General features: G+C 37.6%; 1 protein-coding gene across 1 annotated transcript; it reads right to left on the bottom strand.

The window, feature by feature from the left end:
• Positions 1–38,199: 38,199 nt before the first annotated feature.
• Positions 38,200–71,227, bottom strand: LOC308418469 (solute carrier organic anion transporter family member 1A4; the record flags this gene model as incomplete). Its single annotated transcript, XM_080913840.1, has 13 exons — positions 38,200–38,321; positions 39,329–39,393; positions 43,133–43,305; positions 43,513–43,678; positions 46,490–46,685; positions 48,184–48,348; positions 52,176–52,394; positions 53,537–53,635; positions 56,690–56,836; positions 60,634–60,740; positions 63,320–63,452; positions 65,779–65,920; positions 71,168–71,227. 13 exons carry the CDS (start codon positions 71,225–71,227, stop codon positions 38,200–38,202), a joined length of 1,794 nt encoding a protein of 597 aa, XP_080769966.1.
• Between the last annotated feature and the right edge of the window lie 862 nt (positions 71,228–72,089).

The following is a 72,089-nucleotide window of genomic DNA, read 5'->3' as shown; positions in this document are numbered from 1 at the left end:
CATGGGTTAGTGATGTTTTTCTTAATATCATTTATATTCTGGGACCTCTCTAGAATACCCACATTTGTAGAGTACAGGGAATGTTCAAAGACATGCGTATTTTCTTAAACACCCTGTGGTTTTCTAAGGGCATCTGTGTTCTCTTTTCTAAACTTCCACAAATATATTATATAATGGATTTTTATTATCATAATATAAAACCATGAATTTTATTGATAAATACACCACTTTTACCTGTCTCTAATGAAGCCCTATTCCCATTACAGAGGCCTTTCCTTGTGTGTATATTTGTATCATGCTTACTCCAATATGCTTTCCAAATACTGTGGATAAATGTACCTGCCATTTGGTGTTTTTTTCTGTGTGAAAAAAAAATCTGCCTGAAACTCCATCAAGATGCACATTTGGGTTTTATATTATTTTCCTTTCTTCATCTTTGAATTTCTGGACATGTGTGTGTGGGGGGATATACACATGCACATACACACACACACACACGCACACACACACACTTTTATATAAGTACAATTGTGGAGGTCAGCAGATAAAACTCAATATTGGTCCTCATCATTCACTTGATTGACACAGGTCTCTGTTGCTCCATACTGAGAATAGCTGTCGTGTGACCTTCTCAGGACCCTTCTGTGACTCCCATCTTTGTGGGAGTGCTAGGACTACAGACACATTAAGCTATACTTGGATTCTTCAGATGTAATCTCAGATACTTATGTTTTTCCGGAAGCTGGAAAGAACCCAGAAGTCCTTCAACAGAGAAATGGATACAGAAAGTATGGTACGTTTACACAATGAAGTACTGCTCAGCTATTAAAAACAATGACTCTATTAAATTCCTAGGCAAAGGAATGGAACAAGAGAATATCATCCTGAGTGAGGTAACCCAGTCACAAAAGAACACACATGAATCATATATTATTATGTAACAAATTTTTGTGATCTATATTTTATAAAATAAATAAATTAATTATTAGAATACACATGCAAGAATTCTCAGAATTGCTTGTACATCTTGAATAGCCAGCCTATTAACAGGAAAACATTTGTTAACATATCATCACACAGTGGAATATAATTTTTTTTTATTGTATGATCCATGAAAATACCTCTGGTTAGCTCACAGTTCACTCAATGTATACAATGTTTATCTCCCAACAGAGAGGTTTCTCATTCGCAACTTGCATTTGAATGTCAACATCTTTTGTAATCCTAGTACAAATTTTCAATAATATGTAAGCATGAATTATTTTATCACTTAAAAACAAACCGAGGTAATAATGACAGACTATTAAGTTGTGATCTGAGATTGATCTCAAGAACATACATGAAGGTGACAGGAGAAAACTCTTTCACTTTCTGTCTTTCTCTATGACCCTGTGTCTCTCTCTCCCTCTGTGTGTCCCTCTGTGTCTGACTCTGTATCTTTCTCTCTCTCTCTCTCTCTCTCTCTCTCTCTCTCTCTCTCTCTCTCTCTCTCTCTCTCTCTCTCACACACACACACACACACACACACACATACACACACATGCACACATACACACACACACACACTTACATACTCTGGATAGAAGAAACATTTCAAAGAATCTTAATAGCAAACTAAAAACTGTACACTTGATTAGTTACAACAAGATTAAAAGATTAAGATATTAATTCTCCATAAGACAATAAAATAGACAAGGAAGAACTAAGTCTTCACCCAGAATGTCTAATAATATGTCTTTTTTTTTTTTTTTTTTTGATCTTCATGTACCATGACTTTTATTTTGTTTCACCTATGTTCTCCCATTACAAAACTAATTTTCTCTTTATTATCAAATTTTGGTAACTATAAATCTTAGCTTCTTGTTTTAAGATGTGACTTTTCTCTAACATTTATCTGAAATCCAAAACAGCATTAGACTATGTTTTCATTCATCGACCAATAAGTTTGTGGCCTCTCCTAGTTCACTGAAGTAAAAACGAATTTCCAAAACAAATTTGCCAACTTTAAGAATTATTAGTCAAGACCAGTAGTCCTCTTTATTTGTGACTACTGTGGGGTTTGACACTGTTTGTCTCCACTGAGCACTTTGTCCTCTGGCTGCTTGCCTCTGTGTTCCATAGTCTACAGAAAATGGAAAATCTCATTTTAACTTCACTCTTGATGCTGTTTTGTTTAGATTTGGATCTGTTTTCATATTCCTGTAGACAGAGTTTTAGTTAGATTGGATTCTATAGAATACTTTTCTTTAATGTAGTGGAAAATGTGAGACTCATATATCTTCATTCAGATATTAAACACCCTTTCCAGGAACATATATGAATACTTTGTCATTTAACTCTTTCATCTCTTAATAAGATGATATAAAATAGAGTTCTTCATAAGATTGTATGTATAATCTTTGCATAAGAAGAGATAGTTGGTGGGCTCTGTCAGAGAAAGGAAAGCTGAGTGCTAGAGAGCATATATGTTCTATTCCCAACCTGGTGTCTCATAACCACTCTAACTCCAGTTCGGGAAGCTCTTCTTCTGATCTCTGAGATCACTATATGCACAGGGCACAGAGAAATACAAGCAGAAAACCTGCACACAGATGTACACACACACACACACACACAGACACACACACACACACAAGTACACAAAATAATTCTAAAAATTTATTCTCATATATTACATGCTGACAAATGTTTCATCTCCTTTCTTCAGTTCCTATCTTCTACACCTCACCTCTGCTTCCCCATTCACTCTCCCATCATTTCCCTTCAAAACAGGACACGCCTCTTAGAAATATCAGTCAACTGTGGTGCGCCATGTTGCAATAGGATTAGGCATTTTTTCTCATATTAATGTGGCTGGACAACTGAGTGGGAAGGCAGTGGATGCAAAAGGAGCAAAGGCTTCCAAAATAACCCTGCTACTTAAGTTAGGAGTCATCCAAAAATCACCAAGTTGTACGATGGTCAGCAGCTCTCATAAAACAGGGTAATAACTATTAAGTGTTCTTCCTGAGAAGAGTCTGCTTTGAATTAATAAATAATTTATTACAGTTTTGCTTCTATAGGCAAGGCCCAGAAGAAAATCACTTTAGGACAAATTTCTGCTATTAATATGCTTTTCCTGTTATAATACTATATGTATATATATATATATATATAACTATATATATATATATATATATATATATATATAGTTATATACATAGTATAACACTAGGTATTATACCACCCTTTTGAGCAGATCTCTGCAAACCTTGTACTATAAAGAAAGAGATGACTTCTTAATTCTCAATGATAACCCTATAAGAATTCCTAAATTATGTCAGTATTTATTAAACTTTTTTTTATAGTGGGACTGCTATTATGTCCTTTCTGATATTCAAAATTGCAATGAAAACTTTGCCAGTCTCTGTCATCAGTTAATGGTTTTTACTACTCAGAGAAAATTCCAAAAGTTAAAAAAAAAATTAACCAAGGTCATTAAAAAGGAACTGCAATTTACTATAGGTTCCAGGGCAGAAGATAAAATATTGACTGGGTTTATCTATACAAAATTGCACTAATGACTTAGGTATGTTTTTTAACTCTCCATGAATCTGCAGAGCTGTGACAGGCAATGGATGTTTACTCAGATAATTCCTCATAATGGATATACCTGTAAACATTCTCTGTTGTAAGCTTCTTCTTCGATTTATGATTTGAATTTATGTGTAATCTTGTGATGAACTTTTTTTCATGTGATCACGTATTCTCAATGATGTGTAAGAGCTGACAATAAAGAGGAGACAGAATTTTTTCTTGCCCCATGTAGGATCTTTCCAATTGTCTCCCTTTTCTTAGAGACAATTCATAGGAAACATTTTACAACTTAAAAATAAATGCTAAGTTCACTTTGATAAATTTCCTCCTTTTCCTCCTGCCCCTCCGACTAGCAGGCTTAAAGTTAGAGTAATGTAGTTCTTGCTGAGGTAGAACAAAGACTACTTTACTTAATTCTTTGTTACTTTAGGATGAGGTGCTAAGTGCCAGGAAATACAGTTTGTGACCTCAAAGGAACACATAAGGCATGTTAGCTACAACAGCAAAGTAACTTATACCTAGATAAGTAAACTTTTTATTATTATATAGCAACCCTAAGATTCTTTTAAGAGAAAAGTCTTACCCTCTGCTGATGATCTTCTCCCTCTGCTGCCCCAAGAACAGCAAGCAAAAAAGACTATGATGGGGCTTGCCATAAGCACAGAACTGTAATATAGAAACATAGGACCTAGATTAGTGCCATGTAGCCTTCCTGATAATCAATTCAGTCTCAATGTACTCCTATTAATCCAGGGGATTTTCTGTATTATCCTTAACCCCTTGGGCTTTTACAATATTTCTTCCCCATCTTCAGTAGGATTCCCAAACTACTGCATCTGTGTCCATGAGGTGCTGGATGAAGCCTCTCTAATTGAGTTAGGCTCTAATCTATGAGTATAGCAAAATATCATTGGGCATCCTTTCACTATTTTTTCTTGCCAGTTGTGTTTGTTTCTATATTATGTCTCTGGATTATTCAACCTTAGATTTTGTACCCACCAGACATTGTTGGGGATGGTCTCCATTTTATGGCCTGGGATTCACACTGGACCAGTCACTGTTAGTCACTCCCACAATTTCTGTACCACCTTTATAACAGCTTATCATCCTAGCAGGACAAATTGTAGGACAAAGATTTTGTGGCTGGGTTGGTGTTCCGATCTCCCCATTGGAAATCTTGCCTTGTTATAGGAGATTACTGGTACAGGTTCTGGAAATCAGTTGTTGTTACACCCAATTAACACTACTCAAATCAATCTTAGCAGCACGGTCCTTGCAGCACCTGCCCCAATGTTCTGACTTTCTAAATGAAACACACACACACACAGCCTTTATATTTTGATATGTCTTAAACAACTCAACAGCTTGGCTACTTCCTAACTTCCAAATGGCTGATCCTACAACTGCTGATATTCCCAAGTTATTATTCACTAATCCTATATTAAACTTTTGTTGTCCTAGGCCTAATCAGGGGAACCTCCTGGAATTGCTTTTCCCACCCTCCTATGTGGTAGCTGTCCTCTCTGTTGATGTTTCCTATACCTTCTCCTACATGGCAGACTTCTTATTTCCTGCTCTGTCCTCAGTCCCTTGCCCAGGAATTTTAAAAGTCCTTCCTCTACCCCCCCCCTGTCTCTTAAAGTTTTAACAATTTCAAATAATGAAAATATTCATTCTTTATATGTTTTGTTATTAGGGAAAAACAAAACATTCAAACAAAAAATCAGGAAAAGAAACAAGAAAATTTTTATGTTTTGTGGATAGATATTGTGACAACAAATCCATTTCTAATAGTTTTTGGATGCTGCACCATATTGGTGGGCCATTAGCAGAAAAAGCTAGCAAACATTTGACAGCTAGAAAATTCTGACTTTGAGCAGCTATCAATTTCCACTTTTCTATTGGAAAGACACTTTTCTTCTTCTATTCTTGTTGCCTATACTTTAGTATTCTATCTCTCAGATATCTCCTTAATTAAGTCTGTTTTATTGTAAAATTTCTTGGTGAGGGCACAGAAGACTGTGGCTATTACTTGAAATACCATAACTTGGCTCCATGATAACAGCAAATAATAGGAAACTGTATAAGATCTTAGGACCTGTTGCTGCTCTATTTTTAATACAAAAAATATTTTCCATTTAATCTCTGACTTTCTCTATAATGATTTAAATTTACCAGTTTTAAACTTAATATTTTATCAGTTTAGATGCATGGGGCTTTTTATTTTGTACCCTGTATTAATTCTGCCCTAGCTATTCAGATAGCTCAGGGATCCTATCCTGCTTTTTATCTTCTGCTGGCCCTGGCAAGGCCTGGCTAACATGCTCTGTTTATGCAGAGATTCAGACCAAGCTCTCTCTAGCATACTCTTAACTAATCACAACTGGGAGAAGTCACAGATCTTGTGTCCACAGCCTGTCATCTGCTCTCTTTCATTTTTTTTTTTTTTTGAAACCAGGCCACTTGTCCTGCTAGTCTAACTTTTCCCTGCCTTTCAGTTATTTCTTTTGAGGCTGTAAACTTGGGTTCTGATTGCCATAAGTTGGGCATCATTTGAATATTATTATAAAATTAGTACAACAGCAGTTGTATTCCTTACCAAGCTAATTCCTCAATAACCACACAGAGAGACTAAGATTTATTAAAATTGCCTCGAACCAAATACTGAGCAATTACTTCATTCTAATGCTCTAAGCTAGTCAAGTTTTCTCCCACACTATATTTCCATTTTACTTGCCTTTTTCCCCTTTCTTGACCCAGTGTCTTAGTCAGGGTTTCTATTCCTGCAAAAAATATTATGATCAAGAAGCAAGTTGGGGAGGAAAGGGTTTATTCAGCTTACACTCCCATATTGCTGTTCATCAACAGAGGAAGTCAGGACTGGAACTCAAGCAGGTCAAGAAGCAGGAGCTGATGCAGAGGCCACTGGCTTGCTTTCAATAGAATCCAGGTCTACCAGCCCAGGGATGGCACCACCCACAATGGGCTGGGTCTTCCCCCCCTTGATCACTGGTTAGGAAAATGCCTTACAGCTGGATTTCATGGATGCATTTCCCCAACTGAGGCTCCTTTCTCTGTGATTAACTCTAGCTTATGGCAAGTTGACACAAAAGCAGCCAGTATACCCAGATATCTTCTGATATTTTTCTCAACCTCTCCTCCTGGTTTTCTCCACTTCCCATCTCTTTCTCTACCCCTTATATTATCATAAGTCCTACCTTATCTCTTTAAATTTCTACATTGGCTCACTTGCTTCAATTGGCAAGGGAGCAAATGAATGAGGAACAATGTTTATACAAACTTGAGATACACCTTCTGAGAATAATCATGACCAAACTATGTCCAGATTGAGGAAAACTATGAGAACAGATAAATCAGCATTTGAATAATGTAAAGATTATTTTTCCACAGTCTACAAAAACATCCCTATAAGAAAAAAAATGAAAACAAAGTTACTTAAAAATTACAGGGAAGGTCATGTTTTGAGTTATATAACACATATGAAAAGCTGGTTAGTTAAGGATATTAAAACTACTTTGGAAATAAGTCTGGCAGCTCCTCAGAAAATTGAAAATAGTTCTACCTGAAGACCTATACCACTCCTGGGCATATGCCTAAGAGATGCTCCATGTTGTTCATAGGAGCCTTATTTATAATAACCGGAAGCTGGAAAAAACCCATATGCCCTTAATCAGAAGAATAAATACAGAAAATGTGGTACATTTACACAATGGAGTACTACTCAGATATTAGAAACAATGACTTCATGAAATTTGTAGACAAATGGATAGAACTAGAAAATATCATCCTGAGTGAGGTAACTCAGATACAAAAGAACATACATGGCATGTACTCAATGATTAGTGGATATTAGCCCAAAAGCTCAGAATACTCATGATACAACCCACAAACCATATGGAACTTAAGAAGGAAGACCAAAGTGTAGATGCTTCAATCCTGCATAGAATAGGGAACAAAATAATCATATGAGGTAGAGGGAAATGGGGAGCTGGGAAAGAGGTGGGGAGAAAAAAAGAGGGGGCAGGATCAGGTATTGGCATGGACAGGAGAAAAGTACAAAAGAAAATCAAAAATATGTAACAGTGGGGTATGGGGAACTGGAACTAGCCATTAGAAAGTTCCAGACACCAGAGAGGCTCCCAGGACACAATGAGAATGACTTTAGCTAAATTAACCAACAAAGAGAAGATAGTACCTGTAGATATTACCTTTAGTAGGTGAGCATGGCCCTCAGTTGAGGGATGAGGCCACCCACCCATTTCAAAATTTTTAACCCAAAAATGTTCCTGTCCAAAGGAAAAAGAGCAGGGAGTGGGGGGATGGAACAGACTTAAGGAGAGGATATCCAGAGACCACCCCACCCAGAGATCATTCCAACTGCAGACACCAAACCTGAACACTACTGATTGCTGATGCCAAGAATCACTTGCTGACAGGAGCATGGTATGGCTGTTCCCTAAGAGGTTCTACTAGCACTTGACCAATAAATATGCAGATACTCACACCCAACCATTGGACTGAGCCCAGGGACCTCAATAGTAGAGCTAGGGGAAGAACTGAAGGAGCTGAAGGGGATTGTAACTCCATAGGAAGAATAATATTAAATTACTAGACCATACAGAGCTCCCAGAGACCAAACCACTAACCAAAGAGGATACATGAAGGGAACCATGGCTTCAGATACATATATAGCAGAGAATGGCCTTATCAATGGGAGGAGGGGACCTTGGTCCTGTGGAGATTTGATACCTCAGCATAAGAGTATCAGAGCATGACAGAGAAGTGAGGTGGGAGTAGGTGAGTGATTGGAAGAGTAACCTCATAGATGCAAAGGGAAGAGGGAAGAGGGGGAATAGGAAGGGAGTTTTGTGGAGGGGTAACCAGGAAGGGGGAAACCATAAAATGCAAATAAATAGAATGATCAATTAAAACAGAAAGAAAGAAAAGAAAAAAATGAGTTACATGGATACAAAACGATCAGATGAGAAAGTATTTGGAATAGATTCCTCACAAAAGGTATGAGAAATAAGCAACTCTCTCTCTCTCTCTCTCTCTGTCTCTCTCTCTCTGTCTCTCTCTCTCTGTCTCTCTCTCTCTGTCTCTGTCTCTCTCTCTGTCTCTCTCTTTCTCTCTCTGTCTCTCTCTCTCTCTCTCTCTCTCTCTCTCTCTCTCTCTCTGTGTGTGTGTGTGTGTGTGTGTGTGTGTGTGATCACTTGTGTATGGGCATACCTGTGTGGCATGTGCATGTGGAGGCCTATTGATGTTGGGAATCTTCCTCAATCCTTCTCCACCATGTTCATTGAGGAAAAATCTTGCTATTGAATCCCACCTCTGGTCTAGCTAACGAGTTTGTCAGGGCAATCCTATGTCTCCAGGGACCCTCTGCCATCTCACCTGTCCTGCTATTACATTAGCTCACAATCCAGTGTGCATGCTTTCTGAGCAAGCACTTCCCTACTTTACTGAGTTGCCTTTTTGGCCCACAAGTAGTAGTTGCTTAAGATGAAAAGGCAGGCCAATTGCAATCCTAAGATGTGAGTTGTTATAATAAACATGTCAGTGAGAAGTCACTGAAGGGGAAAACCTCAACTTTGCAGGTGAATTTACTTTGGTGTGGAATCTTTTCAGAAAAAAAAGTTTTCCAAACAGGCCTTCTAGAAATTTTGAACTATAAAGTTAGTATTTGACAACTTGTGAGATCTCCTCTCCTTTACAATGTCAGCATTTTAAACTGCTTTTGTATTTATTTTCCTTGCCCCCATGCCTGCATACAAGGGTCAAAGTTGAATGTTTAGTTATGGTAAGGGTACCATACTAAAGAATAAACTCCTCGAGAGTCAAAAATTTGATAATTTACACGAAGTAAAATAAAAAGGTCAGGATTCCCAAGGGAGGTAATAGAAGAGACCTTCATAAAAACTCGTAGAAGTTAGCTTACTCTAGAGGACCTACAAGGCCCAAAGCCACACACACCCTCCCTCCATCATTTTCTCACTTTAGAAAACCAAACAGGCTCTGTTATTGTAACTCCTCCCCTTTGGTAGCCACAGATGGCACTGAGAGATGTTTTCCTAGGGGATGAATTGGTGGCTCAGCAGTTAAGAGTACCTGCTGCTTGTGCATGCACAGGACTTGGGTTTGGTTCCCAGTCCCCACATGGTGGCCCATATGGTCTTTAACTCCAGTTCCAGAGGATTCCCTGCCATCTTCCAGCCTCCACAGGTACTGGATGTACATGGGGCATAGGTATTCATTCAGAAAAAACACTCACACACACCAATAAAAATAAATCTTTGTAAAAAATAGGAAAGCAATAGCAAATCTCTCTGAGATTAAAGTGCAGATTTAACTCTGAAAAATAATTGAGGATAGCAGGTAGCTGGTAGCATTTATGTAGCTTATGTTACTTGGTAGAATTTTAACAAGCATCAAGGTTACCATATTGGTCCATGTGCTGTTGCCAAATAAACCATGCTAAAGATTACTCAGATAACTATTTTAAAGAGTTCTATTTAGCAGTAAGTGTATTAGCCAGTGTTCTTGCTTGAAAAGTCTTCTTGAGGCAAAATGAGTTTTTGGATTAATTGCATTGGCAAAGAAAACATCAAAACAGCCTAGTACTGACTCTGTAGTATGGTTATCTACTGAGGGCCATGCAGGAGAAACAACAAATGATTTTAGAACTCATGGTATGCACCCTATCCCCCAGTAGGACAGTCACAATCACTCTGTGTGCCTGGTAGAGGCAGAGTCCTGAGGACTACATGCTGCTGTGGAGTTTTGCTCTGTTTGTTACCTTCACATTCCTTTTAATCTTTGAACTGTATGAAAACTCTAAAGGGGGTGTTACAGACCCTCTCTGGACAATATCATTGGCTCTCGATATAATAATGCTTGATCTTTTCCAGGCATAGATGTCGGAGCAGATTAATGATTCAATAGCCATTCTAGGCAACAATTTAGGGATGTAGATTATCAACGATGGACACCATCCTTAGAAGGAATTTGGAGAAAGAAATTGTTAGTGAAACTGGGTTAAGATGTTTTAGCTAGTAGCTCTGATGTAGTAAATCTTACAGAGTACCTTGAAGTTCAGAAAGGCACACTCTTAACAATAGTTAAGCTATGAAATGTTAAGGAAAGAGAACAAAAACAATGAATCACTGGCTTCTGTAATTTGTTTACTGAAACTGTGCTGTGATCAAGGTAATATATTTCTTGTACTCATTTTTCCTCAGCTTTGTGGTGTGATTTAATAAAAACTGCTACTGTGTAGATAAAAAGTTGAGAGATTTAAGTAGAAATAAGTGATTGTTTTAATATAAAGTTTAGGTTTGTGGTTCTTTTGAGATTTTTTTAAAGATTACTTTTTAAGATTAAAAAATAAAATAATTTATATTTTCTTTGTAACCAAAAATTGTTGCCTGTCAGTATCAGAAAGTGGCTGCAAAAAGTATCTTGTTTGCTCATACTTTGTCAATCTGTAACAGCTTGCTTAGTTACATATATACATATATATATATGGGTTCTTGGTAATACTTTGTTTTCTTTAAGTGTATTATGTAATTTTTGTTGAAAAGTTATTGGGACCAAACTTCTTTTCATAGTCATTCACGAGAAGAAAAAACAGAAGGTCATTGTTTTATAATTCTATACTGCTTGAAAGATTTTGCTGGGATATATAAGCCCTGGGAGAAAAAAATAAAATTATTGAAGTCTATTCATTGGAGTTTGCTCTACCCATCCAACATGTATTGCCTGTGTGTATTAATGTATGTATGTGTGTGTGTGTGTGTGTGTGTGTGTGTGTGTGTGTACGTATGTGAATTGGTTAGAGTCTGCTCATTGGAGTTTGTTTTATTCACCAAAAATGTGTGTATGTGTATATATGGAAAGTTATGGAAATTTTGTTCTATCCACTTAATGTGTAAATGTGTCTCTGTGCAGAATTTTCTGTCTGCATATATGAATATACATGTAAGGCTGTTGGAGTTTGCTCACTGAAGCTTGCTTGTTAATGCTTGTTGGAGTTAGCTTCATATATCCAGTATGTGTGTGTGTGTGTGTGTGTGTGTGTGTGTGTTTGTACCTTTCCTCCCATTTTTTTCATTATTTCTTGTCTTATCAGCCTTATCAGCCTTTTGTTACCACCCAAAGAGTTTTTTTTTACTGACCTCTTTTAGGCCCTGCTGGGGCCCAGCCCCTACTGGATCAGGTACTGAGGTGTTCTAAGACCCGAATTTAGTCTTATCTATTTGAGGCTTCCATGAATGAGACAAGAGATCAGGAATCAATGCAAAAGCAAGAGGTTTATTTGACCAGTGCACGGAGATATCCTACATCCAGAGGAGAGGCAACCCCAAAAGGCTGTTACAAACAGTTTTTATACTTTTTAGGGGTACAAGTTATATCAGCAAGGTTATAATTTAAATTCATTGGCTAAGCATATTGACCTTTAAACCTAGTGGTTAGTGAGCATATGCGTCACAACCCTAACTGAGACTCTCTAGAGGGACAGGTAGCTATCAGTCAGCACATTTTACGATTCTCTTTATAATTGTTTACTCAAGGAAGTCCTTTCAGCCAGGACAGGGTGGGCCGGTTGGGAGCACTGTTTCTACACAGGTGTGGGGTAGATTTTTTTTATTTCTTTCAGTGCCACACAACATTTTATAAAATGCCAAAGACTGAGGACTTCTAGTCATTAAGTTCCTCTTGCTAGTCTGAGATCAAAAGCTGAGGGCTTCTGGCAATTTAATTTTCTTTGGCTATTCAGAAGCCAAAGATTGACGGCTTCTGGCAATGTAGCTCCTAATGATAGTGGCAGGGAAATTAAGGAGAATTCAGTTGCTTGTATTTTTACTCCTTGAACCACAGGGCGGCTTACTGGTTAGGGAAAGAGTTTAGAGTTTGTTAACTCTTCATGAGTTAGAGAAAAAGGAAAAGAAAGAAAAGGGGCCCGGCACACACACACATGTGCACATGCACACACACAGACACACACACAGGATGAAACAGAAAAGGTATATGACAAAACTTTATTATTGCTTTCAGCTCTTAATAACTTTTTAGACAGAAAATTTCTATGTGTGGTGGTTTGAATATACTTGACCCAGGAAATGCTACTTTTATAAGGTGTGGCCTTGTTGTAGTAGGTAAACCACTAACTAAGACAGAAGTTGGTACCAGGAGTGAAGTATTACTATGATAGGCCTGACCATACTTTTGTTTAGAGGAATGTGGATTTGGGGACCTTGGAAAGCAGGGGAATGCTTCAAGTAGGGATTAATGGAAGACATTGTTTCTGAGGGTGACCTGGCCTGGAAAATTCAGTGGAGAATAATTTCAGTATGTAACCAAAGGACTGGTTTTGTGGTATTTAGGTGAAGAAAGTGTCTGCCTTGTGCCCTTATGTGAAGAGTATACCTAAGGCTAAGGTAAAGAGATTTATATTATCTGCACTGACATAGGAAGTCTCAAATAAGATCAAAGCAGAGACATTTTTCTCTGGTTAAATTTCATGACGGGCATTTTGAACAAGCATAGCAAGCTTAGAAAGGAAAAATATAAAATGTAAGGTTCATGTAATAAAGGGGCACCATGATCTGAAATGTAACTAAATTTTGAGTTGAAGGACATAAGCAGATTAAGGAAGTTTTGACTTTGTGACAAGATTCCACTAAGGTAAGTTATTGTTTATGCATTTGCCAATGAATAATTACAGCATATTAGGCATTTTTATTAATTGTTTTTTAATTACTTGGGTTTTTTAATCTGGAATGAACTACAATCTAGAAATGGAAGACACAGGCTTTTCAATCTCGTTCTTAAGGCATGGCAGACATAAAAAGCTTAAACCCAGGAAATATGGTATACACCTTTAAATCCAGGAGACAGGGATAAGCTAATCTCTGAATTCAAGGCCAGGATGATATAGAGCAAGTTCCAAACTGAGAAAAACTTAAATCCAGGCATGGTAGACCACAACTTTAATCCTAGAATTTGGGTGGCAGGCATGTAGATCTTTGAGTTCAAAGTCAGTTTATAGGGCAAGTTCCAGGAAAACCAAGCTTAGGCAGATAATAAACTCACTGAAAACAGAAAGCTGGTGATAATGTAATAAAACAAGGGGGTCACACTCCAGCCCCAGGAAGCAGCAGAACTTGGCAGCTTTAGCCATGTGTCTCAGTCAAGAAGAGAAAAAGACTACTGGGACAACTAATGATGGTTAGCCGAAGGTGATAAAGAAGAGATCATCGTTGAGGTGAAATCTTCTGGGCAACATTTTCTGAGAGACCAGAGAAATTGTGTTCCAGAGATAGCCAAGGTTGTACCTCATGCTGCAGCTGTACTTGGTAATGTGTAAGAGTTGCCCTGGTCATACTAGTTTAAATCCATGAAGTGGTCAAAAAGAGCAACTGAGGCTTAGCACTGTGACAGGTCATGGAAGGCCATTGGTGAAGGTACAGCCTCAGTTGCCATTGATGATCCAGGACAGAAGAGGTCATGCAAACAAAGTAAGGCTTGGCACCATGAAGGGAACAGAAAACACCAGAATATTAGAGATGCCAGTATCATGGGATGTACACCAATAACAGCAGCAGTGGTGGAGTGAAATCAGTGGTGGAGTGAAATCAGTGACATCAACTAGAGCCTAAAAGTCCTACAAAGCACAGAGTTGAAGAAGTGACCTAAGCCCTTTGGTAGATTCCAGGAGATTGTGTGTGGATCACAGGCACTGAAACAAAATACTGTAAACTTGAAATTGCCTTGGATATCCCAAGATGTTGGGGATGCCAAAGTCCTGGGATACCTGCTGAGAAAAGCTCCTAATAAGGAGTGAAGTCAGCCAAGGGGAAAGAAGTTTGTCAAAGATTTGGAGATCTGAAGAGCACTTTAACCTCAAACATGGAGATACATAGTTTGGAGTTTGCCCAGCTATTTTTCTGTCTTTCTTTGGCCCAATATTTCCTTACCATGACATTTTAGAATATTAATGTATAGCCTGCATGTGTTGAGATATGTGATATGTGTTTTTGAAATATATTTTTATTTCTTAGAGCATTACAGTTAAAAGATTGTATGAATCTCAGAAGAGACTTTGAACTTTGGATTTTTAACATTGTTGAGACTGTTACAGACTGTGCGCCTTTTGAAGTTAGACTAAATTTGTTGTGCATTATGCTATAGATAGATATGGCCCCCATAGACTCCTGACTTTGGAGAAGCCTATGGAGACCAAGTAGTAGAATGTGTTGGTTTGAATATGCTTGGCCCAGGGAATGGCATTGTTAGGAGTTATGGCCATGTTTGAGTAGGTTTGGCCTTATTGGAAAAAGTAAGCTCCACCCAGTGTAGAAGAGATAGTCTGCTCTGGATTTCTTTGGATGAAGCTGTAGAACTCTCAGCAACTCCTGCAATGTGTTTGCTTGGATGCTGCCATATTTCTGCCTTGATTATCATAGACTAAAGCTCTGAACCTGTAAGATAGCCCCAGTTAAATGTTGTCTTTATAAGAGTTGCCATAGTCATGGTGTCTGTTCACAATAGTGAAACCCTAAGACACTGTGTAAGAAAAATAACGTCATATATAAAATGTTACACTAAAGGGGAATTACAGATGGATGTCCATAGTGAGTACAAAGAAAGGTTTCATTCTACAAGCTCATTACAATTTCAAAGCAACAGTTTTACATGGCCATGCTGTATCAAAGTACATACCTATATCTTTGGACCTGACCTAGAATGAATGTCTTTTCCTTGATTACAAATGTGTCCCAAACATATTTTCCTTCTTAGTGTGTGGAGCCATGGGGTATTAGAGGCACCCTGGTTTCCATTTGAGATGAGGCTTGAGATCCAGGGACCCTAAAGGACGGTAGGAGTCTTGCTTTACTCCTGAATCCAGATGCCTGTCACTAGCTACAGCTTTCCATAGACTGTTGCCATCAGTCATGTAAGGGCAATACCCCAATTAACATTTCTTCCCAGACATTCCTCCCTGCAAAAGGTATTTAATCTCAGACCCACCCTGAGAAGTCGGGGTACAGCTTTGCTCATCCACGTTCTGCCTTGACAATAAATGTCTTAAGACTATGAACTGTCTCTTTTCATACGGACCCACCGTCAGGAGTTGTAGAGAAGACTTTCACCTACAGAGCCGTTTTCTAAACTCCCATACACGGCCTCTCTGCATCCTTCGCTACAGACACCACCAAACCAAGCCTGCAGCCAACAGCTGCCAATACAAGGATCCACACAAGACCATCCAGAGCTACCCTCTTTCCCTCAGCCCCGGGCTAGATCCCACCTGCAGACCCCCACCCAGTTCTCAGCTCTTCTTTGGTATCCAGCAGTGCCCGAGTGTCTAAGAACCTCGGAACCAAACCCTCCAAGTCTCACTGTAGGCCCAGGGACCCTGAGCCAGCTTCCTACACCTCAGACTGGGTTTCCCCACCCCCAGAACAGTGTCTCTGTGGCTTCCATACAACCCGATACCCATCTGGTGCTAGTGTAGGTTAAGCGTGGTCAAACTTCCTGCATCCTGCCTCCCCCAGTGACCCAAACCCTGTGGCAGAGTGTACACAGAACTCCTTCGTTCAACGGTACATTAGTGTAATGTAAGAAAGCTCCATGTATTATCATGCAGCCTTTACTTACTATTCTATGAGGTGGAACATTCTATTCTTGATTCTAACTTTATTAGATCCTTCTGCAAAATAACTAACACTATCTTCTTTTTTTTATTTTAAACGACTTTATTTTGCAAAACAAAGATAAATGTAAAGATTTTAAACATTTTTTGCTTAAAATTATACATTTTTGTCAGTACTTTTTTTTTAGACATTAAAATAAATTTTACATAAAACCATGTGAATATGTTTTTTAGTCAGTACTTGATTTTTTTCAAGGGCTTGACAGTATGCATTGAAAACCTACTAGTTGCAATAAGCGTAAAGTACATGCAAAACAAAACGCAACATGGAAATAGTCAAAGTCTTCTTGTTTTGTGAATATATGTATAGTTTTTGTTTTCTTTATTTCTTGGACTTCATACAGTCTGTAGGTTGTTTCTGGGGGAGTGCAAGCCTCTGGGGTTAGCATCCCACTATCAGTGACTGTATATTATGTCTGTTCTTTTGTGACTGGGTTATCTCACTCAGGATAATCTTCTCTAGATGCAGCCATTTTCTTAAGAATTTGGTTAAGTCATTGTTTCTGGTGGCTGAGTATTATTCCATTGTGTATATGTACCACAATTTTTGTATCCATTCGTCTTCTGAAGGACATCTGGGTTCCTTCCAGCTTCTGGCTATTATAAATAGAGCCGCTATGAACATTGTGGTGCATATATCTTTGTTGTGTATTAAAGTGTCTCTGGGGTATATGCCCAGAAGTGGAATAGCTGGGTCTTCAGGTAGTACTATATCCAATTTTCTGAGGTATCGCCAGACAAATTTCCAGAGTGGTTGTATTAGCTTGCAACCCCACCAACAGTGGAGAAGTGTTCCTCTTTCTCCGCAGCCTCGCCAGCATCTGCTGTCATCTGAGTTTTGGATCTTAGCCAATCTGACTGGTGTGAGGTGGAATCTTAGGGTTGTTTTGATTTGCATTTCCCTGATGGCTAAGGATGTGGAGCACTTCCTCAGATGTTTTTCGGCCATTCGGTGTTCCTCAACTGAAAATGATTTGTTTAGCTCTGTACCCCATTTTTTAATAGGGTTATTTGATTCTCTGGTGTCTAGCTTTTGGAGTTCCTTGTACACCTTGGATATTAGGCCTCTATCTGATGTGGTGTTGGTAAAGATCTTTTCCCATTCTGTTGGTTGCCGTTTTGTTTTCTTGACGATGTCCTTAGCCTTACAGAAACTTTGCAATCTCATTAAGTCCCATTTGTTAATCTTTGACCTTAGAGCTTGAGCCATTGGTGTTTTGTTCAGGAAATTTTCTCCTGTGCCTATGTGTTCTAAGGTTTTCCCTACTTTCTCATCTAATAGTTCCAGTGTATCTGGTTTAATGTGGAGATCTTTAATCCACTTACACTTGAGCTTTGTACAAGGAGATAAGAACGGGTCTATTTTCATTCTTTTGCATGTTGAGTGCCAGTTGGACCAGCACCATTTGTTGAATAGGCTGTCCTTTTTCCATTGAATGTTTACTGCTCCTTTGTCAAAAATCAGGTGACCATATACATGAGGGCTCATTTCTGGATCTTCTATTCTATTCCATTGATCCACTTGCCTATTTCTGTACCAGTACCATGCAGTTTTCAGCACAATTGCCTTGTAATATAGCTTGAGGTCAGGGATAGTGATTCCCGCAGATGTTTTTTTGTTGTTGAGGATGGATTTCGCTATTCTAGGTCTTTTGTTATTCCATATGAAATTGCACATTGATCTTTCCAATTCCATGAAGAACTGGGTTGGAATTTTGATGGGGATTGCATTGAATCTGTAGATTGCTTTTGGTAATATGGCCATTTTTAAGATGTTGATCTTTCCAATCCATGAGCATGGGAGATCTTTCCATTTTCTGAGATCCTCCTCAATTTCTTTCTTTAGAGGTTTGAAGTTCTTGTCATACAGGTCCTTCACTTCCTTAGTTAGAGTCACACCAAGGTATTTCATAGTTTTTGTAACGATTGTGAAGGTTACCTTTTCCTTAATTTCTTTCTCCACATGTTTGTCCTTTGAGTATAGGAAGGCTACTGATTTGTTTGAGTTAATTATGTATCCGGCCACTTTGCTGAACTTGTTTATCAGCTGTAGGAGTTCTCTGGTGGAATTTTTGGGGTCACTCAAGTACACTATCATGTCATCGGCAAAGAGTGATGTTTTTATCTCTTCCTTTCCGATTTGTATCCCCTTGATCTCCTTTTGCTGTCTAATTGCTCCAGCCAGGATTTCCAGTACTATGTTGAATAGGTAGGGAGAGAGTGGGCAGCCTTGTCGAGTCCCTAATTTTAGTGGGATTGCTTCAAGTTTCTCGCCATTAAGTTTGATGTTGGCTGTTGGTTTGCTGTATATTGCTTTTATTATGTTTAAATATGGGCCTTGGATTCCTGTTCTTTCCAAGACTTTTAACATGAAGGGGTGTTGGATTTTGTCGAATATTTTCTCAGCGTCTAGTGAGATGACCATGTGATTTTGGTCTTTAAGTTTGTTTATATGGTGGATTACATTGATGGATTTCCTTATGTTAAACTATCCCTGCATCCCAGGGATGAAGCCTACTTGGTCATGATGAATGATGGTTTTGATGTGTTCTTGGATTCGGTTTGCAAGGATTTTGTTGAGTATTTTTGCATCAATGTTCATAAGTGAGATTGGTCTGAAGTTCTCTTTCCTTGTAGGGTCTTTGTGTGGCTTAGGTACGAGGGTTATTGTAGCCTCAAAAAATGAGTTGGGTAATATTCCATCTGATTCTATCTTTTGGAATAGTTTGGCGAATATTGGTGTTATATCCCCAATAAATGTCTGATAAAATTCTGCACTGAACCCGTCTGGACCTGGGTTTTTTTTGGTTGGGAGGCTTTTGATGACTTCTTCTATTTCTTTAGGTGTTATAGGGTTATTTAGATGGTTTAGTTGGTCCTGGTTAAACTTTGGGACCTTGTATCTGTCTAGGAATTCGTCCATTTCCTCCAGATTTTCCAATTTTGTGGAGTATAAGTTTTTGTAGTAGGATCTGATGATTTCTTGAATTTCCTTAGTTTCAGTTGTTATGTCACCACTTTCCTTTCTGATTTTGTTAATTTGGATACTCTCTCTTTGCCCTTTAGTTAGTCTGGCTAGGGGTTTATCAATCTTGTTGATTTTCTCAAAGAACCAACTCTTTGTTTTGTTGATATTTTCAATGGTTTTTTTTTGTTTCTATTTGGTCTATTTCTGCCCTAATTTTGATTATTTCTTGCCGTCTACTCTTTTTGGGTATATCTGCTTCCTTTTGTTCTAGGGCTTTTAGCTGTGCTGTCAGGTTGCTGATGTGAGCTCTCTCCAGTTTCTTCTTGGAAGCACTTAGGGCTATGAGTTTTCCTCTCAATATTGCTTTCATTGCATCCCATAGGTTTGGGTATGTTGTGTTATCATTTTCTTTGAATTCTAGAAAGTCCTTAATTTCTTTCTTTATTTCTTCTTTGACCCTGCTATCCTTTAACAAAGCGTTGTTTAGTTTCCATGTGTATGTGGGCATTTTGTTGTCTTTGTTGTTGTTAAAGACCAGCCGTAGACCATGGTGATCTGAGAGGATGCATGGGAGTATTTCAATCTTCTTATATCGATGAAGACTCGTTCTGTGTCCAATTATGTGGTCAATTTTCGAGAAGGTGCCATGGGGTGGTGAAAAGAAGGTGTATTTTTTTACTTTAGGATGGTATGTTCTGTATATATCTATTAATTCTAGTTGTTTCAAAGTCTCTGCTAGTTTTGCAGTGTCCTTGTTCAGTTTCTGTTTCCCTGATCTGTCCATTGGTGAGAGTGGGGTGTTAAAGTCTCCCACTATTATTGTCTGGGGTGAAATGTATTTTTTGAGCTTTAGTAGAGTTTCTTTTATGAATGTGGGTGATTTTTATTTGGAGCATATATGTTAAGGATTGAGAGTTCCTCCTGACAGATTTCCCCGGTAATGAGTAAAAAGTGTCCTTCTTTATCTTTTTTGATAACTTTTGGTTGGAAGTTTACTTTATTCGATATTAGAATAGCCACTCCAGCTTGCTTCTTGGAGCTGTTTGCTTGGAAGTTTTATTCCCACCCTTTTACTCTGAGATAGTGTCTGTCTCTGTCTCTGAGATGAGTTTCCTGTATGCAGCAAAAGGCTGGATTTTGTTTATGTATCCAGTCTGATAGTCTATGTCTCTTTATTGGGGAGTTGAGACCATTTATGTTAATAGATATCAAGGAATAATTGTTTCTGTTTCCTGCCATTTTTGCTTTTTTGGGTTGAGTTGTGTCTGCGTTTTTTTCTTCTTTTAGTTTTCTTGTTTAGGAGTTTTCTTGTTTTTACTAGGCTGTATTTTCCCTCCTTGTATTGGGTTTTTCACCTATAATTCGTTGTAGTGCTGGGTTTGTGGTCAGATATTGTGTGAATTTTGATTTGTCTTGAAATATCTTTGTCTCTCCATCGATGGTGATTGATAGTTTTGCTGGGTATAGCAGCTTGGGCTGGCACTTGTGCTCTCTTAAGGAGTGCATGATGTCTGTCCAGGCTCTTCTAGCTTTCATAGTCTCTGTTGAGAAATCGGGTGTGAGTCTGATTGGTTTGCCTTTATATGTTACCTGACCTTTTTCCCTTACTGCTTTTAGTATTCTTTCTTTACTTTGGGCACTTGATGTTTTTACTATTATGTGTCGGGAGGTATTTCTTTTCTGGTCCAACCTATTTGGAGTTCTGAAGGCTTCTTTTATGCTCGTGGTCATCTCATTCTTGAGGGTAGGGAAGTTTTCTTCTATGATTTTGTTGAAGATATTTACTGTGCCTCTTAGTTGATACTCTTCTCCCTCTTCTATTCCTATTATCCTTAGGTTCGGTCTTCTCATTGTGTCTTGTATTTCCTGGACATTTTGGGTTAGGAGCTTTTTGTTTTTTGCATCTTCTCTGGCTTTTTCGTCTATGTTTGCAATGTTGTCTTCTGCCCCCGATATTCTCTCCTCGATCTCTTGTAATCTGTTGGAAATGCTTGCTTCTGTGACTCCTGATTTTTTTTTTTTTTTTTTTTTTTTTTTTTTTTTTTTTTTTGGTGTTCTGACTCTAGGGTTATCTCTTTTAGCACTTTCTTTATTGTGTCAATTTCTGTTTTAATTTCCCTCTTCCATTCCTTTATTTCTTTGGTTCTGTTTTCGTCTCGTTCTTTGAGTTCTTTGAGTGTTTTTCTTGTTTCTTCTTTATAAGCTTCTGAATCTTTTTGCTTTTCTTCCCTTTCTTGTTTAAGTAACTCTATCAGCGTCTTGAGGCATGATTTCAGGTCTGTGTCTTCTTTCTCTGGAGTGTTTGGAATTCCGATGTTTGCTACTATCGGAGAGCTGGGTTCTGGTGTTGCTCGATTGTCTTGGTTTCCTTGGGATATACTCTTTCTCTTTCCTCTTGCCATTTTGTTGTCAGTGATATGTTCTTGCCTTTCCCTTGTATCTGGTCTGTGTCCCTGGTACACTTTCCGCGTGCACTTCACAGAGATCTCTCTACTCCCCGGCAGCCCAGGTTCTGGGTGGCAGCTAGGCCAGGCTCCGCTCTGCGTCCTGAAGTCGCCTCCGGGTGGGAACAGACGTTCCTAAGATCTGTTCCTGGTCACAGATGCTCAGCCTCTCCGAGCCACCTTTCCGGCTGGCAGGTGGGCCAGGCTCCGCTCTGTGTCCTGAAGTCGTCTCCGGGTGGGAACAGAAGTTCCTAAGATCTGTTCCTGGTCACTGGATCGGGGAGGACAGGGCAGGTCAGGGCAGGGGGTGCCCTTTCCGTGTGCACTCCGCAGAGATCCCTCTGCTCCCCCGCAGCCTAGGTCTCCCACTCACCAGTTGCTCAGCCTGTACGAGCCACCTTTCCGGCTGGCTGTTGGGCCAGGCTCTGCTCTGTGTCCTCAAGTCGTCTCCGGGTGGGAACAGAAGTTCCTAAGATCTGTTCCCGGTCACTGGATCGGGGAGGACAGGGCAGGTCAGGGCAGGGGGTGACCTTTCCGTGTGCACTCCGCAGAGATCCCTCTGCTCCCCTGTAGCCTAGGTCTCCCACTCACCAGTTGCTCAGCCTGTACGAGCCGTTTTTCCAGCTGGCAGTTGGGCCAGGCTCCGCTCTGCGTCCTGAAGTCATCTCAGGGTGGGAACAGAAGTTTCTAAGATCTGTTCCAGGTCACAGTTGCTCAGCCTGTACGAGCCGCCTTTCCGGCCGGCGGTTGGGCCAGGCTCCGCTCTGTGTCCTCAACACTATCTTCTTAAACATCTTTCTTAAAATGATTTAACGTAAATCAGAAAATATAGAGACATTAATTCATCTAAACAGCATTAGTTCATGAAAGCTTACCTTTATGTTGATCTGCAGGAAACTTGCCATCGCACCAGGCCTTTTGGAGTCCAGGGCTAGCCATGCACTAAACACTCTAATACCAATCTCAGTTATAAAGATAGTTTATTAATCACTGAATTCAGACTGATTTATCAAAACTACAAAAAGGACTCAGGAACCTAAATGTGATAATAGTCTATTCTTAGGGTGGACTTTTTATAGGAAACCAAGTTTAAATGTTTTAAAAGACATATAGAGGAGCAATATGTCATTTTAACTTGCTAGACAGAAGATTATCTGCTAACTTTTAGGGTGATTGGTTCTAAGTGAAGCAATACAGGTGGTTGATAGCAGATTTTTGGTACATTGAAATAGAACTTGAATTATACAGCCACAGCCTTTTTACCTCTTAGTAGCATTCTGTGGAGTCAGCTTAATAGAAGATGACCTTGGTTTCATCTTTGTGAAAAGCATGGAGGCTGCACAGTAGTAGCTTTCACAACCAAAAAACAGCTATAATCATAAAATAATGGTTTCAATCAACAAATAGCTACATTTATAATAGATCATATCATTCATGCCTCACCCCTACTCCTGGCCTTGCACCTGAGTCAAATCATTGATTCTGAATTTTCCTCTATGTCTGAAGGTTTATATTGACTTTCTTCTCCAGCATCTAGGATGTCATAGTGAGCCTCATCTTTTGCATCTATAGGCTCATAGTAAGTTCTTAAGAACAAAAAGTTTGATGGCAGAGATCCTGTTATTGATAAAGGACATAAGAGCATTGAAAAGACATGGCCCACAATGCAGAATTAGTAACAGTATACACAAGGGAACCACTAGAGCAGTAATCAGGGATGTTAGCCAAGGGGACTAATTAAATAAATTTTCAAACCAGGTTGTGTCTTGTTGTCTCCCTTGTTCACTATTGGGGAGGTTAGTTTACTTCAATCAAAATGTTTCTAATCATACCAGAATGACTGGCATAGAAGCAGCATTGTTCCCTAGAGCTATATACACTCTTCCTTTCTTGAGGAACAACAAGATTAATGTCTGTCCATTGTGAAAAACCATTTCAGCTAAGGTTTCTTTTTTATTTGTTGTTCAAAAAATGAGTTGTCAGAATTTAATTGGGTCACATCCTTATTCAGTTGTTCAGTCAGAAATTTTGTTGCCCTGTGATCCTGCCCTCCTGTCCCTCTTTAATATGTGGATTTTCTAGTTTTATATCAGTTCATTGAGTGAGCACATAGACAAGTACACATATTTTGGACTTTTGTTTGTTTGTGAAAGGACCCATGGATAGGTGAGTAGAAGGGTCTGTGGAATATGTAAACAGGATGCCCTCAGGTGCTGCTAGAAGGATTATCTTTTTCATTCCAAAGAAATTTGATGATTTCTATCACATGAGTATCAAGAACATGACATACATCTGAGTAAAGTGATGTAGGTAATGAATACTTTTAAAACTTAAAACAATTTTCACTCCCTTGCATATTCCCAAAGGAGATTAAAGTCTCCCATAGACAGGAAACAGTATCACTGGGAGAACTAGTTTGAGAAGTTGGAAGTGTTCTGGGTTAATTTTACCTGTTACTATATAATTGGGTAGTCTGGGATCCAAACCGAACCAGCAATCATTGGTCATGTTTTTCCTAGAAGCATTAAAAAGCTTAAAAGTAGCTTGTATGGCATTGACTAAGGGGGACCTGTGTAATAAAAGCAGATCAGGGACCTCTTAAGGAAGAAGCACAGTCCGACAAGGTGACATAGTCTGAGGAAATGCCTGGGAAGTGTTAACATTTCTCCCTGGATTTGCTCCCGGGACTTGGGTGTGTTGTAGGCTCTACTTTTATCAAATGACTGTGTTTTGGGACTTGGGTTAGAGGTCCAACTGGATGTAGGACCTTGAATTTTGCTAATTGCTGAATTATAAAGGATATTCTAGAATCGTGTCTTGTAACAGAAGCTCTGAATCCCCATATATATCCAACCTCTCAATCAAAAAATAAGAGTCCCAAAATTTGAGAGTTATAACCAAGGATTATGTCTTAGGAATTTGATAATCTCAATTACAACTGAGTTTCATTTCAACATTATAAGTAAGTTTCATTTTCCATCCTTGTGCCATGTTTCACATCTTCAATGATGGTGATTTGAATCAGCAAGAGACAGAGTACACATAGACTCTGTTTCTGTCGGACATGCATAAAAATTGATCTTGTGCTAAATGTTCTTCTACCATATTGTTAACACTATAAAGTACCTTTATGTACAGGCATATGTGGCTGAGCCACAAAATCATAAAGCAAAGGTTGGTAAATGTGAGATTGAGACTTGTTGCCTAGCTTATGCCCATAAGTAACAAAAGTCTGTAGCAATTCTTTGAGATTGAGAATAATCATCATTGTATAGAACATTTATGGCTCTGCCTGCTTTAGTATCAAACAGCTTCATAACAACATTTTTGGCTTATAATTATTAGGTCTGATTGGTCCTAGGATTAAACAAGGAGTTATCATAAGTATGAAACAAAAGGAATGGTCAGTTTGTAACAAGTCTTATCTTTACAGGGTCCTTGGGGTGTTGTCATACAATTCATCATCACTCTGGACCTTGATGTTATCTTTTGGTTACAATTCTTAATTCAGTGGGTCCTGTTGATGAGGCTGCATGGTCCATAGTTGTTTTGAGTCCTGATATTCTTGAGAAACAGGCTACAGATGTGAATGGTGAACTCAAGTATGGATTTTGTAAAACATGACTGCTGTTGGGGTCATCAGGATTACAGTGTAAAGTCTCCTTTAGGGAGTGGCCAGGTATTCTCTGTGTTGTGCTTTAACCAGAATGTAATGTCCAGGCTGGAACCAAGGTGGTGGTTAGTTGGCCTAGTTCATTGGAGGGAGGGATGTCAAACATAGGTGTGCAGGCCAGTTTGGGCCCTCTGGAGTGCCAGGATGGACTTAAGGACATCATAATTAGAAATTTTAGCTAATTAACTTAGGGAAGGATATGAAGTAGTCTTTCAAACATTATCTAACAGAAAGTTATTCCATCTATATACAAATGATTTCTGACTCTCAGGGGAATGAATGCAAGGAGGAACACTCAGTCAACATCAGTCTCTAAGTTAATTTATTAAGGCCTCTTTTAGAGTTCAATCTATCCTTTCTAATTGACCTGAAATTTGGAAATGGTATGTACAATGAAGCTTCTAATTAACCTCCAATATTTTTGCTCAAGTTTGACTAACATGAGAGATAATGTCTGGTCCATTGTCAGATCCCATGGTGTTAGGGATTCCAAATCAAGGTATTATTTCCTTGACAATTATTTTACTCACCAATTGAACAGTTTCTTTCTTGGCTGGAAATGTCTCAGTTTATTCCAAGAAGATATTTATGAACACTATTTGTAACTTAATTTTCTGGGTTTTACCTCTGTGAAGACTAGTCTCTAGTAGACCCCTAGTGAGGTTTTTCTTTCTATCTTAGCATATTTTGGTTTTTGAAGTTGGGCTTGTTAGTAAACAAGAATGGCATCTGGTAGACATGTCTTACAACTGTTTAGTTAGCCCTGGAATTTAAAAAATAGCAGATATTAAGTGTTTTATTTTACTTATTACAAGATGTGGGTTGGCATGGAGTTCTTGAGCTTTGCCCAGAGTTTTTGGTAGAATTTTTCTTTCATCTGTTGTGTACTGTCAATCACACTGGTGATGTCTAGGTCTGGCCATCTTTTTTGGAGTATATATAAAGAACACTGAAGAATAGAAAGTTCTTTATTCTTTTATGGCAAGTTGCTTGAGAGAAGTCTTGTAGTTAGTTTGATCTATGACCCAAGGCAAAGTCAGCTGAGTGACCTTGAACTGGCCTTGAACTACCTTTTGGTAAATGTGAAATGGTTTAGATTCCTACTGACTTGGTTTGAAGCCCCACCTTCACTTTATATGATTGTGATATGGTTAAGGTGGTAGTTGAAAAACTAGAAATGTCTTTTATAAGCAATTACATACTTGATAGACTTCTTTGTGTTTTGTTATCTACCTGTTGGTTGGAAGAGTCTTATGGAAGAAGCTCCAGCTAAGAGATCAATTTCATACTTGGGCTTGCAGAAACAACAGAGAAGCAACTAACAGAACACAGGTAAAAATGGATTTTAGAAAAGAGTTCCAAGATGCTGTCATGGGTTTGGATGAGTTTAAAAGAGAGGCCAACAACCTAGGTAGAATGGCTTATGCAGAAATATATTTCTAAAAGATATAGTAGTTTACTTGTAGAATCATGGCTTTAAACAGATATATAGAGTTTAGAAAATATAGTTACTCTACTGAAATAGCAGATTTTAAATTTGGTTTATGCTTTCTGTGTCTTTATTGGTAGAAATATGAGATAATTTAAATGGTTATAGACATAGAACATAAAATGAAGACTGAAGAAAGGAGGAAGAGAAATGTAGGTGTGTTGAAATTTGTTTAGAACTGAGAAAAATATGTCTTTGTAAATGAATCAAATGTTGCTTAAGACCAATGCTTATACTTTCATAAAACTTTTAACAAATTTTCTCTGAAGAATTCAATCCACTGAGAATTTTAGTTCATTGAATAATTTCTTGTCTCCTTGGATCCACCTCTCACTAGCCCTCTGGTTTGTGTTCTATTTTGAGTTACCTCCTTGCTTGATGGAGTTTTTAAAATGACAGATAAGTAAGATTGTAAAAACTCACTGCTAGTCAGGTTTTGGCTCAATACCAAGCCATCCCTAGCATAGAAGCTGAGGAACATGATGCTACTTCACCAGTATAAAACAAATCATGAAGAGATGTGGAAAACTCTGATCATTACGTTTGAAGTGTAGTATTGTTCAGATATCTTTCTGGAGCTTGGTGCATAATAGAGAACTCCCTTCGTTCAAAGGATTACCCCTTCTTTGACCTTGTCTGGGGAATTCAACACACCACCTCATATATCTCCACTTGCAGAATGTTGCATAGCTTTAGTTAGATTACAGTTTTAACTTTCTCCCAATAAGAACCTTTTCAGATAGCACCTGAAATTTTGAAATGCTTTCCTATGCTAATGAGCCATTTCAGCACCCTAAGCCTTTATGGCCTGGGCCCATCCTGTATGTTTCTATCCCCAGTCCTCCAAATTGTGTAAACCTTGAACCACCTCAACAAAAGTTGATCTGCCTTACTGAAGATGGTGCTGGTGTGTCTTGATCACTGTACTTACTCAAGTGACATCTGAATCCCTGTCCATCATCTCTGCTCCCTTTGCGTTTTTGGACTCAGATTGGCCAGTGATCCCTGAGGGTAGGGAACATCACAGCTTGTGTCCAAGGTGGGAATAAAATTTACATCCCTGAGTTTAAGAGTTTTGAAGTGTACCAGTAGAACAAAACAGCTATTAGATTGCATATGCAGATATTCACAGTATTTCTGTGGTTTTCACTTTAAAAATCATTCCTTGGATGATATCAGACTGATCAAGGTAGTTGTGTATGCCTTAGAGGACTGAGTGTACAGGAAAGATGGTTGTAAAAAGGAAATCTGACCTGTATGGTTCTGGATCAGTGAGTCTGATGAAGGTGATCAGAGAGGATGCAGGACAATGGAGGTGATGCAGGGATCACACACTGCTCAGTGTAGGTGGACATGCTTCAGATGACTCAGCAGACAGAGAACATGGGTTGAAAAAAGGGAATCTAATCTGTTGTACCTCAGATATACATTGTTCAGCTATCTTTCTATCTGTCCTCCAGTCCATTTTCTGAGGTGCCCCCAGGACCATTAACTGCTCAGAGACTTGCCCTGCCCATGGAGAACCATTGTTCAACTCAAGCATACCCAGATGATGCCTGCCATATTAGGATCATGGAAGTTAGGTCTCCTCCCAATACCTACTGTAACAGGAACATCCAGGGCAAACAGATAGCCAAAAGCCTGTGAAAGAATACAATCAACAAAAGCCAGGAAAAATATAATACCTTCAGAATACAGCTATCCTACTACAGCAATCACTGAATATATAAAAAATAAAAGAATAAAACACTATCAGAATTATAGCAACTTCTCTACTGAAACTTTACAAGCTAGAAGGTCCCAGACAGGTATCCTACAACCTCTAAAATCCAAAGATGCCAACCTAGAGTTATTATACCCAGCAAAACTCTCAATCACCATAGATGGAGAAAGCAAGATAATTCAGAGGGGAAAAAAATCAAGCTTAAACAATATATATATATATATCCACAAATCTAATCTTACAAAAAATACTAGAAGGAATAATTCAACCCAAGAATAATAACAGCATTCAAAAAACACAGGAAATAATTTTATATGCAAAGAAACAAGGGAAGCACAAGACACTAACATACACTAACAATACCAAAAAAACCCCACTAACACTACCAATACCAATAGAATGGGAACTAACAATAATTAATCATGAATATCTCTCAACATCAGTGAACGCTATTCTCCAACAAAAAGACACAGGCTTTGCCCATCTTTCTGCTGCATACAAGAAATATACCTCAGCAATAAAGATAGACATGACCTCAGAGTAAAGGGCTGGAAAATGTTTTTCAAGCAAATGGACCGAAGAAAGAAGCTGAAGTAACCATTCTAGTGTCTAAAAAATAGACTTTTTACCAAGGTTAATTAGAAAAGACAGGAAAGAATATTTAACACTCATTAAAAGAAAAATCTACTAAGATTACATCTCAATACTAGGCAACTATACACCAATGATAAGGGCACCCATATTTGCAAAAGACATATTGCTAAAACTTAAATCAAACATTAAGCCCCACACATTAATAGTTGAAGACATCAGCATTCCACTCTCATCAATTTAAAGGTCATCCAGACAAAAACTAAACAGGGGAAATAATGAAATTAACTAATATTATGAATCAAATGAGCCTAATGGATACCTACAGAATGTTTCACTCAAACACAAAAGACTATTATCTTCTTCTCAGCACCTCATAGACCCTTATCCAAAATTGACCATATAGTCAGTCACAAAGGAAGCCTCAACAGGTACTAGAGAATTAAAATAATGCCTTGAATCCTATCAGACCACCATGGATTAAAGCTGGACTTCAACAACACTTGAAATTCCAGAAAGCCTACACCCTCATGGAAACTGGAAAGCTTTTCTAAAATTCATTGACAATGAAAACACAACATACACAAACTTATAAGAGACAATGAAAGCAGTGCTAGAGGAAAGCTCATAGTACTAAATGCCTCCATAAAAATATTAGGACATTCTCATACAAGCACTGATTTTTTAAAAAGTAGGCAAAACCATACAATGAAAAAAAGAAAGCATCTTGAAAAAGATGGTGCTTGTCTATGTATATGTCAGCATGTAGAAGAAAGCGAATATATCCATACCTGTCACCATGCAGAAAACTTATGTACAAGTGGATTAAGCACCTCAACATAAAACTGGATTAGTAAATCAAATAGATCAGATTGGGAGGATAGCCTTAAACACATTGGTTCAACTTCCTGAACAGAATACTGATGGTTTGGGCTCTAAGATCAAAATTTGATAAATTGGACCTCACGAATTTCCAAGGCTTCTGTAAGGCAAAGTACACTATCAGTAAGACAAAATGCAGCTTACAAATTGGAAAATGATCTTTACTAACCCTACACACAACAGAGGGCTAATATCACAAGTTTATAAAGAGCTGAAGAAATTAGAATGAAAAATCCAAGTGACCTAATTTTAAAAATAGCAGTCAGAGCTAAACAGAATTCTCAACAAAGGAATCTTAAATGGCCGAGAAGCACTTAAAGAAATGTTTAATGTCCTTAGTCACCAGGGGAAATGCAAATAAAAATGACCCCATGATTCTATTTTATATACACCAGAATGACTAAGATCAAAATCTGGTGGGGAGCACATGCTGGTGAGGATGCAGAGCAAGGAGAATAAACTTCCACTGCTGGTGTGAGTACAAAGTCATACAACTACTTTTGAAATTATTTTCACATTTCTCAGAAAACTGGGAAAAACTCTCCCACAATACATAGATTTACCACTTCTGGTTATATACCGAAAGATAGTTCATTATACCATAGGAACACTTGCTGAATTATGTTCATAGCAGCTTTACTCGTGATAATCAGAATCTAAAAACAACCTATATGTCCCTCAAGTGAAGAATTGATAAAGAAAAGGTGGTACATCTACACAAGTGTTTACTATGCCGAAAAAACAAAACAAAACAAAACCAAGACATCATAAATTTTGCAGGCAGATAGATAGAATTTTAGAATACTATCCTGACTGGAATAACCCAAAGCTAGGAACAAATATTAGGTATGTACTCATTTGTAAGTGGACATTAGCCACAAAATGCATTACAACCATGCTATAAGCCACAGACTCAAAGAAACTGTGTAGTAAGATGGTCCCAAGGGAAGATGTATGAATATTACTGAGAATGTAAAACTAAATAGTAATTTGAGGTAGATAGAGAGAGGGAACTGAATAGCAGAGAAGGTAAGGAGGGGAATTGGAGAGGCTATCAGGTGTGGAAGAAATGAAGCAAGAGAAGTCTGGGATTGAGAATGGCTATAGGGATGGGACATCTCTAGTGACTAGCTATTAAGTATGAGGAGAAGTGGAGCAAGAGGGGTCTGGGACTGAGAATGGTTATAGGGTTGGGCCATCTCTAGGAATAGCTATAAGATTGGTATGGGGGAGAATATGGGAGTCTATAGGGTGACCCTAGCCCAGATACTTAACAGAAGGGGATATAGAGACTAAAATGGCTATCTCCTATAGCCAGGCAGGATTTCCAGAGAAGGGCTTGGGACCCCTATCTATCCTTAAGACCCTCAACCCAATATTTGTCTAGCTTACAAAAATGTATAGAGATAAAGATGAAGCAAATACAGAAGGAACAACCTACCAGTGACTTGCTCAACTTGAGACCCATTCCTGGTTGTCAAATTGAGTATGTCTAAAATTACCTATAATTCAGAATTGTAGAACTCTACTATGGTACAGATCTTGAGGCTGGAAAACTTGGATCTTGGCATGGAGATTTTTAGGCATAGTGCCCATGAAAAGCTTAGGCCCCGGCAAGGTAGTACATGCCTTTAATTCTCAGATTTAGGCAAGGATATCTCTGAGTTCAATGTCAGCCTTTGACAAAGCAAGTTCCAAATCTAGGCATGGATTACACTTTTAATCTAGGCTAGACCTTCTGCTGGAGGCCTACATAAGAACATTGAAAGAAGAGAGATTCTCTCTTCTTCACCTGCTTATACTTACTTGAAGATCATCTGTTGAAACCTACTTCTACAAAAGACCAGCTGAAACAACTAGCCACATGAGACTGGGCAACTAGTAGATTCTTGGACTTCCCATTCACAGCTGACTATTGTGGGACTACATGTAGTCCACTGTTGAGAACGCTGAGTAAGACAGAGAGCCAACCCCTGACATTATTAATGACACACTGCTATGGATATCTGTTTCCCAAGAGGCTTTATCTAGAAGCAGACAGATGCCGATGCAAGTACACAAACATCAGGTGGAACCAGAGGAATCTTGTGGATGACTAGGGCATAGAAGTAAGGAGCAGTCAAGGACACCACATAAAGTGCCACTGATTCAACTAACCTAGGCCACCTCTGTTACATGCAGGAAACATGGAGGAGCTGGACCTAAACCAGTACACATTTGTAGCAAACGTGCAACTTGTTGTTTATGTGGTTTCCCTAACAAGTGGAATTGGAATTGTCTTGATCACTGCTCCTGCCATTGGATTTGTTTGTCCTACTTGGACTGCTTGTTTTTTCTTCAGTGGGAGGGGATATGCCCAGACCTTCTGGAAAGAGATTCCCTAGGGTGGGATGGCACCCAAGGGGGACATATCTTCTGTAGGCTTAGATTTTTTACATCCTACTTATAATAAAGATTCTTCAATGCATTAGCTCCCTTCTAGCCCACAATGCACTAAAGGTAGTAGGAAGGAATGGTTAAAAGAGCAAAAGAAGATATAGATCTGTTTAGAAATAGTTTTTTTGCAACAAATACAATCTGATCAAGATATCAACACCATTCACTAATCAGGAATGGCAGGTTGACTAAGAAGAAACCTTGAGGATCTGCCAATTGGCTACATCTGAGGTAGTGGAAAGAAGCCACCAGAGCACCACCAGAAGTTCTTTGGTGGTGTTTCTACAAAGTCAAGACAAACAATGACTCACAAAGAATTGTAAGGTGTATCAATACCACACAGCATAGTACACGGTCTGTTGTGTTATACTTATATTCCTTTCAAACATCACATGTGCTATCAAGTGTCTACACTGGCAAAATATCATGTATCCTTTATCCAGGGTGCTTCCAGAAAAACAACACATATTTTTTCGCTTCAAAACATCCTCCTATAAGAGAGTTTTCAAAAAGACAACACAAATGTGTCTCCAAAGAAACCAGAAATTTCCACTTCATCCTTCTCTGTGTGCATAAAAGAAATGAAAATGAAAGACCAATATATAGGCCTTGGTTATTACTGCTTTTTCTCACAATGGCCCAGAGACAACCATTTGTGAGTTTGTAAACTTCTCTTTGATTTTTTTGTAGTGAACTGAACTGTGCTAATAAACTCATAGGATAGAACTTAACTTATTAAGTTCAATTTCATGCATGAAAAACAAGACACAATCATTTTTCTTCTCTTTTTCTTTCCATTTTTTTTACATCTTCTGAGGTTCATAAAGGTGACTTTTTAACAACTTGCAGTTTTGGTTATATTGGGATTACAGCTCAACCAGTGACAAATTGTTAGGTATTCTGTTAAATGTAAACACATAACAATGCAAGATGGAAAATTTATTACTGGTAAGTCTCTCGCCTCTTCTGCCTTCCTCTTATCTACATCTATTTACTGCACTCTCAGACCCAGATGAGAATAAAGCTCAGAATAATAACCTACCTCTTCAGACCTCAGGGACACCAGGTGAACATTCCCAAGCACTCCACTGCCTATGGTTTTGGACTGTATTCCCTACTAACAAATATAAACAAAAAACCCTTGCTCTTAGACTGCAAAACAATCTCCTTTATAAAGGTGAGCCCCAGACACTGGGCATGTGCACCTGAGTACAGGTCCAAGTGGGGGGACCAAGGTATCAGATCACCCAAAGATGGCGTTAGAGGTGCTTGTGAGGTGCTTAATGTGTGTGATGGGAACCAAACACTGATCCTGAGCAAGAGCAGCACATGCTCATAAGTGGTGAGCCATCTCTCCATCTGCATAAACTAATTCGTGAAATCATAACAACCTTGAAGATACCTGCAGAAAACCTTTCAGTTATGTTGTATACTTTCTCTTTGCTGTTGTTTGGATTTAGACCACCCCTAGTGGCTCCTGTGTTAAAAATATTAGTCTTCAGCAAGGGCCCATTAAAGAGATAGTAGAAGCAATAAAATATGGGGTGAATGGGGGGATTTAGCTTTATAATGATAAGCCCTTGGAAGAGGTATTAGTCCCCTGGCTCTTCCAATATCTTTCTCCTTGCTCTCCACTACAGTGACATCAGCTGCATCCTCCCTATGAGTTCCTACCTCAAAGTGCTATATAGACACAGCTACAAAGCAGCAGGAATAAGTGATTCTGACCTGAGACCTCTGGAAGCATGAACAAAACATTAACTTCCTTCTGGAAAGTGGGTTGGTCTCAGATATAGTAACAGAAAGATGTCAATATAGCTACCCCACAAGCAATCTGGCTCCCACAATGGGATCTTGAGTTTGTACCTTCTTTACTTTGTTCTAGCTGATAAATATTCTCATTTTACTATGCATACATAACCATAATATATTGACCATCAAAACACACACACACACACACACACACACACACACACACACACACACACACACATACAAACACACACAATCACATCACTCTCTTGAGCCAAAGCTCTAAAGCAACAAAAATGCTTGTTTTGCCTTAAATGTTTTTTTGTTTTATAAACCACAATTTGACTTATGTATCTGTTACTTTTCACAGGTGGAATAAAACATCACAAAGTAACACATATAAGAAAGCATTTATTTTTACTCATGATTCCAGAGGGATTGAAGTCCCTCAAGGTAAGGAGTGATGACACCAAGAAACAGGCAGGGTGACTGGAGCAGAATCTGAAATTTCACGTTATCAGCCAAAGCACAAAGCCTTGTTCCATCTCAGTGATTCACCTCCTGTATTAGAGAGGTACATCAATTCATCCCTAAGCAGACTTATTAAGTAGAAACTGAATATCCAAATGCCTATGCTTAGGACGGATATTTCTCATTAAAACAACCACAACTTGATTTTATTTTTAATATGTACTTTCACGTTTACGAATTACAATTTTATAGCAAAAGTCAGTCTTAAAACTTTTATTTTTTTTCAATTATTAATTGACTTGTGACAGGCATGCACAATTGAAAGATATAGTACAAATTGCAGGAGTTTGTTCTCTTCATCTATCATATTGATCACAGGGATCACAAAAAAACTTTGTCAGGCTTGGTGGCAAACTATTAAACCTTCTAGCTTGTATCTCTTTAAAGGTTTTACTTTAAGGTTATTATGAACATTAATAAACATATGTTCCGCAGCCCATGAATAGAATGAACTCTGAACCATCAAAGCCTCTGATTCTGAGAATTAGTCTTTTTAGAATATCTGATACTAAATCTAGACTTAAGTTATTTTTATTACTTTATAAGTTTACTTTACCTTATAGTTGATCTTAGGGCTTCACATGTAAGTAATCACTATTCCACTGAGATGCAGCATATCTTTACAAAGAGCCTTTGAAAGGACTACTTTTATCACATTCTTGATTTTGAGAGTTTCACAACAAGCTTTGGATTGCTAAAGAAAAAAGAGTTCCAATCGTCTTTGCTATATATTTTCTTTTTAATAAGCAGATTAAAGTTTCCAGTGATGTAAATGAAATGATCGACTGTGTGATAGTAATGAGGACAAAAATGTCTGAGAACAGGAGATGGTACACTGTGGAGAGGATAATCTCAGAAGTCTAGGTCAGAGTAAAGCAGTCACTTCTAAGTAAGTGCACAGTGACAGATGCAGACCTTTTGCACACACAGAGGATAAATCAAAACAAGTTATTTCAATATGGCTTAACCAAGATGTACATTTTGAGCTCTAAATACCTCCAGCATCAAAATATAAATTAAAAATATTTAAATAGTATTTCTGCAATAGGAAATTTTCAAAAATATTTGAAGATGTGTGGGAAGCATCCACTTCTCTTGATTGAGCTAAAAGAGAACATGCTGTTTGAAAATGGAGGCAGCTTTAAGGTTAAGTGTGAAGGTCGCTATAGAAGCTTTCCCTCAGAAAGGAATAGCTTGCTATACCAACCTTCTGAAAATGCTATCAGTAAATATTTTTATCATGAGTAAGTAATTTTGATGGCCTTGAGAATAAGATGAAAGTTCCTACTATATCTCTCATGATTCAAAGCTTATGAAGTGTAAGTTCTGTTCATGGCCTTGCACAGGGCAATAGAAAACTGACTACAGCTTAGTTTTCAGTCCTCCATCATTCTCAACCTTAAGACTTCTTTGCACATCTGTGCACTCGCTTTCCTTCAAGGCGAGCTTTGTCTCTGTATGATCAATTTCTGAAGAATCAATGTCCCCAGGGAATTGAAATTTTCTCATAAGTATTAGAAGGAAAATGGCAGGGAGAAAGCTTGATCCTCTCAGTGCTGCAGGCAATCCAAGGTAAAGTCGCCTATTGAAAACAATTAATCTACATTAATTCTTAATGTGAAAGCCAAGTTGTATTTTCTTACAGATCATCATTTATTCTTCAAAGAAAAACACTAGGTGATTATTTTTCCTATGCACTTTATCTAATATGCTTTGGTGAGTTATTAATTCTGTTTTTTAAAATGTTAAAAACATTTTATCATAGAAGTCTAAATTCATTTTCTTCCTTTGGGTGATGGCTGGTATTGTTAGCAATTTGACTGGATTCAGGAACATTAAAGAAATACATCTCTGGGTATTTATGATGATATTTTCAGCATGTTTTAGCTGACAATTAATTTCTACCATGAATGTGAGCAGCATGCTCTGAACTTCTAATAGCTGGAGCTTCCTCATAGAGCATTTACAATATGACCAGCCTCCCCCTACTCCACTACTATGCCTCCTCTGAGATTATTGCCCATTTTCTTATACCCCAAGCCAGTAAAGCCGTATATCAGGTTAAGGGAACTCTTCTGTTTCTTTGGCTCAAAATTTGATCACTCATGCATAAAGCATTGCAGAGTCACATTTCAAGTTTGCTTTTCTTTTCAGCATTTGTATGCTGTGTTAAAACAAGAGATATTTTCGTTTTTGAAATAATTGGGTGTCTAAAATTAGTCATATTAGTCATTTTTACATACTAGTAAATAATTTTTATGCTTAGTTTTGCATGGATAGTTATTAACTTACCTGACAATATTTTGTATTAATTGTATCTATGTGTATGTGTTGGGTCTCAGTGGAGGTATGTGTTAGTGAGTCCTGGATATCTGTGAACTAGAGTAAAGGAAGCTCTGATTTCCATAATTTGGGCTATAGGTAACAAACTCATACCATATGCAGGAGCAAGGTGTGCTCTTTACCCTTCAGCCATCATCACTTTAGCCATAAATTCTTTTTATTTGATGACCTCATTCAGTTACAGCATGTAGATTGTATAAGCTTCCATAAATAGATTAGCTTTGAATAACTTGTAGAATAACTTGTATATAATTATAAGCACATTTTCTTCATAAATTGGATAAAATATACCTTAAAGTTTCTGTACCTCATATGTTTGGGGTGATAGACATTTTTGACCTATGCATATTTATAAGTGACTATGACCGTGTTTGAAAATCACTCTACTGAGCCAATATCATGTTCATGAGGCAACTAACCACTAAGTAAAGTTGGGGATTATGGGTTTTGAAAAATGAGACTGGCAGTCAAATTTAGATAGTACGTTTCTTATCAAGATAGCTTCTGGCTACAGCACTCAGCATAATTTTTTTTAACTTACTGGGTGATGCAAATATTAGAGGCTTCACATTTGTTAGACTGCAAGCAGGAGAGAGCTACGAAGTTTCAGGAGGTAGAATGACAGATACCATGCTGCCTGAATGTGTTGGGATTTTGTCATCCCAATCCATAAATAAAGGAGGAGTCCCTACTCTCTATCCATAGATATAGGTGCGTAGTAGCTGAGAGATGTGTTCTCACTCACAACATCCTTGTTCCATGTCTCTGTATCTTGCTGTCATTTTTTAAATCTGTTTTTCTACCATTCTAGTTCAGCTAAAGATGAAGGTCTTATCAAGTACTCTAGGGCCTCTACAGAGAGACCCTGATTTTACTCGATATATTTATATCTATATATCTATATCAAAATATTTTGAAACAATGGAAAATATTAAATATATACCCTCTATGCCCATTCTGAAAATGAACCCAAATGTAATCTTACTACTCAAGATCATACTAGATATGAATGGAGACATTTTATGCCCTATAAGATTAGCTCTCAAATGTTATATTTACCTGAAGCTATTTATATCATACATCCTGCATGCCCCTGGCTCACCACATTTCAGAGTTCCCCAGTGTAAACAGGTTCTGTCTATTAAAGCACCAAAGTAAATAGGTGCCGGGATGCCAGCTGCAATGAAGAGAGAAAAACAGCTCACTGACAGGACGAAATGATTTTATTTTATTCAGATTTACTGTAATTTCACTATTTAAAAAACAACACAAAAATTATGAGCCAAATGTTCTAAACATACTTTTATAAATTATAAATTAATGTAAAGTTTCGAGATTTAGAAACAAGAAATGCAAACTATATACAGGATGAGAGAAATATATTAATTGAATTCATAATCCTGAACCTCAGAAATTTTCATAAATTTCTTTTGATAGGTTTCTACATGTCTATCTAATATAACTATTTCATTTTCATATTATTCTTGAATCTACTGAAAATGAAAAGTGTAATTAAGTTCTTTAAAGACTAGGGGAAGCATTTTTGCTCTCTATAGTTACTTCATTCTCAAACTAATTACAAGTGGTCAGTTCCAAACATAAGGGCTTGTAAACAAAAGTTCGGGTAAAGTCTGCTTAGCACACCTATATTAATGATGCTACCAAGTCATTGGACTTCCTGGTTCTGGACAGTTGGGACATTGCAGATACAGAGGATACTATCTCTATCATTGGTCATTCATTGCCCATCAATGTATCTGAGTTATATCCACATGACTATCACCAAAAGCTGTTTGGGATGAACTGACCTAACAGGCCACTAGCATCTACCCATCCAAACCTTATACTTCTAGATAGCATCTGAGATCATAGCATGCTCGGCTGTAGCCAACCTACTAGATGTTTTCAAAGATATATTTGAGAACTGCCTTATTTATGACTTTCTTTGTTCTCTAACCACAAACATCAACATCTGTTACTGTGTTGAAACCTGAAATTGGGATGAGTCCAAGCTGCTACCATATCATTTTGACTCATATTTGATTTAATAATAAACTCTCTTATTCCATTTTATATAAAAGCTCTGTCTTTGGTTGATAATATAGATGTTATTCTTTTATTCAAAGAAAATTGATTTACTAAGCATTTAATATTGGGCTGATCTTTTGGGGAAATATTTCATACCTAATATTCTTGTGCAAAATGCATGTAATCCAACTCCAAGTGACTTCTCTTCAGACTTGATACATCTGAAAAATTAATACAAACATACATACATATAGAAAAGTTTATTTCGCTAATCCATATCTGCCTTAGCATACTTGCAATGACAGAACTAGTTCATGATTTTAATAGTTAAACTTTGCATCCTGATAGGAATGATACAGCTCTACCTGTGTAAAGTCTACACATAAAAAGGAAAGTAAAGGTTTCCAAAAGCCAGTCCCAGACCTCCACACATCTAAGGCAGGGCTGAGCTCTTTCGCAATGAGACACTGTCTACTAACCTATGTGAATTGTTTTTTGTTTTTTTTTTTTTTTTTTTTTTTTTTTTTTTTTTTTTTTTTTTTGGCTACCATGGCAACCACCACACTATACTCATTTCTTAATGGACCCAAAACTGTGAAATCACAAACAAATTAAATATTTTACATTCTTAAGTTGTTTGCCAGGTATTTTTTTCATGTTGATACAAAGTGCTAATACATGTTATATAAAAAATCAAAATATTGTAGAGGTGATTGCATAAGTAAACAGGGAAAGAAATTATCATGGAGTCTATGACATTCAGAAAAAGACTTTGATATATTGAGCTGACAACTTTAGATAATTTTCTCTTCTGTACTATCTACAGAAAAAGATGAGATAATTCTGGTAATTATGTATGAAAGAGAGGCTTATAAAGTAGTCAGATTAAAAATAACAAATATTTTTATAAATTAGGAATTTGGGAAGCTCTTTTAAAATATGGTCTTTTCCTACTTAATACACCCTTTGTAAAAAATAGCCTAAGTATTGGGATTTAATTTTGGAAGCAATTTCACAAAAATGTCCACAAAAACAAAATAGACTAGAAGCACAATGATAGCATCCAAATAGTAGCATTTTATCATCCATTATTAACATCACAATCATTAAATTCAGCAAAAAAAAACCAAGCAATGAATACAATTTTGATTCCATATACAGTCACCAAACACAGACAATATTACTGATGCCAAGAAGCATATACTGACAGGAGCCTGATGTAGCTGTCTCCTGAGGCTCTGCAAAGGCCTGGCGAATACAGAAGCAGATGCTCTCAGCCAACCATTGGACTGAAAATGGGTTCCCCAATAGAGAAGTTAGAGAAAAGACTGAAGGAGCTGAAGGGGTTTGCCACTCCATAGGAAGAACAATAATATCAAACAACCAGACCCCTCCCGCGAGGTCCCAGAGACTAAACCACCAACCAATGTATACAAATGAAGGGTCCCATGTCTCTAGCCACATATGTAGCAGAGGATGGATTAATTGGGCATCAACAAGAGGAGAGGCCCTTGGTCTAGTGAAAGCTTGATGCCCCAGTGTAGATGTATGCTAGGGTGAGGAGGCAGAGGAAGTGGGTTGGTGGGGAACACTTTTATAAGGGCAGGGGTGGGGGGTAGGATAGGTGGATTTTGGAGGAGAAATCAGAAAAGGCAATAAAATTTGGAATGCTAGTAATGAAAATATCCAATAGAAAAAGAAAAAAACAAAAATAGAAACACAATTTAAATAGACCTTAAACTCATTACAACAAAAACTTACATTAGGTCCTATGAGATGGCTCAGTGGGTAAAGTTGCTTGCTACCAAGCTTGAGAAACTGAGTTCAATACCAGGAACCCACATAGTGGAAATAAAACCAACTTCTGTGATCTGTCCTTTCATTTTATTCATTTAGGCATGCGAACACATACCACACACAGACACGCATACACACACATTCACACACACACACACACACAAACTTTCATGCTCATGAACAAACATACTACCTTATACACAAAATATTTCAAATAATCAGCTAAAAATTGATGAGCCTTATTTTTTAAACCCAGTGGAAACTTCAGAAAGCAAGATAATTGTGAATGTGAGTGAGAGATGGTAGTATGAAGAGGCATGCAGTAGATCTAAGAACATCTCTACAGAGTGTGCCTAAAGGAGACTTCAGCGCTTCATATGCCCTTCACCTATGACCCTCCTCCTTTATGATGAAAAGTCTTCATTAGCAACTGAGCATGCAGCTTTGCAACTGAGGCACCTAGAGTAGTGAGAGAGAAAGGAGACATGACTTAGCCCCATCAGCTGGATCTGCCTGGAAGATGATGGGGTGACAGATGTCACTGGCAAATGTCCCTCACTTGTAAGAATAAGTCTTAAGCCTTATTCACTAGCAATACTTTGCTCCCTTATCTGGCCATGAACCAAAACAAGTTATATGTGGCATTTCCTTTCCTTCATTGTAGGGATTGAGAATATAACATCTTACAGTGGAAATGAATACATGAGGCCATCTTATTTTAGTGAGTTGTATGTTGGGTGGAATCTGGGAAGAAACAGAGAAGAAGCAGAGGAAAGGGGGGAATGAGAGAGGAGAGGAGAAGCAAAGAAGAAGAGAGGGGAAAAGGGACTAAGGTGGAGATGAGAGTGGGTTCAAGCTGGAAAGGGAATGTGGGCAAGAAAATGGATTAACACAGGGAAAGGAAATGAGAAGTGAGAAGCTTGGTCAGTTTACAAGGGTAAACTGTTATAAATTACACATCCAGACTAACTCAACTTTACTTCTGAATTCCAATGAGACCAGAAAAGGGGGGCATTTTCATATTGTTAGTGGGTATGAAATTTTCAGAGCTGGAAGGACACATTTTTACAATAGAAAACTGTGAAACTTATCTTGGAACCTTCCTTACTTTTTTATAGAGAGTTGTTTTTGCATTCTGTTACTAGTTACTGTTGTTGTTGCTACTGCTGCTGATGCTATTGTTGTTAATGACACAAAGCAGGATGTCAAAGTAGCCTAGTCCCTTCCACACAGAGATTTTCACTCTCTGCAAGTCAGTTAGCTGAACCATAGAAAATCACTGCTAGGCAACTACTCTTAAGGTCCAAAACAAGGCATCCATTCATTCACCTTTACTAATGGGAGAAGGTTGTCCTGTGACTGTATTTGGGATGAATGCAAGGGCAGGGAGGCAAAAGGGAGTGGGTGGGGTCATGGGGGATCACCCTCATAAAGGCAGAGGGAGGATGGGATAGAGGAATTTTGGAGGAGGAACTAGGAAAAGGGATAACATTTGAAATGTAAATAAAGAAAATATCCAATAAAAAATTTAAAAAATATAATGGGAGAAGATAAAAAATGACAGGAAAAAAGTGAGAGCAAACTTTATTGTTTAATTTAACATCCCCTAGTAAAGTAGTACTTAGCATCTTGATAAATGCATGCTAAAGTATTAAAGCATTGGAACCATAACTCCTAGAATAATTTTTGGTGAAAAAAGTCAATAATGATCAAAAATATCTAAATGATATTGGTGGGGTGGCTCAGGGGTAAGGGAAATCTTGATGACCAAAGTTTAATCTCCAGAAATCAGAAACATATGAAAAAAAAAAACTATTTCAGTGGCATGAATTCGTGGAAGCAGGCACAGGGAAATAGCAGGAGCAAACAGAATTCCTGCAGGGGCCTAGGAAGAGCAAACAGGATTGCTTGGCATCTTGTGCTCCAGGGATGCTGGAGAACACAGGCAGCAACAGCAGCAGAAATAAAAAGAGAGACCCTGCCTCAAATATAAGGTGAAAGGAGAGAATGCCCAACATTGTCTTCTGACCTCCCTGTGTTCTCAGTGGCACAAAGGAGCTCAGACTGCAAAAGCACACACACACACACACACACACACACACATTTGCATATGCACACATTATGAAGAAGAACAGAGAGAAATATATGTGAGTTATTTATTACCTCAGAAGAACCATGTACCCAGGTATGGCCGCCAGAGAGTAGATGAAACAGCCAAATATTGATATGATTAAAAAGTACTGTAGCTTGTTGGCACACTCAGGGCCTTTGTTACACAGCCCCAGGACTGCAGACGAGTTTCCTGATGAGTGAATGCAGCTGCAATTCTGAAACACCTGTCAAAACAACAAACAAACAAACAAAAAATGGACAACATCTAGGAATTTTAAGGTGAAGTATGTAATTCAGAGTAGATTGAGTTGTTCACAAAAATATTCATCTATTTTAAGGGTGGACTACATTTTTCTTTTTAGCAGATGAAGTCACAGCACATAGGCATTCAGTACATAAAACACCAGCCACAATACTGAAAGGACGTTTACCATGTTGGTTCCTGTTCCGACAACCTTCTCACAGCCTGCGAGGCAGGCTGACATGTATGCTAGGCCATTGTCACCACACACTGGATCCCATGTGTTCGTCAAGCAGCTACATTGTGTGTTGCAGTCAGCAAGGACGTTGTTCTCTACACGTAGTTGGTGCTGAACTCTAAAATGATTCGAAATAATGTTATGAATAGTAAAAAACTGACCTAACACTATAATTTTTCTCTTCATCTCAGCATTTGTATGTGTGGATGTGTGCATACACACTCTCAGACACACACACAAACACACACACACAGAGTGAGAGAGAGACAGAGAGAGAGAGAAAGAGAGAGAGAGAGAGAGAGAGAGAGAGAGAGAGAGAGAGAGAGAGAGAGAGAGAAAGAAAGAAAGAAAGAAAGAAAGAAAGAGAAAGAAGAAAGACATCATCACATTTTATCTTCTCCATATATCAACATGTGATCTCTATACTATGATGTTTGCAAAACGTTATTTCCTGTGATGGTCCAATGACTGCTTTCTAAAATTACTTCCAAAACAAACATTAAGTGTCTATCTGATGAGAAAATGCAGTGCTGTTAAAGCTTAATCAAAGAGGACTAATTGCTTATTGAACTGCAAGATGGGAAATAATGAAAGAGTGTTAATGTGAACAATACCTGCAATTTTCAATTATAAGATAAATTCTCTATTTAGCTCCCAAAATGGAGTCATTAGAATAGCCAAGATGCTCTTCTGAGAAAGTGTCCAGCAGTAACAATGAGATTTAAACAGGAAAATGTGGCCGTCTAAAGGCTGAATTTGAATCCTGTTTTAAAACACAGTGAGGAGTCAGCATGACTAGAGATAAACTCAATCTGCACAACTCTACTTTGGTGGTGTTTAATTAAACACACTAATCCATACTGAGTTTCAATTTGTATATCTCCAAAGTGAATGGAAAAATCCGTGTTTTAAAGAAGATCAAAATTTAAATCATGTATACGCATACATACACGTACACATATATATACATGTATATGATGTATATGTATATATTGTATGTGTATATGATGTATATGTACATGTATATATACATATATGTCAGATACAAATATATATTTAGTCATGACTTTATATTAGAAATTATTCTAATCTTATAATTCTTAAGAATTTTGAAAGGAATTTTACTCTTTACTTTTTTTTTTAACGACTTTATTTTGCAAAACAAAGATAAATGTAAAGATTTTAAACATTTTTTGCTTAAAATTATACATTTTTGTCAGTACTGTTTTTTCAGACATTAAAATAAATTTTACATAAAACCATGTGAATATGTTTTTTAGTCAGTACTTGATTTTTTTCAAGGGCTTGACAGTATGCATTGAAAACGTACTAGTTACAATAAGCGTAAAGTACATGCAAAACAAAACGCAACATGGAAATAGTCAAAGTCTTCTTGTTTTGTGAATATATGTATATTTTTTGTTTTCTTTATTTCTTGGACTTCATACAGTCTGTGAGTTGTTTCTGGGAGAGTGCAAGCCTCTGGGGTTAGCATCCCACTATCAGTGACTGCATATTATGTCTGTTCTTTTGTGACTGGGTTATCTCACTCAGGATGATCTTCTCTAGATGCAGCCATTTTCTTAAGAATTTGGTTAAGTCATTGTTTCTGGTGGCTGGCGAGGCTGCGGAGAAAGAGGAACACTTCTCCACTGTTGGTGGGGTTGCAAGCTAATACAACCACTCTGGAAATCTGTCTGGCGATACCTCAGAAAATTGGATATAGTACTACCTGAAGACCCAGCTATTCCACTTCTGGGCATATACCCCAGAGACACTTTAATACACAACAAAGATATATGCACCACAATGTTCATAGCGGCTCTATTTATAATAGCCAGAAGCTGGAAGGAACCCAGATGTCCTTCAGAAGACGAATGGACACAAAAATTGTGGTACATATACACAATGGAATACTCTTTACTTTTATTTCAATTTAGTTTTAATCTCTTTTTCTGTCTGTGTCTGTTTTTGTTTCCTGTTTCTCTCTGTCTCTTTCTGTACTGTGGTGTGTGTAGGTGTGTGTGTGTGTGTGTGTGTGTGTGTGTGTGTGTGTGTGTGTGTGTATACACAGAAACATTGTACAGCACCATGAATGTGGGTGTCAGAAGATAATCTTACACCTTGTTGAAGACAGAGTTTCCTGCTTTTCACTGCCTCAAACCCCAGAATAGTAGGCACATAAACTTTCAGGTTTTTGTGCCTGTTCCATACAGCTCACTGAAGGGACAGTAGGATTACAGGTGCTCAAGTTTTATATGGATTCTGGGGATCTAAACTCAGGTCCCCCTGCATGCTCAAAAAACCCTTGACTACTGAGTCATCTCCCTAGTTCTTTGAAAGGAATCTACAAGTCTAGGTTATATTTCACTTTAGCTTCTTGGTTGAGTATGAAACTGTGTCCTAAATTAAGAATTAAATTTCCCATGGTAATATACTATATGACCATACATCCCTTGAAACCCAAAATCTAGAATCACAGAATACATGAGATACAAAACTACATACATTAACTGACTTACCATTAGTTACATTCAATTATGCCAAATTTGAGAATACCGCAGAAACCCATTAAATCTTGTTAACTTGTATAGTTAATTTTTAATGCTACCTGTTTATGAATGTATGAGATATATGGATAACTGAGGCCACAAAGTTCTAGGTGATTTTTCTTCATTACACTTTAAAGAAGACTAAGGTATCACCACTGGAACCACCATATGCCTATTGAATCAAAAGCGTACTCCCTGGGAGTCCTCAGACATCTTTAATAAGCTTACTTCTGTAGGCTTCCGCGGGCTTGATGGATGTCAGGATTACCATGGCTCACTGCTATTACATAATAACAAAATGATCTGGCTATATTTAATTTATGAAGAAAATATACTAGCAATTGTGAAAATATTATCTTCATTAGGAAACAACATACCCTTCATAAGAGGTAGTTAGGCCAGCAACTGGGAAATTATCGCAGGTCATCATATAGTTAAAGAAAGACAGAAGGTACTCAGACAGGGTTAGGCAGAATGCTATGTATGCAGCTTTCTTGATGGTAATCTTGAACTTCTTCATAATTAAACCACCAATTAAATATCCGAGGCATATTGGAGGTAACATATAAAGACCTAAAATTGCAAGTAAAATAGTATTGATAAAATAGAGCAGATAAAAACATATTATGAATTTGTCTAATACATCTTATTTAAGAAAAATTAGCTCTAATTTACAATGACTCAAACCCCTATCAACTCACATGTTATATAAAAACAGGTTTTTATATGTATATCAAATTGCTTTTAAAATGGTATTAGTATCTATTTAATCATTTTCATCAGGTTATAAATATCCTATAAACATTGCACGCACACATTCACTCATACATACACATAAATTTGTTTATGGTACTAGATGTTTCATGTATTTCCTTTGACTTTGTATATTGGAAATTTCACTCAGGTCTGGGTGATTTTTGAAGGTTGCTGTCAAGTCCATGCTCACCAAGGTTAGAACATTTTGTGCATTGTTGATTTTGTCCAGCATTTTTACTCCCTGACTCTCTTTCCCTATATAAAAACCAACGAAAAAAGAATGAAAGAAAACAAAAGAATGGAAAAGAAAGGGGAAGAGAAAATCCTGCTTAGGTTGAATTTATACACCAGCACCAGGTTTAGAAGAATCTGACCTTCCTTTGCATCTACACTGCATTTAATTTTATATGTCTGATGGTGAGGACGTGGATCTGGACTTTCAGAAAACCATAAATAATGTGGATGGTGGCAACCTATGATCCTCAGTTTTCAGGAGTAAATTAGGATCTTCAAGTTCAGTGGACTAAAAAGTAAAGCAGAATGTGGCTGCACAGGCTCTTCAAAAGAACAGATCTGAGCAACTGCAAGAGGCGTAATGTGAAGAGAAAAACTGCAGAAGATAAAAAATTCCAGGGCATTACGTGTTCCTCTTTGAATTAACATGTTGGTGTCTGAAGATTGACTGATATGAGCTTTCACCAAGGTGTCCATAACTCTGCTGATATTTCATTCTATCTAGAGAGAGATCAGAAAGACTACTTATAGCTATTTTCTTTCCCTATTATTTATTGAGTTCCCTGATACTGGAAAGAAGAAAAGTTTTTTAAAAATATCTCAATAGATTTCATCTTCATGTAGGCTCCTTGTGGTATTATCTTACTTTTTTATCATGCTCTCGTGTATAGATATTGTTTATCACATCTGTTGTGGTTTTAATATGTTTGCCCCATATGAAGTAGCACTATGAGGAAATGTGGTCTTGTTGGAGAAGGCATGGCCATGCAAGGTGAAGTGCGTCATGGTAGGGGTGAGATTCGAAGCTCTGTCTAGAGTGGAAGAGTCAGTTTCTCCTAGCTGCAGGCGAATCAACATGCAGAACTCTCAGCTCCTTATCTAGTATCATGTCTGCCAGGATGCAGACATGTTTCCTGCCACAATAAAAATGGACTAAGTGTCTGAAATTGTGAACCAGCTACAATTGAATGCTTGCCTTTTAAGAGTTGCTTATGTCATGGTGTGTCTTCACAGCAGTGAAACTAAGAGAGTGTCCTTATGGGAAGGAGGTTGCTACTAAGGAAATAAGGAAAATACATACCCATGAGGAACACTATCTCGGCAGTGGATTTTCCATATTGCTGTTCCAGATACTTAGGCATGAAGGTAAATTCACTGACAAATGCATTGAATTGGAGCACACTTATAAGGATAAAAAGCATGTAAATCGGATTGTAGGAGAGACTCTTCATATACAGAAAGAAATCTGAAACAAGAGAGTTACCAAGCTAACTTAGCCTGCTATTTTGCATCCAGTGTTCTTCTAAAATCTTCTTACAGATTCTGTTCTGTGAAAAAAATGCATTTGATTAACACCTGTACCCTTATTGGGCTAAATATTGTTTAAGTCACATCTGGAAGTTAGTGAAACAACTGGTTATACAAGAACCAGATCACCATTGTTCCATCAAACAAAACAATAAGGAGATGTGATTGTTTTTGTGGCCACACTCATTTCTCTTTCCATTACTTCCTTCTGTTAATATCTTATATTTACTAGAGCTGACTAGTCTGTTTTTAGGAATCTGCCTGAGACTCAATTTCATGAAGTTTTAGTTCAGAATATAATAGTATTTTTACTTTATGCAAAAATATATAAACTAAAAGCTTAGGAAGGTTACAGAAATTATGCTGCAGCCCAGACAACATCATTATCTCCCCAGCACTTCAAAGTAGTACATGCAATAGAAGCATTACTTCACAGAACCTTCCTCCAGACTGGCTATATACTTAATCCTAATGCAATCTTCAACAGATACCAGAAAGTTAAAACAAATCATTGTCTGTTATTGGATCATCATGCATTAAACCTGGACATTAATAAAAACAGCAACAACAGAAAGTCCACAAACTCACAGTAACTTAGTAACTCTATACTCAATAACCCACTGTGTCAAGAAAGAAATAAAGAAATAAATTAGAGGCTTTCTAGAATTCAATGAAAATTAAGGTACACCATTCCCAAATTTGTGAGGCACAGTGAAAGCAGTTCTAAGAGAAAAGTTTATAACACTAAGTGCTTTCATAAAGAAATTGGAGAGCTCACACACTAGCATATTAACAGCACACCTGAAAGCTGTAGAACAAAAGGAAGCAAACACGCAAAAGAATGAAGCAAGAAATAACCAATCTTAAGACTGAAATAAATAAAATATAAACAAAAAAAATTCAAAGATTTATCTAAACTAAGAGCTGGTCACTTCAGAAAAATCAACATGGTAAGACACTCCCTTAACCAATATGACAAAAAGGAAGAAAGACAATATCCAAATTAATAAAATAAGAGATGAAGAGGGGACATAGAGACACTAAAGAAATCCTAGGAACTATTAAGTCTTTCTTAAGATCAAACTCCACAAAATTGGAAAATATAAATGAAATACATGATTTTCTTGATAGATTCCAGTTACCAAAGTTATATTAAGATCAGGTAAACTATTTAAACAGTTCTGTGTCCTCTAAGGAAATAGCAAAAGCCATTAGCATCTCGCAATGACCCCCACCCAAAAAAAAACCTAAAAAACAAAAAACATTCAGGGGTAGATAGTTTTAGCATAGAATTTAACTAAACAATTAAATAATTATAGGAGTTAACATTATTCCTGACTTCAAGCTGTCTTACAGAGAATTAGTAGTAAAAACTGGATGGTATTGGTATAGAAACCAATAGTCTGATCAATAAAATCGAAACAAACACCTGGAAATGAATCCAAACTCCTATTAACACTTGATATTTAACAAAGAGGCCAAAACCATACACTGAGAAAAAGGACAAAAAGAGAAGCATCTTTAACAAATGGTGCTGGTCTAACTGAATGTCTGCATGTGGAAAAATGCAAATAGATCCATGTCTATCACATTTCACAAAACTCACGTCCAAGCAGATCACAGCCATCAAAGTAAAAGCAGAGTCACTAAATCTAATGAAACAGAACATGGGGAATAGCCTCAAATGCATTTGTACAATAGATAACTTCCTGAACAGAACACCAATAGCTCAGACACTAAGATCAACAGTTAATAAACCAGACCTCTGGACACTAAAATTATTCTGTAAGGCAAAAATCAGTATCCATAGGACAAGGAGCAACCTACTGATAGAGAGATCTTCACCAACCCTACATCCTACTGAGGGATAATACCCAAAATATATAAAGAACTCAAAAATTTAGATACCAATAAACCACATAATCCAATTAAACATGGAGTACCGAGATAAACAGACAATTTTCAACAGAGAATCTTGAATGGCAAAGAAGCCTTTAACATCATTAGTTAGAAGAAAACTACAAATTAATATGACTCTAAGATTCTACATTACTCCCATCTAAATGGCTAAGATTGAAAATTCAAGAGGCAGTTCTGGAGAGATGGAGCAGAGGTTCAGAGCACTGACTGCTCTTCCAGAGGTCCTGAGTTCAATTTCCAGCAACCATGTATCCAATGACCACTTCTGCTGTGTCTGAAGACACCATGTACTAACTAACATACATGAAAGAATGAGAGAGAGAGAGAGAGAGAGAGAGAGAGAGAGAGAGAGAGAGAGAGAGAGAGAGAGAGAGCAAGTGACAGCACTAGCTGGAAAGGATGTGGAGCAAGGGGAGCAGTGCAAATTTGTACAACTACTCTGGAAATCAATCATGAATAGTTAGTTTTATCTGAAAACATAACTACACCACTCCTGGCAATATACGCAAAAGATGCCACACCATACCACAAGGACAGTTTCTCCACTATGTTCATAGCAGCTTTATTAGCAAGATCCAGAAACTGGAATGAACCTAGATGCCCCTCTACCAAAGAAAGAATAAAAAATAGACATGGTTCATTTGTGCAAGGAAAAGTATCAAGAAGAGACCATTCAGAAGTAGAAACAGGGCCGTTTAATGAAAAGAAGTGGAGTCTACTGGCAAAACCCATCTTTATGAGGGAGATGGTTGCAGTCATTCCTCCTGAGAACTTTTGAACTCACCCATGATTTTGACATCCCTGTCCTCCTAAATGAGTCTCCACAGTTCAAAGTTACTTTCTGTATGTTTTACTCTCTGCTAAGCTTGTAGTTCTGAAGATTAAATTGATCTGGCAGACCACAAAGTTGCACAAAGAACAGTCAGAATTTGCCATTTCTGGAGAATCTTTAACATTGCTATGTTTAGAAGGACATTCAAGCACTAGCTCCAAGTGTCACTGGCTCCTCAGCCCTGGTAATTTTAGGGTACAACAATGTTGGACGTTATAAGTAATGGAAGAAATAATGACATCATCAATAAGGTGCTCACCGCAGCAGTCTGTGCTAGAAATAAGAAATCCAGGATATAATGCAATCTTACCCTCATTTGAGAGGTAAAGCACTTCCCATCTTCCAACTATACATATTCAGAATTCCAGGGCCCAAACCATGCCCCCTTATGCATGAACTCTGATCTCTTGAGAACACTACACAAGTCTCAACACACACAGCAATGACATAGAGTTAAGTGTTAAGAATGCACAGTGTTGAACATTCTGCTGTCCCAACATAGCTGCTCACAGAAGTATCTCTTACATTTTTTTCCTTAGTAACATTCCTGCTTGTCTTAAAACAGTCTGTTTTAAGGGGGCAATTCTGTAATCTATCACACACCTCCAAATGTGTTACCTATCATGCTTTCTCTTTCAGCCTTGACTTCAAGGATGCTCACAAATAAACTAAAATTTTCTTTATCAAACAGGTTTTCCTTTACCACTATATATAGTTGTTTTTTCTTAACTTAGTCTAATATTTTCTGCCAAATAAGGTTTTCAAAACAGAAGGTACAATACATTTTACCACTGAGTGTTTAGACGGACTTGAAGTTTTAAGTGTAATATGAGATAAGTCATGTAAGCCACATTCCCTATCATGTCAGCTGTTTCCAAGTGGTGACACTCAAAGACATTTAACACAACTGAGTAATGATGATGAGTGACAAACTATCTTAGCTCAGCACAAGGGACAAGTGCCCACTGACCCACAAATAAAACTAAACCAGAGTTTAAAGTTTCAATGATTGCCTTTTGTGATTCCTCCATTTCCCTTCTTGGCCTTTTCTCTGTGCTTCTTCTCTTTGTCTCCATTTTGATCTCCATTATCCTCTAGTCCTTCCTTTTGGAGTGTTTTTGGAAAGAAGAAAAAGGGGATGCTGGTCAGAATATTCACTCCTGCACAGACCAAAAAGCCAATCCACCAAGCACCGACCCAGCGTGCATCTGTGGGAGTTATGGTCAGGTCATCTGAAAAGAAATATAGATATTGTATTATCTCACATTATTCTTTCCTCTGTAGACTATAAAAAGTATTAATCATCATAATTTCATCCAAGCATAAACTGAAATTTGTAATCATTTCACAATTTGTTTCAGTTAGTCTTTTAGATTTAACATTGAGATCCCAGTCCTCTAATTCTTAAATCCTGGGATTGGCTTCTGTCATTCCACTGTGATAATTCAGGACTTTAGAAAAAGTGTATGAGTTTGATCAGTTGGGTGAGATTAAAATCAAGTCAGAAGAAAAGGATCTAGAGTGTTTCATGGCACAATAGTTAAAAATAAGTTTCAAAATGAGTGAAACAGGAGTTAAGACATATTTAAGGAATTAGCATCAACCTGATGTAACCATTTCTTAAAACATCATAGTGTGGGGTAGGGGGATGGAGAGACAATTCTGACAGCTACTATTGATCTTGCAGAAATCTTGAGTTCTATTTCTAACATCCACATGGAAATTAACCACTGCCTGTAACTCTGATTTCAGGAGATTAGATATCCTCTTCACACACACACACACACACACACACACACACACACACACACACACACACACAGAGAGAGAGAGAGAGAGAGAGAGAGAGAGAGAGAGAGAGAGAGAAACACACATACATAGGATAGGGGAAGACACAGAGACAGAGACACACACACAGAGACAGATAGACACACAGAGACAGACACGCAAAGAGAGACAGAGAAAGTAAATTACATGGTATTCAATTATTTTTATGATTTACGTGTTCAATAAGAAAATTAATTTTATCAAGCAGCATATCCATATATGTTAACAACAGTACATACATTTCTGTCATGTGAAACCTTTCTAAATTGGTCCTTATCACATAACAGAAAGATGTTACCACTCTGACAGCGTCATTGTGAAAAATCTGTTTGGGTTAGTCTTTGAAACCAAAGATGTGGCTGAAACATTGAAGAATGGTGGATTTGGAATCAGAAGATGATACTTTATTTTTCCACTGTTCTCTTAGGTCTATCATCTCAAATGGAATCATTTACCTAAAATCATCAAAGGAGGCAGTGGTATAGCATTCCTGAGCATTCTCCCACACCCAGGAACCAGGTTATATAAATAAAATTCATTGTGTTACCTGTATTCACAGACATTGTGTCTACATAAATGTTTGCACAGGAAGATGCCAACAGAAGTCCAATCAAAGGGCCAATGGTCATTCCTGTTTCTAAAATCCCTGGAAGTAAACAAAGATAGGAAGTTATATAAATACACAAAGAATTTGTTTTAAAAAAATAATGGGCTTAAGACTGAATTATTTTTAATCTTAGATTTTTCCCCCTTACTTTGCAGAGCTGGGTGTCAATGTAGTAGTCTAGGAAAGAACTCTATTACTGGGTTACACATCTCAATACTTCATATTTTTAATATATTTAACATATATCTATATTATCTGCACGTAAATTCTACATGTATGTATGTATGTATATTATCTGTACATGTGTTAGTTTTTATAAATATTGAGAAAGAAGCTCCCATTAGTTTAATATGGGATGTTTCTCAGAACCTACGCTTACAGAGTTGTTTCTGGTAGAGAGGTCATAACTGGAATCTGATGGATCCTTTCCCATTCAGGCCATGGTGGTGGGGGGTCTTCAGATGTTATGGAGTAGAGCCATAACACCTTCCTGATTCTCTATTACTTTCCAGTCATATGATTAATTATTTGACTCTACCATTCATTTCCATCATAACAAGGTGACTCATGACAGGACACAGAACCACACTGTCCAGTGACAGAGACCAAAACTTCCAAAGATGTGAGCCAAATGAATCTTTTTCCTCTTTATAAATCATTAAATCTGGAATTTATTAAAGTGAATGAGAGTTTACTCAGAAGTCTCATTACTTAAAAACCACCTTCCAAATCCTCATCTACACTGAGCTAACAGCCAGGATGTACTATCACAGGAAGTCCCATCAAAGCTGTGATGTGAGTAAGGCCCTTTGATGCTTCCATGGACATGTTTTCAGAGTCTCTGCAATAGCTAGCTTTCATTGTTAAGTTGACACAACACAGAATGACCTGTAGGAGGATCATAATAAAGCATTGACTATGATGTGTTTGCCTGTGGACAGGGCAGTAAGAGATTGTCTTAATTAAGTTAATATGGGAAGACCCAGTCCACTGTGGGCAGCACCATTCCCAGGGAGGCTTTCAACTGTTTAAGAGTGAGGAAACAGTTGAGCACAGCCATAACATAAAATGTTTAAGCAAAAACATAAAATGCATCCATTCACTCTCTCCGCTTCTGTGGGTGTGACCAGTAGTTTCAGGCTCCTTCTACTTTGACCTCCTTCTTGTGACAGAATTCTAAGCCAAATTTAACCATTTTCTCTAAATAAAATCCTTTATCTCCAAAGGTACACCTTCTCACAGCGACAGAAATGAAATGTACTGTTTGTAAAGCAGTGTACCTTGTCATGAACTCCTTGTACTGCAGCTTCATCAAAGGTCCACTCTGGAAAACTCCTTCCATCCAGAGAACTTGTTCTCATAACAGCACTTCTCTTAGATGTTATGCTGGTCACCTTTCTCATAGTCATTTTCACTTTCTTGTTCCTTCCCAACCAAACCTGGCTTATTTGAAACCACTTCCAGTATCTTCTGATGTATCTGTAGTTTAGAATCTCTACTGAGCTATCCCTACCTACAGAAAATCTGAATATGAACAACAACTTCCTTCCTTCTCTTCATTTTTGATCATGTTTTCCTCCTCTGTGGTTCTAGGGGTTAGTCTTCCTTTGTGTGCCTGACTTCGAAATGGCAAATCTTTCTATCTGCCTTGTTCTCACAATCACTTCTGTTTTTTTGATGCCCTCTATGCACAGATTCCTACAAGATCTTCAACCTTCACTGAGTTCTTTCCTATGCTACACTGTCTGCCTTTCATTCTGCTCAGATGCTTCCTGATGATAAAAGATAAGTTTCTCTCTTTTTACCAGTAACCTCCACACGGATCAATTTTTCCACTATTTTTATTATTTAGGGGTCTCCCATAATAAACCTTGATAACATTTCCTTCTTTGTTTTGCCATTTCCATCTCCCTTTCATGTCCTCCCCCAAACAGGAGGAAAAAGAAAAAAAAATCCAAATCCAATCCATTTACTCACTGGGATGTGACCAAACTCCCAGTGGTCAGCACTTTAAATAAAAGAGTGTTCCCACCCACACCCCTAGTATTAGCCATCAACTCTGGAAAGCTACACTTCAGGATCACTATCACAATTTTTAAGAGTTCCTTTCACTAGATTCCTGTCTAGATAATTTCTTTTTGTAGAGTGGAGAGGACAGTGATAGGGGACAGAGGTTAAAAGCATCTTCTCACCAGGCCTTATTTTTGAAACACAACCAACAGAATGAACGTGAATATTTGATAAAACAATCAAAACTTTCTAGGCTGAGAGGCTATAAGGGAAGAAACTGTATTATTACCACCACAGAGGATCAGGGTATAGAGGCTGCAGTAGTAAAAGAGAACAGCTGGTAAGTAAGCAGCCAGTTGGTAGAATGAACCTGATAAGACATGATTAAAACAATGTTTGGTAAGGCTTACTGTACAAGAGAACATGACAAAAGGAAACACAGCAGCATCAGTCAGATGGTTTAGCAGGTAAAGGCACTATTCTGCCAAACATGACCCCCCCAAACAATAGTTTAATCTCTCCGGGGTAACTCCTAAAGGAAAAGCTGATTTCTGACTACCACACTGGCATGTACATGCACAACACACACACACACACACACACACATACACATGCACACATACATGCACACGCACATGCACATGCATATACATATAGAAAGAGAATAAAAAATAAAACTATATTTTATAATCCAATAGACACAAAAGGCCAATAATGAAATTGCAATAACTTATAGATAAAAACCTAAAATCAACAGAAATAGAGAAAAAGAACAGTTGAATCTAATAATATTTTTCAAGAAATATTGGAGAATCTGTTAAGTTTAGAGGCAATGTAGTGGCATAAGAGGATCGTAGAATCAGCAGAGCAGAGAGGGCTCTCCAACAGTGAGAAGCAGCTGGATGAAGGTCTTGTCTAGAGCTACTAGTAAATTCTTCATTGAAAAATTTCATGATCCACAGGGCTACAGCACTCTGCCCACACACTGGAATCTGTTAACATCCAGCTCAATAATCATTTTCTACATTCCAAGAAATTGCTATCCTAAAAATAATAATACTAAGACTGTTTTTCCAAACTTACCAATGTATAAGGGAGAATTTTCAGATTTAGCAAAATCTTCTATGTAGGAAATACCCAAGGGCATGATGGGAGTTTCACCAATTCCACGTATAATGTTTCCTACCATCACGTATATCCACATTAATGATTTCATTTCTTTTACACACTCTGTATTAAAACAAGAGAAAGCCGTATGAGTACATGACAGTTAAGAGTTATTAAAAAAATGAAAACTGTTACAAAAAAATTCAACTTTTGTCTCTAAAACTTTATTAGGTCATAAGCTCATGATAACCATCTAAGGACTTACATAATTATGCTGGTTCTGAATCAGTGAGTCACAGATACTGTGTACTTAGAAAGAATACTCACCAATGGAGTATAAGTGCCACATTGAAGCCAATTTCCACTTGGGTAAGAGAGAGGACCACAGATCAATACCTCTTCTCAACTCAGATTTTAGGGACAATCCATTGATAGAGAATATATACCATAGAAATAAACAAACACTAAAAACTATGACTTTTCCTCATCTACATGGACTTACTTTTACATCAATCATTGAACCCAGTTAGATAGTAGTTAGTCCTACTAGTTAGTTAGTAAGTTAGGCAGTTAGTCCTGCCTCATTCAATTTCTCTACAAACTTTGAGGAAAGAAAAACAACCAAGTACATGTATATGCCTCTGAAAACTCAAGTTGTACTTACACAACACAGAACAGAAGTTTGAATTCTTACAGCTTAAATTACTTTTTAGAAACTAAAAATTTAAGTGAAGAGTACAGGTAATTTTTTTCTATAAATTTCATCCTTTATTATCAATAAAGTACTCAAACAATTGCTGTATCAGAAAATTGATTGAGTATCAGAAAGTCATTTGAGTATCAAAAACAAGGCCAAAGGGAACTGAAAGGCAAAAGAAAAAAAATCTTTGAAGGATTGCTTGAAGGTCTCAAATTTATTCTAAGCTAAATGAACTCCTGCCATTCCAGAGGCAAGCTATGACATCATGTTTTAAGAAATTGAAGAACAATGTACCCACTTCTGTGTACTGGTCAGGGGCTGCCTGAATATGTTCTAAGCACAACTAGGCCATGAGGTATAACTGTTGTTCATACCTAGTATCTAGTACAGCCAAATCAATTTACATATCTAGGAATTCAAATACTTACCTTTAAAAAACACGATTTCTGTCTACAGATCACTGGGAGATGCTCAACCTAATTTTAAGGTAAGTGTCAAACACTAGAAGAATCAAGTGCTTTTCTGAGGCTCTGAAAATCTGGAGATATTAGTTTTAAATCAATGCAAGGAGAATAAAGGGAAGATTTTCCACAGTCAGTTCAGGCGATGAGAATGGTCATGTAAAGGTAACTGTCTCACATTTTAGGCATGATGTCTATATGCCTGATGTCAAGTTATGACACTAGCCGTCCTTTCCTGTCTAAGGCAGTCAGTGACTGCGTAAAAAATAAATGATGGCTACAGCAAAGACAGGAAGTAGAAGGTGGGAATTCTGGAAGGAGATAGGAATATTGGGAAAGAGGATTTCCCACACAAGCTCAGATGTATGAAACTGAGGAGAGGTAATTAACCATCCATGCATCAGACATAAACTAGAATAAATGGGTTAAAATAAGTTCAGAGCTAGTTGAGAAGCAAGGTGAGCTAAGGTGAAAAGCATTGTTAATAAAAATATCCTCCTATTCCTTGGGGACTGATGTAGAAAAGCACACAAAGTTGCCTCATATTGCCAGACTTATAAGGTTTCTGTGGCTAGAAGCTTCAGGCCTGGTTGCTCTTTAACACTCAGTTTAGTTTGATCTCTGCAGATTTTCTGTGGGCAGTAACAGTCTAAGCTTTGGAGACTACTGGAATATCTGTGGTATGAAAATCCAGCTTAAAATGGAGATTATCTGGCCTGAGGCAAGGTTGCTGAGTCATCTCCAGACTAGATGTTCAGGAAATGTGTTGGGTCTTTTACAATGTGTGACTTTAAAAACACGTTATGAAATGTATATGTAAATGGGTGTGTGTTCATCTCATGTGTGCAGATGCCCCGAGGTCCAGAAGAGGGCGCCCAACTTCCCAGGACTAGACTTAACAGGTACTTGTGAGCAACTTGATGTCAGTGCATGATCCAAAGTGGGCCCTCTGTGTAAATACTGGAAATTTGAGTGTAAATGCTTCCCAGAGGCTCTAGAATTAAATTCTTAGTCATTAGTTGAAAGTGCTGTTTGGGGAAGCTTTTGAAGAATGCCACTGGAGACAGGCTTCAAGAGTTTAAAGCCTCACTTTACTTCTAGTTTGTTATAGCTCTTTCTCTGCCCTGTGCTAATAGTTGAAATGTGAGTTCCAAGCCTCCAGTTTGTCCTATCATTCCTACCTGCCATGATTGCTGCTCATCCCTCTAAGTCACATAAGTGGGTGACCTAAAACCATCAAAAATACCAGATATTCACACTATGATTCATAAAAAATGGGAAAATTACAGTTATGAAGCAGCAAGAAAATATTTTTATGGTTGGGGTAAACACAACATAAGGGGCTATGTTAAAGGACTTCATCATTGAGAATGTTGAGGACCTCTGAATTAGAACTATAAACATGAATAAACTCTTCCTTGTATAAGTATAAAACCTTCCTTTTCATCATGGTGTCTATCTGAGTAAAATAGAAGCAATAATACATGCAGTATATTTACACAAAATTTTGTTGTTTCTGGGATGGCTTATCGAAAGACAGGCCATCAAGACTCTGGACTAATTTGTTGATGCAGTCATGAGACTTACATCATTGAGCAGTAATGAAGAGTAAGAGGTGGGTATATTTGGAAGAAGTTAGTCATGGAATTTGCATGGTCACAGAGATTATATCGCACCACTTCCTGTATCTTGTTCTCTATTCTTCCTACCCAACAAGAAGTATAGACCAGTATCAGCCAACACTTATGTCACCATGATACTCTGTCCATAAACATGGGGTCACGTGATCACAGGCAGAACTCTCTAAAACTGTGAAAGAAAATAAAGAAACCCTCCCTTGAGTTATTCCCTTGGATTTTAATCACAGTAAATGTGCTTGAGTCACTATCAGGGCCTGGGCCAAGGAGAAATAAAGAAAGTACCACTGTTTGGTTGAACTGCAAATTTGTGTCTCCGTAAAAGAGGATAAAGTAGATTCAAAGGCAAATTCCTGGGTTACAAAGGATACTGTGATATATGTGCCCACTATTCCATGGTATATAGCACAGATCTAGGGAAGCTTCATTTTGGCTGTATTTCCTATTTGCATAATCACTGTGATGAATAGTTTTGTCTACTTGATACAAATTTAGACATATATGAGAAGAAGAAATATCAACTGAGGAATTGCCTCTATCACATTGCCCTGTGCTCATATTTATAATGCATTTTACTTCTTGGGTAAGTGGTGTGAGACTAAGAAGACTACTGTAAGTGGAACCACTTCTGGGCAGGTGGGATTAAACTGTAAAATACACATAGCCGAGCAAGGCAGAGAAGCAAGCTAGGATACAGCATTCTCCAAAGAGAATGGTCTATAACTTGAATTCCCTCATGGTGGACTACAATTGGTAATCTAGATAGACTCTATCTTTTCTGAGTTACTTTTAGTTAGTGTCTTATTAAAGCAACAAACAAACAAACTAGACTGACCGCAGAAATGACATTGTATGTCTAAATCCATTCTCCTAAGTTATTTCCTCTTGTGGGACTAGTTCTAATTAATGTTGTGTAAGGAACAAAGGATTCTTAGTAAGTATATTCTGACTCAGGAGGGAGATCATGCTAAATTATTAGACAGCTCCCTTCTCTGGAGGGAAATATATTTTGCTCACTTGTCTTACATGTCTACCAAATCCAGTGCCATATTAAAGCCTTTCATTAAAAAAACATTCTGTTTTCATGTCTCTGACTCAACAAAATTAGAAGCAAAAACAAACCTGCTGGGTCTTGTGTTGGCTTTAAGGGCTGTGATTTATTTTCCACACACAAGAAGCTGTCTGAGGACAAGTTGCTTGTAGGTGAAATCGTTGTTTCATATTCATATCTGTGTGGACACAGGAAACATTCACTGAGTAGCTGACTGCAAGGAGAGCATCGGAAGATTACTGACTCTTGCTTCCCTGAAAACAGGGTGTTGAGAGCCAGTAAAATCATTTCCACAGCATTTAGTCTGATAATCATGAATCCCATGGCAGGGCAAGATGATACAACAGATACAGTACTTGGTACAAAAGCCTAATGATATCAGTTCAATAGGTGGAACCCACATGGTCTCCTTTTGTTGAGGAAGAAGGCTAGAGGATCCAAAGTTGATCAATATTCTTAACTACAGAAACATTTTGAGGAGACCCTAGACTACATAAAACTCTGTTTCAAACAAAGTAAAACCAAATGAAAAAAACAAGCTTGGGGATACCAAATGCCTTCATAGGTGAAGATGTTTATGTGCAAGTCTGACCTCCTAGAAGAGATAGACAAGGTAGAGAGGTGTCCTTGACACAAAATATCAAAGATATGACAAGCCCATTGAAGAGACTGTATGACAAAGTTGGATCTCCTAGAAATCAGTAAGAAGATGAGAAGACATAAAGTTAATAGATAAAGATGGCAAAGTATGAATAAAACATAGGGTACCATCACTCAAATAGCATCTGTAGAAGGAGGGAGGGGAGAGAGGGAAGATTATAGTATGAAGGAGAAAAGAACACAGGAAACTTCACAAAATGACCCAAGTGTGGGCATTTGATCGAGCTGGCAAAAGACTTATAAAACTATTATCAAGTTCAGACTGTGGAGCTAAAAGCTAAAAAAGAAAAAAAAGGAAAGAAGAAGAAGAAGAAGAAGAAGAAGAAGAAGAAGAAGAAGAAGAAGAAGAAGAAGAAGAAGAAGAAGAAGAAGAAGAAGAAAGAAGAAGAAGAAGAAGAAGAAGGAGAAGAAGAAGAAGAAGAAGAAGAAGAAGAAGAAGAAGAAGAAGAAGAAGAAGAAGAAGAAGAAGAAGAAGAAGAAGAAGAAGAAGAAGAAGGAAAACAGGCACAACAATTAGAATACTAATTCTGGTTCCAAAATTTACAAACTTTGTGACAATGTCCTTAAATTATGTAAGAAATGTTCTTTCTCTCTACAGAATAAAGAGTAGAAGAATAAACAAGAAAACAGGGAATAGAATGATTAGGATGCTCCTTCAGTGAATAATTAAGAGCAAGGCAGAGGCAAAGCAGGGTAGTTGTTATGGCTCATCCTTGAAATAACAAAACTTAGAATTCAGAAGCAATAGGCTCACCAAAAGTTTGTGGTAAACCTGAGCTACATAGTAAATTTCAGGCAAGCCTGGGCTACATATTAAGACCATATATTTAAAAAGATAATCAATGTGAGACTAGAGAGACAGCTTGGTGGTTAAGAGCTCTTAAAGAGTACTTGAGTTCATTTTTCAGCACCCACATTGTAGCCAAAAACTATCTGTAACTTCAGTTCCAGGGGTTCAACTCTCTCTTCTTATCTTTGTGTATACCAGGCACACGCATGATGCATATATACATATATACATACATACATACATACATACATACATACATACTTAATTACATGCATACATATGAAGACAAACCACTCACAAACAAAATAAATAAAAGATCTTACAAGGAAAGAAATAAGAAGGGATGAATAAAGAAAGTGAGGCAGGGGAAGAAGTATATGCAGGAAAGAAGCAAAACTAAACCATGATGGAGAATTCCAAGGAAGTGTCACTGAGCTGATCTATGAATTTGTAGTTCACAAGCAGGAGGGGTATAGGAGACAACAGCAAGGGGCGTTCCTATGGCAACAGTGTATGTGTTGAGAGATGTTCACTCTTATCTCGTGATGGGATTATCAAATATTCCGAGATACAAAGTCAATCAAATATAAAAAAATCAGCTAAGTACTAAATCCAACTTTTAAATGAGGTCTATAACAAAAATAGCATGGTTCAATGGTAGAAAACATTTTTAGTCATATAAGTGTAAATAGTAATTTTTTATATTATTTAAAACTAAAGTATTAAAAATTAAGAAGACACCCAGGCAAACAAACAAACAAACAAACAAAAAACTAAAAACTATCCCCCAAAATCAGGAAATGAGGCAATAAATTACTCAACATAATTTTGATTTGACAATTATTCATATAAGTTACTTTAGTAAAAGGAAAAATAATCAACCTTTACATATATATATATATATATATATATATATATATATATATATATATATATATATATATATATATATATATATATTATCCCATGATTATGCTATACAGTAGTCATCTTGTAACCAATGTATCTAAATAATCCTTAGGAAGAAATCAGTACATGCATTAGCATATTCTGAGGATCTGGTCATGTGTTTCAACTTCATGAAAGAGTTGCCTCAAGCACCCACTTTACTCATAGAGTAGTTGGAAGCTTAAATGGACCTGAGCCCATAAGATTCATAACTCATATTGGCAGAGCAAAGACTTTAATTTCCATATTACACTTCTGTATTGTGGGGTAGCACTGTTCCTCCCAGAGAGGAAATTCTGAGACTTATTTCCTGTAGGTAAAATGTGAACTTAGAATATTATCAAGAGTAGAATACTCACCGGCCCATGAGGAAGTGAGGTATGGAGATTAAGAAACACCCTATGCCCATAACTGCACATCCCACACCAATCATGATAGGTCTGTGCAATTTTGTCCCGAAATAACTCACAAATATAATCAACACAAGGTTCCCTGGAAGGAGGAAGTGAGAATGCATGGTTTAGTAAAGTATTAGCAGCTCTTAGTCAACAGCCTCTCTCTAGCACTTGAGCTCTCTAGGGTTCACTGTTTCACAGCTGCATTAAGAATACAGGAATGAATGCTTAGGATGTTTTATGTGGTTTCTTTAATATTTAAAGAAATTTGAATCCTAACAGAAGTATATCTGCCATTCCACAGTATATTAATGTCTCTATTCATTGTTATATCATTTAATGCTAAGGTAGTAAAAACTAAAAAGATACCCAGGCAAACAAACAAACAAAAACACTAAAAACTATCCCCCAAAATCAGGAAATGAGGCAATAAATTACTGAACACAATTTCAATTTGACAATTTTCCGTGTAAGTTGTATACCCTTATAATACCCTTGTAATTGGGTATATAATAGCAGTTGTAGGCCTACATCAACCTCTGAACTCTGGTCTCATGCCTCCTCTACACAGACTCAAATGGGTACATTTTTTAAACATACTATTTTAAAATGTCTTTATTGTTCAACATGACCAAGATAGATGTCTATCCTATTGCCACTTCTTTTTTTAGACCAGATAATACTGTTCAGAATCCTAATGCTCCAACTAGGACTTATTATCCAACATATGCCTACATTGCAGGAGTCAAAAGTCAAAATAAAAATTCATCTTTTTGGTTTAGAAGAAAGCTTGGTTTAAAACATGGTTGGGAAGCTCTGTACTGATAAAGGGTTTTTTAAATAACACGCTTGGGAGTTGAAAGACCAAATAGGACCTAGTAGCACAGACCTTCTGTCTGAAGCTACTGGAAGGCCAGAAGAGGGAGACTGAAAGATCAGTGTCAGCCTTGGCTACAGAGTGAATTCAGAACTACTTAGTGAGAACTTTCTATACTCTTTTGATTTAAATGCATTAAAGACAATTTCAGAAGGGAAAATGTGAACTCTATGAATAAACAGGAGACAAGAGGCACCATGGGTTCCATGTCACTTGGTTTATAGAGCAAATCTTTCCCCTTTTTAGTTTTGTGCCTCCTTTTCTTAATTTTTTATTGGTTATTTTATTTATTTGCATTTCAAATGTTATCTCCCTTCCCAATTTCACTCCCACAGGCCCCTATCCCCTCTTGCCCTCCCCTGCCTCTATGAGGGTGCTCCTCCCACTTGCCTACCCACTCCTGCCTCATCACCCTAGGATTCTCCTACCCTAGATCATCAAGCGCCCACAAGACCAAGGGGCTCCCATCTCAGTGATGGCAGATAAGGTCCTCCACTGCTACATATCCAGAAGGAGCCATGGTTCCCCTCTCCCTGTGTACTCATTGGTTGGTGATTTAGCCCCTGGGAGCTTTGGGGAGTCTGGTTGGTTCATATTGTTGTTCTTCCTAGGGCAAAGGTAAACCCTTAGCCAGACTAACCAGAGGGCACAGAGACAGTATCCAAATTAACAACATCAGAAATGCAAATGGAGACATAACAACAGAAACTGAAGAAATTCAAAAGATTATCAGATCCTACTACAAAAGCTTCTACTCAACAAAACTGAAAAATCTAGGTGAATGGATGGTTTTCTAGACTGATACCAAGTACCAAAGTTAACTCCGGATCAGATAAACTATCTAAACAGTCCCATGACCCCTAAGGAAATAGAAGAAGTCATTAAATCTCCCAACCCAAAAGTCCCCAGGACCAGATGGTTTTAGTGCAGAATTCTATCAGATCTTCAAAGAAGACCTAATAACAATACTTCCCAAGGTACTCTTGTATCCCAGTTTATGACCCCAGGGGGTGGAGTTCATCCACTCTTCTTAAGAACTGTGCCTTGCAGTACTATAACACAGCAAAGAGTCCCTGTCCTCCCTGGTGACTAGGAATAGAGAGCCACCTACCTCAAAGACACAGATGTGGAAGAGAAACATTTGCTCTCTCCATAGGAACATAATTTCCTCATTTCCCCAGGTTCCCACAGTCACCTTCTAGATGGACCATGAAAATTCTTTACCTTCTCTTTGAATTATCAAATGATAGAATTAGATATTCATACTCTAAATCTGCTGTACTCTTCAAGTGGAAGAGAAAGATAGATAGATAGATAGATAGATAGATAGAGAGAGAGAGAGAGAGAGAGAGAGAGAGAGAGAGAGAGAGAGACTGTCAGAGTACGGCAATCATTAACATACATCAGGAAAATATTAAATAAGTGACTTCTTCACAACAATTGAGGCAGCCAATCAATTTCAGAAAGCATGGATCTGAGTCACATTAAATGATCTAATGGAGAAAATATCAACATATAAAGATAAGTAAACATAAAAATAACTCACCTATTTCAAAGCTCCCATTGATAAGCCCAACTATAGAAGTGGGGATACCAAACTGTCTCTCTATTTGTGTGAGCATGGAATTCATGTAGGTTCCTGATAGCGATTTGGATACATATGCACATGTTAATGCCAACAGAAACACCTAGAAAAAATGTTTAAGAAAAAGTGAAAAAACTTTTTTCTCATTATGAATATGTCATCTACTAATAAAAAAGCTTCCACCTGAGGATAACAATTACACTTAATATAAACATCCCTTGAATATGCAAGAAGCTTTTTCTAAAATACTATGAAGTTTTTAAAATAATATTTATTTAATTAATTAGTTAATATATAAGTATACCATAATTACCTTCAGACATACCAGAAGATGGTATCAGATTTTATTACAGATGGTTGTGAGCCACCACGTGATTTCTGGGATTTGAACTTGGGACCTCTGGAAGAGCAGTCAGTGCTCTTAGCCACTGAGCCATCTCTAATCTCTCCTCTGCTATGCTGTCCTTGCTCTGGACATTCAGTTAGAATAGTCGGTTAGCAGTTGTGTTTTTGACAGATATGGCTTTGCTCATTTATCAGTGTGCCTCATTGATATAGAAAAATATGAAGTTGTTTTAGGTAAGGCACCGGTATTGATGGGGCTTCAAAACTATACTATTATCTACAGGTCAAGTGTTGACCTGTTAAAGAAAGGAAGGAAGAGAACTGAGAAGTACTTCAAGGCATTGTTTCTGCAGCAAGCCTCCCTACTTTGTTTCTTCTTTATGCAATATTCTTTGTAACACTATCTCAGCAGTCCAAGTGGTGTTCATGGCATACAAATCCAAGGCAGAATATTTTTCTGGTTCCTAGGGTGTGGAATAAAGGGTGGCTATATATTCAATTTATAATTTTTAATATTAGTGTTTTCTGTTTATAAATTTGTTATCACAATCACTAATTATTGGATGATCCTTAACAGAAATATATTCAGAAAAATATAAAAAGAATTGGGGAATGAGAACACCCAGTTCAATATAGTTCAAAAGTATAGATATTGGTCTTCTAATTTCAAATGCTATTTTCAGAGATGTGCTCTGTCCCCACTGTAAATCCTTCAGAGGATGTGACTGAGACTTGATAATTTTCTTATGAGTTTTACATATCAGATCTTATATTTAAAAGTGAGATATACTAAATTAAAAAAAACAAAACTGGGAAGATTTATTCTTTTTTTACAATATGATGAAGAAAGTAAAATAGTGAGACCCCTCATATTTCTCAGAAATATTTGCTTTTGTACAGAAAGAAAATAAACCTGGTATACCTGTAGACATGCACATTCACGTCTATAATTGCATGACATACATATTTATGAAACTAATACTACTGACTTTTAAATTCAGCAGTCTAGAGTCTACAGCAAAATATTTTAGAGCTGTCTTTTCCTGCTTTCTAAGAAAGTTTTATTTATATCTTTTTATCATTTCTTTGAGTGTATTTGTGTATATATCTATGTTTGTGTGGAATTAGTTCATGTATGTATATGCACCTGGCGAGAACAGAAGACAACTTCAACTGTAATTCCTCAATATTTATACTGTTATTTTTTTTTTTTTTTTTCTCTTTTTCAGTAGGGACTCTCATTTGCCTGGAACTTACCCAGAGGCAAGCTGGTTCATCAGTGAGCCCTAAGTATCTGCTGACTCCATCTCTCCATGCTGAAATTACACTCACATGTCACCCTGCCTAGTTTTCATGTAGGCTTTGAGGACTGAAGTAGGCTCCCTTGCTTCATAAGCAAGTGCTTTGTTGATCAAGGTATCTTCCCAGACCCCGTGAAAAGATGATCTTCCTTACCTTTAAGAGTTTATGATAATTAAATTTATTTATTGTTAATTGCATACATATATGCTATATTTAGATTATTATTTTCTTCCTCTCTTTTCCTCCTGTCTTTCCTATTAATACCCAATTGCTAGCAGTAGTTTTTTTTTAAGTTTATGAGTTTTTGGTTTGGTTTTTCTGGGGTAGCTTAATCTGGGCTATCTGTGTAGCCAGTAGATTATAACTAAGCATTGGTACTTCATGAGGTCACCAGTGTGCTCATAACTGAAGGTCTTAAAGGTCATGATGCTCCCTGTCCTGGAAGACTTTTTTCTCTTGTTCCTTACTTTTTTCTTTCCTTCATTCTTTTATTCCTTCTTTCCTTCCTTCCCTCCTCCTTTTCTCTTTCTTTTTCTCCCATTAATTATTTATTCATGCTGCATCTAGATCCCTGTGTGCCCCTCTCCTCCCAGTCCTCCACTCACAGCCTCTCTCTCTCTCTCTCTCTCTCTCTCTCTCTCTCTCTCTCTCTCTCTCTCTCTCTCTCTCTCTCTCTCTTCCACTGCCCTTCTCCTCTGAGAAGTAGGAAGCCTCCCTTTGGTACCAACCAATCCTGGCACATCAAGTCATTGCAAGACTAGAAATATCATTTCACACTTGATGCTACACAAGGTAGCCCAGTTAGGGTAAAAGGATTCACATGTAGGCAATAGAGTAAGGGACAGCCCATGTTCTACTTGTTGGGGAACCTACCTAAATACAAAGCTTCACATCTGCTGCATATGTATAGGTCTAACCTCTGCTTGATATTTTGTTTGTGGTTCAGTCTCTAGTAGCCCCAAGGATCCAATTTATTTGACTTTGTTGGTCTTCTTATAGGGTCCCTATCAAGTCCCGATCTTTTACTCCTTCTCCCCAATCTATCACAAAACTCCCTGACCTGGTTGGCTATGGGTCTCTGCATCTATTTCAGTCAGCTTCTTAATGGGACCTCTCAGAGGATGTTCTGCTAGGTTTCTTTCTACAAGCATAACAGAGTATTGGTAATAATGTCAGGGATTGATGCTTGCTTATGGGATGAGTCTCAATCTGGACCAGTCATTGGTTGGCTATTTCCTCATTCTCTGCTCATATTTGTCCTTGCACTTCTTATAGGCAGGGGAAATTTGGAGTAGGTTTTGTGGGTGGGTTGGTGTCCTTAGCCCTCCACTAGGAATCCTGCCTGGTTATAGGAGGTGTCCACTTCAGGCTTTATATGCCCCACTGCTAGGAGTCTCAGCTACAGTCACCCTCATAGACTCCCTAGAGTCTCCCCCATCCCAGGTCTCTGACACATCCTAGATATGTTCCCTCTAAAGGGAAACTTTTCTTAATGATTCTACTTTTATTCTTAAGTATTAGAAGCTTCACTATGGACCTTTTGACTATGCTAATATTCTAGATGTTTCTAAATTCAGAGGACAAAAATTTATTTAGTTTAAACCTATCTTATAAAACTATTTTTTTCTTAAAAACTCTTGGTTTTAACATTTCCCCGTAAAATTTACACTAATATTTATTGTTGTTGAATTCCCATGTAAAGTAACTGTGCTAGCTTAAGTAGAAATGGTTTCCATAAGCTCATAGGTTTGAATGCTTGGCCATGAGCAAGTGACACTAATAGGAGATGTGGACTTGTGGTAGTATCTGTTGCCTTATTGGTTGAAGTGTGTCACTAGGAATAAACTGAAGTCTCAGAAGCTACAGCCTGGACCAGTTTCCTTCACTTCCTGATGCCTGCCAATCTGCATGTAAAACTCTGGACTTCTTCTCCAGCATCAGGTCTGCTCACAGGCCAACATGATTCCTATCATAACAATAACAAACTAAACTTCGGAACCTGTAAACCTTCTACAATTAAATATTTTTTATCAGTGTTGCACTGATCATTGTGTCTCTTTATGACAATAGGAACCCTAACTAAGATGGCAACCAAAGACAAACTTTAGTAGTGCTTATAATGATAACTTGTGATGTTTCTCTACAAATGACAGTAATGCTAGAAACTAATAGTTACAATACTCAGCATTATCTAAACTTCTAAGTTAGAATTGCAGAGCAGTAGTGAAGAGCACTGGATGCTTTTCCTGAGGACCTGGGTTAAGTTCTCAGCGCAGCCACGTGGGTCAAACCATCTGTTCAAACTACAGTTCCAGGATATCCAATATCTTCTGGTCTCCAAGGATATTAGACACACAACTGGTCCACCAAATTACCTAAGGGCAAAATACCCATATACACAAAATAATACACAAATTTAGAGAAAATAAATAAGTAAAACGTCTTAATGGTGGATGAGTAGGAATATATTAGGGACAAAGGAGTTGCTTGGAATGTATGAGCACCTGAAGTTAAACCCTCACACCACTATGATTAGATATTATGGAAGGGTAAGCACACAAGCGAGCGTGTGCACAAGCACATACATACATACACACACACACACACACACACACACACACACACACACACACACACATTCGCTCACAGAAACAGTGAGAGAGAGAGATGTGAGAGAAGAGGAAGTGAGGAGGTCTCCGAATGATGTTTCTTTTAAATCTTAAATTATAGTGTTACCATTCACTTTCCAGGAGCTGACTCTGAAAACTCTTTTATATTAATAATGGATTCTACTACATGTGAATAAAGGTTAAATGAGCATTTGATAGGATGACTTAGGTAGCAGAAGCTTAGAGAAAAATGATGAGGACTCTGCAGACACTGGCCAGTGCTCAAATTTCTTGAGTTAATGTAAGTTCACATTTGGTGATGCAAACATGCCTTTGGAGCTATATGAACAATAGTTGTATCTAAAATACTGAAAACCACTAAAGTGGCCAATAGAATGATATTTTTTCTTACAGATAGTAATTGTTCTGTTACCAATGTCAGAGGAAAATATTTGTCTGACTGGGTCATAAAGTCATTTTTATATATTAATCAACAGCATAGTTGTTAGGAAATGGTTTCCTAGCTGTGGTCCCTGATTTTATGTCAGGAAGCCCTGAAGGCTGAGCACTAGAATGATTTCTAATCGAATGCTAAACTTCCCAACATAATACATATCTAACACATTTTAAACTCTAATCTCCTTTAAGATTCTCTATATCAGTGGTTCTCAACCTTTTTAATGCTCATGCCATTTTATATATAGTTCCTCATATTGTATTGCCCCAAACATAAAATTATTTTTTGTTACTACATTATTGTAATTTTGATGGTATTATAAAATTTAATATACTATCTTTGTTTCTGATAGCTTTAGGTGACTCCCCTTGAAGGAATCATTTGACACCTCCAAAGAGGCATGACCCACACGTTGAGAACTTCTTCTCTAAATCATTCTGATAAATTTCCCTAAATGAATAATCATGACTAAACATCTGTGATTTGAACAGCAATGTTTTTAAGGGAAAGAATTAACAACATACTTGGTAAATGGCTTTTGTGTTAGAAAACTTCTTGCAAACTGAGTAATACTTTCAATGATAGTTTAATGAGACTTCCAGGAGCATAAACTTGCATACACAAAAAAATTCCATACCTTGATCTTGGAAAAACATCTGACCCCATGGGTTGCAACTCTTTTCTCAGATTTTTCCATGCTGTTCTTCTGAATGTTTTCAGATGTTTATTCTTTGAACAGTCTTACTGCTGTCTTTCTGAAGAAGCAGACAGTTATTAATCAAATTACTTACTAAACTATAAAAAGTCATTCTTCAAAACAAGGTAAGACAAACCACCCAAACTCTCTTAGGGATAGGGTGTTTTATTCAGGGTTTCTGTTGTTGTAATAAAATACCAGGACCAAAAGCAAGTAAGAAGGACAAAGGTTTATGGTTGTTTATTGTTATATATTCTCAGTTCATCACTGAGGGAAGTCAGGGCAGGAACTCAAGGTAGCAAACATGGATGCAACAATCAATGCAGAGGCCATGGAGGAGCCCTGCTTCCTGCTTTGATCCTTAACACAATCTCAGCCTGCTTACTTAAACAACCCCAAACTTCCTGCTAATAATGTACATTCATCCCATTCCTAAATACTACCTAAGGTTTGTATAGCTCATTTTACCCCTTACCAATGACACAGATCTGTCTCACTGAAAACCATCTCTGAGAAGGCTATTCTCCCCACATTCTGGCACTCATACTATCTGAGATCCCATGGGACCCACCCACCCATCCATTCCTTCCATTCCAGCCTGCCTTCTCGGAGGCCAGATGCAAAATCCAAGGCAGCAGCTACTTCCTCCATGGTTTCAACAGGACCTAAGGTTTGAGCAGGGAAAAGTGGTTGACAACCTCAGCACCAGCACCACCACCTTTGGCATCAACTCAAAAGCCCCAGTATCCATCCACAAGGGCTGGTAGTCCATCTTTTCCTCCTTTGTTTTTGGTTTACACTATCACATTTGGTTCATAAACATTGAAAAGCCAACTGAAGCATTCTGGCCAAGGCATTCTGT

The sequence above is a fragment of the Micromys minutus genome, assembly GCF_963924665.1.
Source record: "Micromys minutus genome assembly, chromosome: 3".
Lineage (NCBI taxonomy): Eukaryota > Metazoa > Chordata > Mammalia > Rodentia > Muridae > Micromys > Micromys minutus.
The sequence above is the reverse complement of the archived record's forward strand: the minus strand, read 5'-3'. Positions and strand labels throughout refer to the sequence as shown.